We start from the raw sequence: 72,089 nt of genomic DNA on the forward strand, positions 1-72,089 counted from the left end.
ACAATATCTAGGCAAAAATTTCACAAAAACTACAAAGTTCTAATGAATTGATGGTGGAATTTAACTCAACAGCATTATTTAATGTGGGCATTTAATAATGAAAGATATTATAACTTTCTAATACTACTTTTTGGTTGGTGAGCTTAGGCCATCAAAGATGTTTATATAAGAGAGTTATCTTCCAAACCAACTCCTAAATTTATAATAGCTTTGTTTTCGATGGAATTGTTAAATGACAAACCTGTAGTTATTTAAGGAATAGGAAAGTGACCAAAAACAAATTGAGTATTATGCCCATCTATACAACAATCTCAGAACACACTTTTAAGTTATAAATTAAGTTAAAAATAATCATTTCAATAGCTTTCTGGCTGAACAAAAGCCTTTGTTTTTAAGCCATTGATTGTCACTGAAATCACTTTGAATGCATTTATGGATACAAGTATGCTTCGTTCAAAATATGAATCTCAATCTATGAGTGAATAAACGCTTCGACCCAGAAATGACATCCATTGAAATGATCTTTTCTCTGTTAATGTGAGGACCAATATGCTCTCAAACATAAGCATGTATGTTTTGGGCCTTGGTTGACCCTGTCCTACAGGTTCATGTAGTATTAAAACCTCAGAGCCTGATTCCAAATTGAAACCCAGTTGCTTCATTTAAAAGTATTCTACACGCAAAAAATTCATTCATGATGATGTGAAAAAAGAAATTCTCTGAAGTGTTAAGCCTGATGCTCTGGGATCAAAACATGTGTGATCGTTTGGTATGCTGGACCAGAAGAAAAGAGGTGGCCCAGTTAGCATCACTAAAGAGCTCTTTTTCATCACCCCCCCCCTCTCTCTCTCTCTCTTTCTCACACAAACACACACACATACACACTACATGAGGCAGCTTTATGGGATATGTATTGAGGGATTAAAGGCTCTTGGTGGCCTCCAGAATAGCGTACACAGCATGGCTGCTCCGATTATGACACTTAGATACTCTACAAATGAGGAAAGGGTGAGAAGAGTAGAGGAAGGGAAATGAGACTCACACTGAGAAATTGACCACCCGTCCCCCAGAGTGAAATAATTCAGAGGACTAATCCGCAATAAAAGGAGTGATTGCAAACAAAAGGAATCTGGGAGCGCATGCTGATCGCTGCTTCACACCATGATGAAGCTTGTATAAAACTATAGATAAACAATGTTTAACCAAACCTCTATTAAGTTTGTTTATCATAATATACTGCTTTAATATTGTTATTGCAAATAATATTGTTCTAATGACTAAAATACACTATATGGACACAAATTGGTTGACACTTCATTCTACATTTCTTAAATTAAGGATATTTATAGGTGGTTTGTCCCCTTTTTCCTGCAGTAACAGCTTCTAAACCTCTGAAAAGCCTCCAACTGTCCGATGGCAGAGGGCTGTATGCCCCTCTTGCCCACTCTTATCATTGAGCATGGTGAGTTTAGGCTTATGTGTAGCTGCTTCACAGTGCCCAGATTAATTTCATGCTTTTTTATATGTTGATTATAAAAGCTGTGGGCTTTTATATGTGTCTATGTCCATATTAGGTGCACTGTAAAGTGAATGACAACATTCATTAAAACAGGTATCTTGAATATTTGGATACGTAGTGTATGAAATGAACATACACCAATGGTTTCACTCACTACTGGGTTAAATTTAGAAAAAAAAGATTAAAAATAAATTGAAAAAAAGGGGGTGAAATGGGTAACACAGATAACTGCGAACACAAAGACACTTAATTTACATTGCACCAGTCCTTATCAACCAGAAATATTAACATTTGGTCTGGGATTGAACAAATATGAAGGAGTTTGAAACAAAGCTATGTCACGTAGCAGATATATCTGAGAAGATAAATGGATAACAAAAGACCTGACAACTTCTTACAGGTGTGTTTTACAGTCCAAGCAGAGTGAAGTAGAACATTAATCTGTCCACTCTCCAGCCAGAGGAAGTGACACATTGCTCTGTAAATCTCCCAACGCTGGAAGCAAATCAGAGTGAAATGTCCACACAGGTTTATAGATGACATATAGGTTCTGTCTTTCTGTTTTTTTTTTAATGGATGATTATTTCTTATTTGATGATTTTTTCCAATTTGAACACACATACAACTATTTAGCAAGTCATTGGTGACCAGGTTTCTAAGTCATAATCATGACTAAGCATCTCAACTCATAATTAAGGTTTAGTGTCTTATAACATGACTCAATGTTTCATGATAATGACACAGTTTCTCATATTTATTACTTACAGATAGCAATACATAATTCTAAGATGCTGCTTCATTATAGGAGGGGAGCCCAGTCATTATTAGGCATTGCTAATTCCTTAGGCTAATTCCTAAGTATTCCATTGTTTTTATTTTTTATTATTATTTTATTTCTGATTAAATTTGTGCTCTCAACAACCTTCTTTCATCCCTCTCCATCACACAACAGCAGAGCCCTCAATAGAGCCATGTTAATGTTGAAGAGGCTTGTTTTTGGCCCAGTGGCTTGTTTTGATGCTAGCTGGGTTTGTAAGGTGATCCTGAGATGTCTTGCTTGGTTACATGGGTGAAAGTCCTTCAGGGCTGTCAAGCACTTTGTTGCTACACTTCAGTGTGAGCTATAGGACATAGCTCTTTACAGAGAAGGTTCACAGACCTAGAATTAACATGCCATTTTATAAAGATATATATTAAACATCCTTAATTTACAATGTTTATAAGTGTCATAAAATATTTCAAATAAACAGAAACAGAAATAAAAAGCTATTTAATACCTTTAAATGCTACAAAATAGTTATTTATTTATAATAAATACAATTAATAATACAATAGGAAGATATTTTATGTCAAGAATTCACTGAGTTTAAACACTCCCAAACCTCTTCTTAGTACATTCATTTATTCATTGTACGTAACCACTTATCCAGTTCAGAGTCGCGGTGGGTCCGGAGGGGGCACATATTCACATTCACTCACACACTCACACCTATGGACACTTATTCACAAATCTACCTACCAACACATGTTTTTGGGGGGGAAACTGGCGCACCCGGAGGAAACACATGTGGACACAGGGAGAACACACCAAACTCCTCACGGACAGTCACCCGGAGCAGGATTTGAACCCACAACCTCCAGGTCCCTGCAGCTGTGTGACTGTAACACTACCTGCTGTGTATTCAGTTTTATTCCTTTTTAACATCATCATCAATATCTGGTTATGCGAATGTATGCTTCACTGTGTTAAACTGAGTGTGGAGCTTAACAGACAAATGTGGAAGCCAGAAATAATATTGCACTTTCTTGCCTTTATGTGAATACACACTTATTCTATCAGATGTAGTGTTCTTAAAAACACAAACAAACTTACAATTTCTGTGTAGTTCTGTATATTATGCTTTAGTTTAATGGTAGGGCAATTGTTACAAGTCGATCTGTGACTTTAAGGGCACTTTGTCTTTCTAATACCCTTTCATCTTTATCTGATCATTTTTGATTTTCTTGATATAAGCCATTCTTTTCAAGAACATCTTTACTCTTTCATACTTGTGGTATTCTGACATGAGCATGTTCCAGAAAGTCTCTTATGGCAGGTTCTGTTTGTTGGCTCAATCTGCAGAACTCCACTGTGACGGCAACCCAATCCAGGCTCTGGAGAGAAGGAACGTGTGCTGCAGCCAAAACTTACTAGCTCTGGAGTCTGAAACGGCCTGGACATGAGCAACCTGCTGCTGAGTCTGCACAAAGTCATGTTCTGATTCATCACTGATTCAGATTACACCGCTGGAGAGCAAGGAATGGGCATCAGCTTTTTTTTTCTTTTACCATGTTTAATGTAATGATTCTATATTATTTTATACTAACAGAAACACGGGAAACAATCGTTTAGACAATACAAGTATGATGCAATCAATTGATTTCAGACAAAGAAAGTAGAAGTTCTTAATCTCATGGTATTTCAACTGAATTTGAATGTACAGAAACTGTTCTTAATTACTGAAGTGTGTTAGTTAACTGAACCCAGAGGAAAATTTAGGACTTAACACTGCTTTTCTTAAATTTTCTTCACACAAAAAAGGAGACATGAGTCACAGTAAAGAAAAAGTAAAGGTGAGATGGCTGGTCATATCTGAGACTGTGTACTGTAGTCTTTTCTAAAAATGAATGTGAGATTCCTGAGTTCTTTCTCAGGGGGTCTGTCTGAGCAGAAAGTGATTTAAGCAAAAGCTCTCATTGTTCTGTGTTACCCCCGTTTTTCTTATTTTGGGAAAATATTGAATTGAAGATCACATTTTTTATTTTGCATTTAGTTAAATTTCAGAATTGTGGGAGCATGCCTGAGTGAATGATTAAGGTATTTGTATCAGCGGCACCGTTTACATCCGATCAGCACTAATCAGCTATTGAGTTTTCCTGGTTCACGTGCAGGGAGAATTGTCCTCAATCTCATCGCGAGAGGGAGCTATTGACTCTTCGAGGCTGGATCTACAGCAGCGTCCGTGCAAAAAGTATCCGCTCAGAGAAGGAGGGCGAGATGGACTCTGAATTGCCTTTACACACAAAAGGGTCCAGTTTGGGCCTCTCCACAGACTCCTACAGCTTTGGTGAGTTCAGCTGACAGTTTTCCCGTGAAAATGAATCCGGGCCGAGGCTAGTCTCTCTCAGCGTTTAGACCAGTGTTCTACTGAACGAGACCTTGTTCAAAATGAGTGTTTTAACCAAATTAGTCAAAGCTAAATTGAACTCAGTACAATAAGATGTACAGAATTGAATACACTGATCTGAAGTGCGTTAAACTGAGTGAATTCATTGAGATAAACGGAAGTCGATTAGTTAAGATGACGTGGATTAACTAAGATAAACAGAGGTGAATTATGATAAACTAAAGTGAAATCATTCAGCAACGTTACCTGCTATGGTTTGATGTGTTCTTCAGCTGTGGCAAGTTCAGGTAAATGAACTTAAGTTAACACTTCAGGTTTGTTAAACTCTGCTGAGTTTTGAATTTCTTATACAAGTGCATTGTACAATGAGTCACACAGCTCCAGGGACCTGGACGTTGTGGGTTTGATTCCCGCTCCGGGTGACTGTCTGTGAGGAGTTGGTGTGTTCTCCCCGTGTCCGTGTGGGTTTCCTCCGGGTGCTCCGGTTTCCTCCCACAGTCCAAAAACACACGTTGGTAGGTGGATTGGCGACTCAAAAGTGTGCGGTAGGTGTGAGTGAGTGTCTGTGTTGCCCTGTGAAGGACTGGCGCCCCCTCCAGGGTGTATTCTCGCCTTGCGCCCAATGATTCCAGGTAGACTCTGGACCCACCGCGACCCTGAACTGGATAAGCGCTTACAGATAATGAATGAATGAATGAATGAATATACTATAAGCGTTGGGATGTGGTATAGCCTACTTGATTTAAAGTTGTGTAGTACACTGTGTAGCTAAGTGTAGCAGGTTTGGGGAATTGGTGACCTCTCTGGATGAAATATGTAATTGCATGAAATTTGTGAATGAGCATTTCATAATGTGGGCTGTGCTGTGTTCCAGTGAATTTATCTGATGATTGCAAGCATGTTTACATTAAAAGGGGAATCATAGGGAAGTTGATCAGAAGGCGATGATAAAAATATGTTCTACATTATAGAGACGGATTTGAATAAAATTAAATAAAGATTAAATAAATGTCTGAAATTATAAATGACATCAAAACTGAAATTTGAAACTTATTTTTCAAACAAGCCTCTTTCCACTCACTTGATTTGTGCCTCTTCCTTGAGCTCTGTGCCACTCTAGTGATCTCCACCATGACTTGCCTGTGAGCGCCCTGTGATTTGCCAGCTCACTTGATTTATATCGGTCCATATCGCTGTGTATTCAGTCATAGCTCTGTCCTTCCACTCACTAACTTTTGGCATTGAACAGATCCTATAATGAGTGAGCTGCTATAATGTTTCTCAGGTAACTAGCAGGACTTTCTTATTTGAGCTTATGTGTCTGAGATGTTGACATGTTAAGTGATCTAACATGGTCTAGAAATTTCATGTCAAATCTGCAGTGAATTTAGAAATAATATTTCAATCAGTACAGACTTGCAAGAGCAGAAGGACAGTATACATTAGCTGATTTTTTCCCTCTTTGATCTGTAATGTGACTTCTTTCAGTTTTGACAAACAAATATTACATATTGTAACAGTATTCTCTTTTTGATAATACCTGTTCTTAAGCCCAGGCTATGCACTTTGTCATCATTAATGTGATAAATCTTCACTCTACATACATTATTATTAATAATTACATTATGATTTTTTCAGTTCAAATACAAAATGAATTAATGTAACAAATAAAGTAACTAGTTTTGTTCAGTTCAAATAAATGAACCAGCCTTCTCAGTAAACAAGAAACGTTCCTGGACGTTCAAAATATGTCTAAAAATAGTCAGTCCATCAAGGCCATATTTCAAACACCAGTGGACGTCCAAAAAGTCAGTTCAGTTTTGATCAGTTAATAATGCCAGTGGGTGTCCAAAATGCATTTTAAAGTCTGTTAATCCGAGACCAGTTAACAACATCAATGGACGTCCAAAAGAACGTCTTTAATGTTACTCTGTTAGTCGTCTTTTCAACTTTCATCTTCAACCTTAAGAAAACGTTGATTGGACAACAGTCAGTTACTTTATTTCAACGTAGAATCAATGGCTAAATACTTACTGGGTTTCATTCAAAGTATTTCTGTGGAAGAATTAAATGCTTTTTAACCACAAAACGTAATTATATTATGTTCTTGTTTCTTATTTAATTACTACATGATTCCCAGACCTCTAGCTTTATTATACAGCTTTTAACCATAAAAATGTATTCCATTACTATGAATTCAGTCAGTGGTTGAAATGTAAGTGGTTTAAAAACGGCATCTGCTGCTGATATGTTACATTACTCCTGTAGATGCAGTGCTCCAGCTGCAGATATACTACATTTTCTCCTATTCCATGTCATACTGTATATGCAATGTGTGTTACCACAGTAAAGCCTCTGTTACAGAGGCCCTGCCTTGTTAATGGTAAAGGCAAACCTAGCTGAGGTCTAATGAGATGAAAGTGTGTCTGCATGTCTCTGTGCTGCTGTTGACTCAGATGTGCAGGGTAAACATTGCCGGCCCAGGCCCTGCTGGAGCTCCATTGGCATGGGCCATGCACCCAGTGGATTAGGCTAATGCCGGCCTGTGAAGAAGGCGGAGAACGGTGGCTCTTTCTGACAGATTAGAGCTGCGGTCAGCAGGGGAGGGGCTGCTCAAGACAGAAGTGTTCTCCACCACAAACCTCCCCAAAATAAAAGATAGACAGGAGCAAAGGGGCTTGGCCAGGCTCGGATCAGCTTCTTGTCGACAGGGGATAATCCTGTTTGTCACGTCACTCTAGGGCACAGGTCTGGGCAAGGCCAGAGGGATCAAGGCAGAGGGATTGTGCTCTGTGCTCCAGGTAACACGTATTTACCTGAGCCTCAGGCTAATGGCATTCAGTGATGTTCAAGCTAACGTTTGCTTGTTTTAAATCGACAAAGACTAAGAGCTAGTTTGTGGGTCTATGCTTCCCTTCCTCAGCTTATAGCATCATAACTTACATGCTGGTGTCATAGCAGGAAAATATAATTGCATATTTAAAATCTTTGCATTGGTGTAAATGTGCAATAGCAGCTTTTAGAAGTGTGGTATTAAATGTGATGCTTGATGTCATCACAGTTAACTAGAATTCACTGCAAAAATTAGCATGTGTCATAAGCAGTAAAGGGGCGCCCCATCCAGGGTGTTTTCCTGCCCAGGACTCTGTGATTCCAGGTAGGCTGTGGACATGAATGACAGCATACATATGACACCTGCCATTACATGTTTATGACCTGAATATGTTAGTGTTAGCCAACAGGGTTCAGAGAATTGTTTGATTCTTGGTATGAATATAGATACTTACTTTTTTATGAGGAGGTTTAATAAACTTCAAATAGTTTCTTCACAATATTATGTTTCAATCACAACAAATACACTGTACAATAAATTAACTTCTTTAGGGAACCAGTAGTGGTTTAGCTATGACCTTTTATGTGTGCGATTATTTCTCCTTTTTACTAAGTACAGTGAAATGTGTCTTATGTATTTAACCCATCTGTGTGAGTTAACACTAAAACCCTGAGGACTTCTCTCCAGAGTTTTAGCATGCTAAGCTAATTTGTAAGACTGAAAATGAAAAATTTTGGATGAGTTAACTTTTATAATTATCAAATTAAAATATACTAAACTTTATTTAATCCCTGTATTTTTATTCCTCTACATTTTGCCAGAATGTCTCAAACTGTGTCTGCAAGAATAAACCATGGGAAAAGACTCCAGTATAATATTAACTCAAGCTTTTGCTGCACATCTTGCTCTGACAAGTCTGGATTAGAAATATATGGGCATAGATATTCTGTTGTTGAAAAGTAATGTTTATAAATCATTTGAAAGGAAATGGCAGAATTGTGCCATGATGTGCAAAGTGATCATAAAGGTCCACTTAGTGAGACGGCCTTAAACCCAGCCATCAGTCAAGGATAGCTGGGAGTATCAGTAGAGATTGTAGTGAGCAGATTTGAATCAAGAGACACTTGGCATGGCGCAAGTTTGGCGAGGGAGCCTTTCTAATAGATGTGAAGTGAAATAAGCAGAAGAGAGGAGGAGGTGAAAGAGTGAGGCACTTCTTCGCCTCTCCAATTCTCTGGCGTGACATGTGCCTTGGAGGCTTTGTGTTTGGCAACGAGAGCAACCTCTCTCCTACTCCTCTTCCCGTGACAAACTCGTGTGTCACGCGTGGGCGCCCTCGTCACATCTCTCGCCCCGTCTGGCCTGTGGAGGGGACCCAGCCTGGATCCTGGGCAGCGCCCACATAACGCCACTGTCTGTCGCGCCAACACGGCCTGCCTCCGCTCCCAGACGGAGCCTCTGGCAGAATCCCTCAGCTCACTTCCACGCTCTTCTCTCCTAACTGCCTGACTTGGGATACGCGTAGCCTGGTGAATTTGGATACAGTCAGAATCAATGCTTCTTTCCCATTTCTGGAGCAGGCTTGTGTATATTGGTCGGTTCCCTGTTTTAATATACCTGATTTATCTACTGTTCATCTGCTAAATCTACTATTATTTACTCTGCATTTATTATGACTCTGCCCTGATGGATTGGCACCCGTGTCCAGGGTGTGTTCCTGCCTTGCACCCTGCGACCCTGAGCAGGTTGGAACGGTTACATGAATGAATGAATATATGAATAAGTGAGTGACAAATTCTTAGTCAGAACTTGTAACAAGAAAGATTTTTTTGCTTAATACCAGCCGACAAGAAACCAATTCTGCCAGAAATATAGAAAAATATATTTTTATTAATAAAAAAAAAATATTAAAATTGACTAGAAGTCTGTTGGTTGTCAGTACGTGACAGGTTGTGATCCAGTTTTGAGAGCATTAACAGTTACATTTATTTAATTAAATAAGAGTTCCAGTATCTTACAAAAGTGATATGTGTATAATGTATATCAAATATAATAACAGTCAGTTTACAGCTTGCATAACAGTGTAGATTTGCTCCGTCCTGAATATAACTCAACCGCTAGTAACAAAAGTGATTACAGCTCTAAGTGTAAATGGTCAAATTATGCCCAAAGTGTCAATATTTTGTGTGGCCACCATTATACTCCAACACTGCCTTAACTCTCTTGGGCATGGAGTTCACATTAGACCTTCACAGGTTGCCACTGGAAACCTCTTCCACTCCTCCATGATGACATCACAGAGCTGGTGGATGTTAGAGACCTTGCGCTCCTCCACCTTCTGTTTGAGAATGCCCCACAGGTGCTCAATAGGGTTTAGGTCTGGAGACATTCTTGGCATTTTGTGAGATACTGTAAATTAAAATGTTTTAAACAGAGTTCAGAACTGTTCCTAAAGATCTCAATAATGAGAATGTCCCTCAAAGTTTAATGTGTTAATAAGCCCTTCCTAAGTGTTATTGTGTGTGTTGGTGTCGGTGGGGTAACATGGAAAATCTTTAATATATGCAGGGCAGGGGTACTCCAGAAACAGAACTGGAAACCACTGGTCTAAATCATTCTTTTTTTGATTTTGCTCCCATTTGGGGCTTGGGAGGGAGCCACTGATCTATGGGTGTTCCGTTGCCAAATAGGGTCTGAGGAATAAAACTCAAAGGTGCAAATTGCAATGTGCTTCACTGCAGGCCTGAGGCCCTGTGCAGCAATCGCACACACTACACGCCGTTGCTCATAACCTCACTAACACCTCTGTAATTGCCTACTTGTTGGCCAGCTATGTAATTTAGACCTACATTCAAATGGTACAGGGGTGGTGACAGGCCATTCGCACCAAGATTTAAAGCTCTTCCATTTCTTTCCACATAATCATATGTGCTCCTCTGTGTCCCTTGCGTTAAAACACACTTCAAGCTCTGGTGTTTGTGGGCTGCCATGGTCCCATGTCATAAGTGCTGCAAGGGTTCTTTATGGGCAGGAAATTACACTCTGGGAGATGCACTTAATGGGGAAGGCCTGAAATGACAGAGTGCCGTTTGTGCACTCATGAATGAAGTGAGCTGTTTTAGCCTGTAAGCTTTTTAATGCTTGTTCGAACTTAAATATGAATTTGACACAAATGGCTTCTTTCTATGAATATAGACAGTATTTGCATTTCTTTATAAAATGTGAACTCTTGTAGTGTTGCTTAAGTAACTTCTAAAGTAACTCTGGCTTTCTAAAGTTCCAATCTCCATGAATTCTTCAAACAATATGAGGCAGCTCAAAAGATGTAGAAATCATATATAAAATTATATTTATCTTAAATAACAGCTATATTTTCCCCCAATTTATGAACTGTTGCAGTCAAAATCATATAATCCTAAATTGCAAATTAGGTTAATTAGCAAAATTTACAAACGCTCTGCTCTTGGTAGCAAATCAATCCAACAAGGCTATTTAAATATCTCAGAACAGCTAATATAACAAGTGTTTTCTCCTAATGCAACACATATATCCGCTTTTAATAAGTACTTCCCTCTCAGGTCACCCCTGAATAAAATCCCTCATAAAACCACACATTTGCAGAACAGGTTTTATCTCAAGCTCACCTGATGCAATTAATCAAGGGTTTCATTAGATGCATCAGGTGTTCTTGACATAAAACACCCCAGATAACTGGACTGGCTAGGGGTTTGTTGACTGATGTTTGACTGCATGTTAGAAATATGACAGGAAAATTGTCCAAAAGGTAAAGAGAAGAGATCATACACAAAACAAAGAAAAGAATACAAAAGATAGCATAGGTGTTGATAGAGTTGTAAGCATAGTTTGCAAATTCAGATCCAGCAGACCTTGGTTTCAAAATAAATCATGGAAATTTTGGTGTAGTTTTCACACTCATGGGCGGCACGGTGGCGCAGCAGGTAGTGTCGCAGTCACACAGCTCCAGGGACCTGGAGGTTGTGGGTTCGATTCCCGCTCCAGGTGACTGTCTGTGAGGAGTTGGTGTGTTCTCCCCGTGTCCGCGTGGGTTTCCTCTGGGTGCTCCGGTTTCCTCCCACAGTCCAAAAACACACGTTTGTAGGTGGATTGGCGACTCAAAAATGTCCATAGGTATGTGTGTGTGTATTGGTGACTCAAAAGTGTGTGTGGTAGGTGTGAGTGAATGTATGTGTGTTGCCCTGTGAAGGACTGGCGCCCCCTCTAGGGTGTATTCCCGCCTTGCGCCCAATGATTCCAGGTAGGCTCTGGGCCCACCGCAACCCTGAACTGGATAAGCAGTTACAGATAATGGATGGATGGATAGATGTCACACTCATCTGACATGAACCCCATAGAAATTCTTTAGTGGGATTTGAAGAAGGTGGTTGAAAAACGTAAATCCAATAATATTAGTAAATGGACAGCCATTGTCCAAGATGAATGGGCTAAGATTCCTCAGGAATGCTGCCAGAAGCTGGTGCCTGGCTATGCAGCAGGTCATAACAGCAAAAATGTGCTCTTCAAAGTATTATAGATACTTGTTGAATACTTCTGAGACTGCAGTAGTCATTAAAAGTGACTTTTTGTATTGAGTATGGTGAAACCACTTGTTAAGATATTTACATTGTAATGTATGTCTGGTTTGATTGGTTAATTGCAAACTGCTCAAATTTTGTAATTTGCAATGGGGGGTGAATAATTCTGACAGCAACTGTAGCTACCAGTTCAATAAAGAAAATGATGTGTAAATGACTTAGATGGGGTAGATTCTGCTTTCTTTCAGATGTCTTCAGCTGATAGCAGATGCTGTGTTTCCTTTTTTTATGGTCCCGTTTAAATTTGTGTCCAGCATCTGTCCTGGAGCTTTTGTTCTTCCTAGATCTTTGCTTTATCTTTGGGATTCAAACCAAAAAGTCCATGCAGAGAATGGTGGGGAAGAGGCATGTGTGCCTCCTCCCTCTGCATCTGCAGGTGTGTGTAGGCGTTAGGACCCCCAAGATTCGCCCACTCAGCATGGTGGGTTGGGCCTTGAAACCTAGGAGAAATGGCTGCGGGGAGAGTGAGGACAATGACTCGATCCAGCCCCTCACCGTGGGTGTGGGTGGGAGTCACTTATTCGCAATTCAGCCCACACTTAGACCTCCCAAGCCACCCACGCATTCTAGAGATGCCTACCTGCCCAGGGAACCTCCTTACCCCATCTGTCCAGTCTAGGGAGAAGTGCTTAGGGGTAGGGGGGAAACTATGTTGAAGGATACATGCAGACTGAGAAAATCAGGAAGGAAGGAAAGAAATGAGAGGGAGTGGCAGGTGTGTCGGCTGCTGAAGGAAAGTTTAAATCATTTTTAATGAGGCTGTGTGCTGAAGGTATGGTCCGCCAGTGCTCCTGTCCAAACAGCAAATGGCATAGTGATGCTTTGCTGTATAAATTTATTGTCATTTTCTTCCAGCAGACTTTTGAATGCAAGGTACATTTGTACAGTTCTGAATTCCTGTGTTTTGGTCTCCAAGAATCCATGGCCATTTATAAATACTGAGTCAAAAACTCTGTCTGAGTGCTGTCAGAAACTGGGAAACACCAATATTCCCAATTGCAAATTGAATTTGAACAGTGGACAAGTCATATTTATCGCTGGTAAACTCACAAATGATTACCTCTTCTCCTAGAAAAAATTCAGTCAGTGAATTATCTCATTATGTATTTTCTATAGATAAAAATCCAAATTTAAGGATTTATTATTATTATACACAGAAGCACTTAGTTTTTACTATCACAGAAACCCTTTTGTAACTTGAGTGTTGTAGTTTTGTAGAACGTTTGGTCTGTGTTTATTTTTATGTGGTATCTCTGTCCAGACTTTAGAGACATTTCCAACTTAAGTGATCTGAAACAGCAAAAGTAAGTCAATATTACATATGCAACAGTAATAGAGCAATATCCTCACCTCAGTTCATGATTTTCAACATTTGCATTTCTCTCAGTTGTCTAAAATACTCCAGATGCCTTTTCTCTTCAGTCACCAGAGAGAGATGGAGAGTGAGAGAGAGCAAGCGAGTACCTAGCATACTGGACAGGAACACTTTAGCCATTTACTGACACCGGGGGCTTCTTTAACACTTTAGACCTGTGTTGAGTGTGCAAACAGATTGGAGAACTAGCAAATGGTAAGGAAACATTCTTAGAATTTTATAACAAGGGATTTTTGATTAAAATTGTGAACGTCACTTTTAACCACCTGGTAAAAACATTGAGCACCACAATGCAGCATTAATTTCCCAAACCCCATGAATACCAATATTATTTTCAAGGTATGTTACTAAATACACCTTGGTGGAAGGCTTTGCCAAAAGGCAAGTCTTTGTATCTGAACAGCCACCAGTTAGCTTCATATAAATACAGACATGAGGACTGGTGCCTATACATCTAAGTTTGTATATTTGGTCATTTGCTTTTATAAGGTATCTGAATTGAATGAGAGTGACCCGTTTTATTTCCATAAGACATTTACAATATGTCAAATTTCTTTGCCAGTAATAACTGGAGACCGCTGCACATCCACAGTCAGATCTTAGGAAGCTGTTAGTGCTCTGTGTTCTGTGGAAGGATGGAAAGGAGGGGGGGGGGGGTAGTGGTGGAGCTTTTCAACACTTGGACCTGTGTAAGCTCTGACTCACAGCTGAAGCGTGGGAAAGGCCTCCATCTGACAATAAGCAGACCTACCTCAACACGCCTTTCTGGACCCATCCCATGATCCCTTGGGGCTGGGGAGCTGGAGACGTTCGAGGTCAGTGAGGGAGAGCCCCCCGCGGCTGTACAGGCCACTGTTTATTTGGTTAATGCGAACCCAAATAATTCCTGTCAGGATCTGTTCCCGAGTAACTCCGCTCAGCTCTTTTTATGTTCACTAACGGAAACAGGCTCGGCCGAGGTGGGAGTTCCTATTGAAACAGCTGCTCCTCTGGACAAGGCTGGATAAAGTGGTGTAGCACATGGAAAATTCACTGTATGATGTATGTTTCTTATTCAGTCAAGTCTAAGCAAGTCAAATCTACCCCTAATAGATGAGCTAATTGTCAAAGCTTTCTGAAGCCAAATCTGGGGCATTTTACAATAGAGAAAACACAGTAGTACTGAGAACCAGTAGTGTAAGACTTGATTTTTACCTTGTCTCTGTTTGTAGTTATTTGAGGAAAGTTTGGATCTCCTTAGTAGTGAGATATTTTGTGTAATAACACATGGATTCAGTCTTTAACTGAAACTTGCATACTGCTATACACTTTAGAGTGTTTTTTTAAATGAGATTGTTGAATTTTATGGATAGTCAATCAAGTTTCTTTCTGCTTTTACACAAAATACTAACCCACAAATCGTGTTAACATGCCTAGGATATAATAGGCAACCTCAAAATGATGTCAGCCAAAAAAAATCCCTCTGTTGTGTTGTTATCTTTTATTTTACATTAGAATACAGCAGGAGAATCTTTGTTTATCTACAGAGATATTGAAGGTTTAATTTGATAGGTCAAGCTAGTTTAACCTCTTTAAAACTGCAGAGCTATAGCCAGCATTGATCATGAATGTAAGGAGGTTGCCACAATTAGCCCCCGCTGTAAAGAACAGTAAAGATCTTAACAGATCAGCCTCTGTTTTCCTCTTGTCGTGTACAACACTGACCTCCTATTATGAGGGCAATTGCATGAAAATGCAAAAACATCAAGGTGAGCCTAGAGGCCTTTTCAGGGCACTGTAGTGACTGACAGCTCTCCACCTCCCTGTTCTTACTCCCTATCAATCACTCCCACACCCTGGTACACTCCCCTCCTCACAGCTAAACTCGGCTACTTCAGGCTGTAAAATGGACCGACAAGCCCATTCCCTCCCCTAGTCTTCCCCTAGCCCACAGCACTTCTCTTCAAAGAACCTGCATTACCCTTAACATTTGCCGTCAGTTAGTATTTTAGATGGACTTTTAGGTTCAGCAAATTTTGGTCATAAAATATCTCCTTGCAAATTTATGAAGACAAATGTGGTATAAATAGAAATGTATTCAAACTAATATGAGTTAGGTAGTGGTGCAGCAGGTAGTGTCGCAGTCACATAGCTCCAGGGACCTGGAGGTTTGGGTTCAAGTCCTGCTCTGGGTGACTGTCTGTGAGGAGTTTGTTGTGTTCTCCCCGTGTCCACGTGGGTTTCCTCCGGGTGCTCTGGTTTCCTCCCATGGTCCAAAAACATACGTTGGTAGGTGGATTGTTGTCTCAAAAGTGTGCCACCGTGATCCTGAACAGAATAAGTAGTTACAGACAATGACTGTGAATATTACAAGAGCCCTGACTTTAGACACTTTAAAATCTTCAAAACTTAAAACATTCCTCTTTGAGCAGGCTTAGTTCTTTTCTTTTCTTGTATCGCTTTAAATAGTTTTAATCATTTTTATCATGTTTTCCTTTACTCTTTTTATGTATTTCCTTTTATTGCACTATTTTAATTGTTTTAATTGACTTTTTTTTTATTCTTGCTTTTAATTTAACTTTTTTTTTCTGTAACGCACATTGAATTGCTCTTGTATGAAAGGTGCTCTATAAATAAACTTGCCTTGCCTTGCCTAATATAAACTAATATGGATTGGGTGAAGGACTATAGCAGTATAGGATGGAAGACTGGACCTCCAGGCAGGTATGCTAAGGTTTTAGTCTGGCTTTACGTAGTAAAATGTCCATGTAATATAAAGCAAGTGAAATTAGGTTTTATGAGTTTCAAGCAACTTTACATAATTAGCTAATTGTGTCGCCCTCCTTACAAGCATGGTCACTATTAAACCTCGCTACAGTGCTTCAATATTAAAATAACAAAGAACAGCTTGAAATGAATGAAATATCCAAACAAAATTTTACTTTAGATACATGATCAGTTACAAACAAGTCACTCAAAGTGTTAATTGATCTTAATGAATTACATCATTTTACTGGATTAAAATCAAACAGTAGATGAAAAACTACCACAACTACCCTTCATTAACTCAATTTCAACAATTACCTGAGCCTTGGAAACACACACGCCAGCATCTCACAGCTAACATTTCTGTAACCAGAAGGACTGACTGGTCCACTAACTCTGCAAGCTTTGAAAATGATTACTCAGGAAACAACAGGAAAGCTATATGTGCTGAAACCTGTAGTGGAGACCAGGAGATAGATAGGAAAATCTGCAATCACAGTTGGAAATATATACAAAGATAAAAAAAAATTGCTGCAAATATTAAAATGTGCATGTAAGTTTGTATAAAGAGAACGACACATTATATTAAGAACTAGCAGCTAATTTGGCTCACTTGTGCAAGTTTAGAATCCAAACTTTCAGTTGAAACTTTGCTTGTTTCAGTGAGCTGAGTGAGAAGTCATTTACATCACACTACACCATGCTTTTATTTTAGCTGGTGATAAGTGTGAATTGTACAGGCTAAATCTTCTCAGAACCTACAAGTGTGATCCCATACCAGACATACTGATAAAGTGGTGTTGATGAAATAACATGTTCCGATGAATCCCCATGTTAAACAGAATAGGAAGAGATATTCCACTGATGACAAGGTGCAACAGGTGCACAGAGAGTGATAAAACAGTTGTTGTTGTTTGAGTGTCAGCAGTGACCTGTCTGCCCAACACCCAACCCCCCCAAATGTCACTGTGACGTACTCCCACTGACAGACTGTCCTGAGTAGAAACACAAAAGGAGACACATGTCACAGATCCACCAAAACTGCCACCAATGCCTAAGGAGAACAGACAGCTGTCATTCTACATCTGCATACTCACAGAAATCAATATATACTGTGCAAGGAGTTATTAAACCAGTAAAATACAAGCCTATTAGTCTGTATTTAATATTTACAAAGGCTTTGTTTTTAATGTAGTTATCACTCATTTACAATATTAAGAGTAAACAGATTACTGACGACATTTCGGACGATGAAAAGCAACATTGTTTTCATGCTCTGTTGATTTTTGCTAACTGACTAATCATTGTCGTCTCTGCCCTTGGCAAATCCAGAGTCAACATGACGGATCAGTTGTGCTCCAGCAACTACAATTGTTTTCACCATAGTTAGGGGTTAGTTCTCTGTTGTCATGTGTTGTGCTACCATTTTATAACTGAGCTCATATGAAGCTCCAACTGGGCTACATATGAGCTCTGTGTGTTGTCATAAAGTTTCAGCTACTGAATTCGGTGGTAAATCTCATTATTTCTCATTGAAATGAAATGGAAAGTATGCCATGCATTGTCACTTGAAGACAGTCTGTATTTGTTGTGGCACACAATATATTTTGATCATTTTTCATTTTACATTTGGGTTGTACAAGATGTGTTTTTTTTTCTCTATGAATTACGTAAGAGTTTACTTTTAATATAATTTCTGGTTGTGAGTATGAATCTTTTTAACATTTAATGTTTTAATTAGTATTTAAAAGTGGTATAGCTTATTTAAGATCAGTAAGTGTCTCCTAAATTCATGTTAATTTTTCTGTGGTCTGCGGACTATATATTATGGTTTATTTGAAGCATAAAGAAGCTTCTGTAGAAGACATGAATGGGAGTTTTGTCTCTTGTTTAATTTGAAAAGTATCTCTGTCTGAAGCATTTCTTTTTAGCTAAAGAAAGGAAACTACATGCGCATGACTCCCTGTGCGTCCTCCTCTTGTTTGGACAGGACCACCCCCTGCTTAGAGCTAATACAAAGTCATGAGGGAGCTCCATGATGTTGGCATGCTCCTGATCTCCACCCAAACGTAGCCCCCTCGGAAAGTCCCCTTACCAGTCTGTCCCAACTCCTTTTGTTTAACTGGCTCATCATTTTGGGTGTGACTACAAGTGGGGGACTGCTGACAGTTTGTATTGAGCTGAACTGCTGGAAAAAGGGGTTGGTAGCACATGTCCACCTACAGGCAAGTCCTAACTTGTCTGATCATGTCTTTTCATCATAAATAAATAGAAATACCCTTTTAGAACAATGATGTATAGGTATATATACACACACAGTTTGGATATGTAAACTAATTGTGCAAATATTATCGTAAAATATTTTAAGCTTGATGGCGTAGTTAGTGAAGTTACTGGCAAGTTAGATAGCTTAGATAGCTTAAATGCAAAGACCCTTAGTAATCTGTTACATTTACCCAGCTGTATGTACTTATGTAAAATAATTTTGGATTTTCCTGAATGTAGGGCGGCACGGTGGCGCAGCAGGTAGTGTTGCAGTCACACAGCTCCAGGGACCTGGAGGTTGTGGGTTCGATTCCCGCTCGGGGTGACTGTCTGTGAGGATGGTAGGTGGATTGGTGACTCAAAAGTGTCCATAGGTGTGAGTGAACATGTGTGTGTCTGTGTTGCCCTGTGAAGGACCGGTGCCCCCGGGTGTATTCCCGCCTTGCGCCCAATGATTCCAGGTAGGCTCTGGACCCACTGCGACCCTGAATTGGATAAGCAGTTACAGCTAATGAATGAATGATTGAATGAATGAAAGAATTTTCCTAAATGTTTTCAGATCATAATGCTTCTGTTCAAATATTATGAGTAAAGGGTTCCAAATGTAGCTATATTTAGCAGTTAATATTTAGTTGCTTCCTAGTGTTTTACCCATGCTAGTTTTTTGTTGACAGCATCTGTAATGCACAGTAATTTGTCAAAGTTCTAACTTTTATACCAAAACCAGCCAAATTATAGAATACACAATGTAAAATGTAGAAGAATATAATCAAATACACTTCAGGTTTAATGCCCTAAGTATTTCAGTATTGTAGGTTACTAAATACATAAGTAGTTTTGTATTACTACTATTGTACATATGTACTTATTTAACATTTTGTACTTCATTCATTCATCGATTATCTGTAAGCGCTTATCCAATTCAGTGGATATCAATCAGGTGGGTCCAGAGCCTACCTGGAATCATTGGGCGCAAGGTGAGAATACACCCTGCGGGGGCGCCAGTCCTTCACAGGGCAACACAGACACACACACATTTACTCACACACTCACACCTATGGACACTTTTGAGTCGCCAATCCACCTACCAATGTGTGTTATTGGACTGTGGGAGGAAACCGGAGCACCCAGAGTAAACCCACATGGACACGGGGAGAACCCACAACCTCCAGACCCATGGAGCTGTGTGACTGTGACACTACCTGCTGCGCCACCGTGCCGCCCCATATTGTACTTATGAAACTTTTTTTTTTTTCAGCCATTTTAGCCAAGTTACAACGATTTTACCTGAGCATGGACATAGACTATTCTACTAGCCTCTGTTCATTCTACATATTTCTTGATCTTGAAAATTTACCACATAATTTACTCATTACTTTAATCAGGTTCCCGTACCAGATGTTGATCAGAGAACAATCAGTGTCCACTGTTTGCTCTGGTGATGCAGACTCCACATAATGGCATGTGGATGTTTATCTCCACACTTCTACTAAATGTATTCCAATCACAATGAGTGTTCTGCTGCACCATGACTAGCTTTAGGTTCAGGTTTTCAACAATGTTTCAACGTTCAGTCAGAAAAATAAGTTTTTATTTACTTTTCATATTGATACCAAGCCATTGTGTGAGTTATTTCAATAATTGTAATCAGCACTGCTGTGATATCTTTCACTACATAAAAGAGGCCAAACTACATGCATTTTAAATATTTCTAACCAGTGAAGCAAATATATGCATTAAACGAATTATGGCTGTGAGGTATTGATATTTATATGTGCTCTTCTTTGCTGCTGTGCAGTTCTGAGGATACTAGTGCATGCGTATTTTTTTTCTTCTTTTTTTTTCAGCACCTGTATATTATTTGGTTGCTCTTCTACATTCTCATCACTTCCATGTGAGCATTAAGTTTTTGCCAACCCACTTCTAACAAGGCCTTCATAAAAGACAGCTAGTAATAGAGCTAAATGTAATGCAGCTTCAGAATGAGTCAATATGTCTACACCATTCTGTCCCATTCTATGCGCAGCCTTTTGAAAATGAACAGCTGAGTTCCCATAACTACTCTGTGACCAAATGTTTGTAGACACCTGCCCATCCAACATTTCTTCTGAACTTGAGTGATAATAGGCACTGCAGTTCTACACTTGTGGTATGATTTTACACTCAAGGATAACATTTCTGTGAGGAGCATTTATGAATTATGGATTATTAAATTTTGATAAGTCTTAGTCAAAATTTGTTTTCAGTGAATAATTCTGCCTTCAGGGAGGTTTGATGCTGAGGTCTGTTAATTATTATATGCTTAAGGTCCTTAGGTCACCCAGACACATGTTTCAAAATTGTATATATTTAATAATGCAAAATCATGGGCAGCTATGTCTGTTGGTTCCAGTTAATGTTGAAAGACTTCTCTTCGTAACAAACCACAGAAGCAAAGAGCATAAACACCCCTTTAGATGTCCTCATGTGTTGCACATGTCAATGCAGCCCATAACTCACGCAGTCCTGCTTGCAAATACAAACACTGTTTCGGGAAATGTTGGGAACCTTTGAAAAACCCAGTAATATCAAGAATCTGTGATTTGTTAATTCTGTTGAACGTTTATTTAACTGACAAAAGATCAAAGAACATATTTCCAGTCTTTTCACATACCAAATTTGAATGCTGTCCATAAAAACAATTTGATGCCTTCAACATACTCCAATAGAAAGTTAGGATAGGGTGAAATATGAGTGTAAATATTACAGAATGTTCATCATGCTGTTCCACTGTACACTGTCAGAAATGTGTCACTGTGGTGGTACCTTTGGCTGTCTCTGTGGTGGTACCCTAAGGGTACATATTTGTAATTTTTAATTAGGGAACATTATTGTACCTTATTTTATTATAATTGTAGATTTTTAAACTGTGTTGGTTTCATAAGCCCCTTTTCATCTTCAGGAGTTTTACTATGTTTTATATGAAAAAAAAAGTGCAAAAATCCAACTTGCAAATAATAAGTAAGTAAATAATAATTAGTATTCTTAGTTCCCAAATCATTAAACAGTACAATTAAAAGAAGAAGGGGTACACAGGGGTAAACATGCTTCTGTCTCCACTTTCTTTTGGGTGTGCTGCAGGTACATTCTGAATTTGTTTATATTTACAAAATGCACAGTGGACACATTGGCAAATATATTCTTTATATATATATTTTTTTCATTTAATTAGTAAAACAGATCCTAACTTTTCTAGGTTTTGTAGATACTTGAGTGGCTGTGGACAGACATTTATACTATTAAATGCCAACATATAAAATAAATAAATAAAACCTTGACTGTAAATTATCAGCAAAGGATTTGAGCAAATATGTCAAATATAAAAAAATAAAATTAAAATATATAAAAATGAAATGAATTACTAAATTGTAGACCAATCAGGCATGATTCTTGGGTATTACTGAGTATAAGTTAATGTGATTAGTTACTGTTTACCTTTGCTTAGGGCAAGGAGAATGTTTAACAGTACAAGACTGGAGTTGCGAACTTCTGGTCTATAACATGGCTTTTCTTTACAGATTTTCAAGGAATGCTCAAAATGTTCACCTCCATGCTCCTCTGGTCTTGTGTACAATCATGCATTTCTGAGATCTAGTGCAGGAGCTGGTGAAGGGCCCCTACTCTGCCCCTGTCCCCTGACCCGGTGACGCAGAGCAGGGGCTTTGCTGCCTGAATGACTTTCCCTGTCTTCTTTCACTGTGGCACAAACAACAGTGGCTTGTGCTTAGCCTCCGTGAAGGGCTTCCCACCTGCGTGGGGCCTGGTACGAACGTGTGAAATATCAGCTCAGGGAGCTCAAATCCCCGGAGCAGGGCAGCTGTTTATTCAATACCACCTATGGGTCCTGGGAAGAGACGTCTTTAATATGATACACATGTGCTACATCCTGTCTGGGGCTGGTGAGCCGCTCGCGCGTGTGTGTGTGTGTGTTTGTGGCAGTGAAGTGCTGCAGGGTCCAGTTAATGTGTGTGTGTGTGTGTGCGGACAGCTGGGACATGGCCTTGTGCCCCTTGAGTTACAGAAGAAACATGACAAGCAGTTCAGAAGGAAGGCTACATTAAAGAGCAGATCAATGAACTGCTTTCAGACAGTCCCACGTCGGTTTATGTTACTGCTGTGTCTAGGAATGGAGCAGTTACTGCTACTAATGATGGAAAACTCATTGAGAACCATACAGGAAAACAAAATGAATAATTATAATAAAAACTGTATAAATGAACTTTTAAATCTGTTTGATTTACATTAATGCTGTCAAAATTAACACATGCAGATACAAGGAAGTACTAACGTTTTAACTTTATTATTGAGATTATATTTTTTAATTGATAGACACTGCTAATATAATTATAATTCTATTGTGTTGATCTTTAGACAGCTCAGAGACCTCCAAACATTGAAAAGCATGAAAAAGTTGAGGATTGCCCTATTCCTGCTCCTTGACTAATATTTGCTGTTTCAGATGACTTAAGGTGGAAGTCACTCTCACTTTCCTGGGTAATTCAAACAATGAATAAAAGCTTACAGACAAGTTAAGTTTTAGCCACGTACACGCAGCAGTCATTTTTTCCCTAAACATACAGTTCCATCTTAAAATACGCAGGGAATTCTGAATGTAAACAAGTGAGAGGAAAGTCCCCAAAAAGATTGACGTTCCCTTTAAGAAGGGACTATGCTATAAATCATGATTAATCACAGCAAATTGAGCCATTAATTATTTTTTTTATTGATCAACAGCCCTAATTTAAAAGTTGTACATCATTAAATTACAAATTTGATTTCAGTTTACTAATAAAAGTCCTGATGTACATGACATTCATGTAGAGATGGTTATAAAATGCTGCAATTATGTTAATGCAAGGAGTTATTCATAAGTCTGTCAATTATTTAAGAGGCTCAATAATAGCTATTGGTGTCTCTGGTGACAACACTGAAAATCAGGTTGATTTTAACAGCTGAAAAACTTAATGGTCCAAAGTGTATTGACACATGCTGTGAGATATTTCTTTTGAAATCAGGGGCATGAATAGGGAATTTATCACGCTTAGCTGCAATGATAGCAAAGGAAAAATTACACTTGGTGTTTAAATTGCTGTGAGGAATTCATTTTAAACAGTCACATAAACTTTAATGAGATCAGGTATTGATTCTGGATGATTATTTTTGGATGTCTGAAGGCTTTAGCTCATTCTTGGTTGTCCTTAGGCTCAAGCACAGTTGCTCAGCACGTCCCATTCCACTGCCCGTGCTTTTACATGGAGACTACACACCTTTACATTTTAATATAGCAGAAATCACTTCTTATGAAGGGTTTCTACAAATGTTTGGACTTACTGCCGGACCGCCTACTGGGCTGGCCTAGAAGGGGTGTTTTTGCTTACTGACTGACTGATTCCTAATGTTGAAACGCGCATGCCTGAGTAGGAATTGCTAGTTAAGCCATATTTCACATAGAGAACTTAAGGCATCACTGCTACACCGTCTGTTGTTAGTTCAGCCATATTTCACATTCCAGTTCGTTAACTAAATTTGAAATCATTCTGCACATTTCCACCAACATAAACTGGTTCACAAACCAGAAAAATTCATTCCCAGCTGGATCCAAAGGACAGTAGGTTCTTCAGCACAAACCGTAACTGAATAAAAGGAAATAAGACAGGAACACACTCGGTTTGTGTGTGTTTCTGGGGCTGTGTTTGGCGCGACACCATACGCATTGGCCCAGAGCCTTGGCTCAGCGCTGGTTAGTTCACAAGCTCAGCAGGACCTCCGAACTTGGCAACATTTACACACGTATTATATCTCACAGAGAGAGGAAGACTGCTGAATTTGTCTTATTTCATGTGAATATGTGTCTTGCCTTAAATATCATAAAGGGAAGTAGTGGGGAAACATTTTGTGGCATTAAACTCCATATAGCTGTGCACAGCCTACTTAAACGTCACATGCTATAACCTATTACATTGAATAAATAAGTAATTGTAATTCTTAAAATCAACAAAATGTTGATCAGCAGGTAGTGTCTCAGTCACACAGCTCCAGGGACCTGGAGGTTGTGGGTTCGAGTCCCGCTCCGGGTGACTGTCTGTGGGGAGTTTGGTGTGTGTTCTCCCTGTGTCTGTGTGGATTTCCTCTGGGTGCTCCGGTTTCCTCCCATGGTCCAAAAACACATGTTGGTTGGTGGATTGGCAACTCAAAAGTGTGTGTGTTACCCTATGAAGGACTGTCCAGGGTGTATTCCTGCCTTTTTTCCCAGGTAGGCTCTGGACCCTCCGCAACCCTGAAGTGGATAAGGGTTACAGATAATGAATGTTGAAAATGAGAATGGAGGAGGAAGAGAACCAACAAAAATAGGTAGAAAACAGAGCTTCTACTTCTTACTCCTAACTCATGGGGTCTTGCGCTGAACTGAGCTGTGGTCCTTTCTCATTTAAACGAACAGGTGCAGAAACAGGCCCTTCTAAACAAGGCTGTTTTAACAAGGGGCTAACTGTGCTGTGTTTATTATGTCCCCAGGGAACTATACTGTCTTGTGGAAAAGGGGTGTAATATGTTTCTTTAATAAGAAAAATTCACACATATATATATTAGAGCTTTGCTGTAGTATGAGTTACGAATTATGGTTTCTCTTCCATTTAAAATAACCACTTGAATTCTTCACATAAGGAAATAAAGTTGTTTTTATGGCTCAGGTATGACAACTTGATTGCACAGAAAAGTTAAGACACACATTAACTCTTATTCCTTTGTTCTTTATTTAATTAATTCCCAAGTGACTTGTGATTGACCCTACCTGCATAAGTGCACAAGCAGCTTCTTTGTGGCTGTTTCATGTGGGATTGGGCCTTTTGATATAAATCCTCTTCGAGATTCCAATTTAATGAGCAGGATAAGCGGAAAATGCACCTCCTCCTGACACTAACAAAACCCGATTATTCCAAGTGAAACTGGGTGGAGAGTTCTACCCAAGCTGTAATTCTGAATAATGCCTCTCTCTCTACCTGGGATCAAGACTGTTCTAACGTAAAGTGGAATTGTCTTTGAAGGTTCCAAATTAATTATGGAATTTTAGCACCACACTAATTAGGATTTTTTACTTTTCTACTTGACAGAAAGCTTTATGCCAAGCACTAGCTTTTGGGCTCTTAAATGAGAAAGTTAGTGCAACGATTTAGAATCTGTTCATTCACATCTACTTGTGTCTTATTAGAACCAATCTGTCCTTAAAAACAGCTTTAAAGGTGAAATGTAGAGCCAAAGACTTTTTCAGAATTGGATTTTTTTTAATACAGCTATGACATGTTTAGATATAACAGAGATAAAATGAAATGTCTTACTGTTGACATGCCAAAAAAAGCAAGACCAAAAAAATGTCTGAGCTGTTAATTTTGCCTTAACTATCTCTTGTTACCTTCACGTTTGAAGAGCTTGTGCTGCTGTAGCCAGCAGAGGTTGAGGAGCAGAGGTGGTCTCTCGCTTCTGCAGTTGCACACTAAATCCAAATCGAGTTATCATATCAAGAACACTCATATCAAGACCATGGGTCTGACACTAGCAGAAAGAGAGGCCAATCACTCACTAATTTCCAGCACCAGGACACTGCTGAAGACCTGCTACCCTGCAGAGAAGGTCTGTCACCCCAGGAACCATGCTGATCTTCAACCAGGATGCTCCACTTTTTGCATGGAGGGACATTATTTACCGTGACTCACAATGGGCAAAGGACACAATACAGGCAATATATCACACAACTGTCAATAATTTTTGGGCCATCCCACGGCCAATTAGCTGAAAGGGCCAAACTTTTTGAGGCCCGTCTCCCAGGTCCACAAGAGACAAACAGTCCACCCACACAGAGCAGCAGCTGCAAGCTCTTTCTCAGGATAAGCTTGGAAAATCTGCATTGTCTTCACTTGAATCTTCAGATTCTCTTATGACTCACAAAGTGACTCATGATAATTGTATTCAGTTCATGCTCTTCTGTTCATTTTAGACCTTCTTGAAAATATAACATAAATTGTTCTCTCAAATCAGAACATTCTCTTAATTTCAGACAGGGTAAATAAAGCTGAAGATTCATCACAGCATCCGCAAACTACATAGTGGCTTCTTTGATTTCAATTTCTTGGGAGATAATTCAAAAAAGATTCACTTTGTAGCTTGCATGTCTTAGCATCTACATCCATGTTTAAAAAAGAATGAAAAAGGGACCCCCATCTGTTCATAATAGCCTACCAAGAACAAAATACCCTTTAGGGCAGTCTCAGTTTGTATTCCTTCAACGACCAGAGCACAGAGGGACTTAAGCTTACTTCTGAAGTGTCCTGATACAATGGATTCACTTAGCTAGCTTGGCATTGGTTAGACTGCTTTTGAGGATGCTCTTGCTTAACTTAGCCTTTGGATAGTTTTGGATACCACATCTATGATTAATGAAAATGTAATTTTCCAACATCAAAGTCAATTTGTTTTAGTGACAGACATACGGTTTTAACATACAAATGTGAAACACAAAAACGGATTAAACTCAGAGTGGTTTCAGTCAAAAATCAAATCAGTGCCTTTCGAACTTCAATGCAGGGTTCAAGTGGAACATTTGGGTGCAGGTTGGCAGAAACATATTATGCATGAGGGACAGGCAGAATGGTGCTGGACAATGGCTTTGCTGTTAAGAGCCTAGTGCCCGGCGGCTGTGTCGTGGCACTGTGCTGCCTCTAACTTGACCAGCCATTAATCACTGTTGCAGCCACACCAGACCCCATTAGTCAGGAGCATGGCCCCTGTCCGGCCAGGCCAATGACCCATGGCCTGGTCAAGGAGCTTCAGCCAATTGGAGGTGGTGGTCAGTGCAGTGGCCAAAGCAAGTGAGCTACCTGCTGCTGTGGATGAATACGATTGGACACAGCTTTCAAGATGATGGAGGACGGCACATTCGCCACACTGACCATTTCATCGGTTTTACCAATGGTCGCTGCCTGGCAGAAGAGCTGGGTTAGTGCAGAAAGAGATGGCTCTTTTTGTTATTTTCATGGTGCATATTGCGGTTTCATTTCTGACGTTTAGGTAGTGGGATTCTTTTAGGTGAAAGGCCAGAGGGATCAAGTCTTTTGTATCTGAGAACATCTGTCAGTTTTTAACACATCATTGGGATATTTTTTTCATGAGTCCTGATTCTGCATGCAAAATTTTAGGAAGCTTCCAAAAACATTTCTATCCTTAGGTCAAACAAAACCTTCACATAGAAGAGTTACCATCAGTGAACAACAACAAAAATAAATGTAATTTATTTGTTAACTCAGTATTTTTATCTCAACAAATATATTATAAATGGTTTAAATGGTTTGCATTGGTCAGTCCAGACTTGTATTAAACTCTTGAGTATCCTAAGAATAACAGCTGCTTACCAGTGAACTTAGCATATATTTGGTCATATTTAAGGGGTTTACCATTCTGGTAACTTATGAACATGTGCAGTTTCATTTAAAATGTTATCAGTCATAATAAATAAATGAATATGTATGAAATAAAACCCAAATAAAATACACTTTGCATATATTCTATTTGTTCAACCTAAAAATTGCTTCATATTAAGCAAATTAATTGGTTTAATTTTCAGAAATGTTGGGATGCTGTTGCAAAATGTTCAAATCCTTTAAACCCTATATTTAAATTTATATATATATATATATTTCAAACATTAAAAACTTTGTAATGTTTTTTGAAAAAAACATTTTGAATATTATGATAGCAAGTTGGGACAGGGCTACAAATGACTGGTAAATTTGTGCAATACCACACAAAAATATAAATTATGTTAATTGGTCAGTGACATGATCTCCCAAAAGCTTTTTCCAGAAGCTAGTATTTCAAAAATAAATATGGGGAGGTGTTCACCACTCTGCATAAGACTACATTGGCAAACAACACAACAATTTAAAAATATACTTTCTTGACTTAAAGTAGTAAAATACCTGGGGATGTCTTCACCTACAGTGCCTTAAAATGTTCATTAAAAGGTTCAGAGAATCCTGAAAAATCTCTTAATGCCATGGACAAGGCCAAAAAACAATATTGGCTGGCTGTGATTTTCAAGCCAAAAATAAACAGTGGACATTACTGCAAGGGCTGAGGAATACTTGCCAAACCATTATCTTTGAACAGTTTGTTGCTACATCCACAAAGGCAAAGAAGAAACCATGTATAAAAAGATTCCAGAAATGTTGCCATCTTCTTTGGGCCCGTGCTCATATAAGACGGGCTTAAGCGCAGTGGAGAAGTGTCCTATGGCAAAAAGAATCAAATTTTCCTTTTTGGACAGTATTGATGCCAAGTCCTCCAGGCTAAAGAAGAGAAGGACCATCTGGCTTGTTATAAGGACACAGTTCAAATGCCAGTGCCTGTGATAGTATGGGGGGTGCATTAGTGCACATGGCATGGGTGACTTCCACATCTGTGAATGCACTGTTAAAGCAAAATGATATATAAAGTGATTAGAGCCACATTCTGCGCCTATTTTCAGGGAAGATATTGTTTATTTCAGTAATTTATTCATTGTCTTTAACCACTTATCCAGTTCAGGGTCGCTGGTGGTCCGGAGCCTACACGGAATCACTGGGCACAAGGTGGGAACACACCCTGGCGGGGGCGCAAGTCCTTCACAGGGCATCACACACTCACAAATTCACTCACACCTATGCACAAATTACATTCTTCATGAATCACAACAGCATGCAAAAAAATGGTTAAATCATTTATTTATTGTATAATATTTATAATACAACGCACTGAAATGACTTTAGATGTGTAAAACATTACATTATTGATATTTACAACAATAAAATTATTGAAAACCTGTAAAGAAATTCTAGATTTATGTAAAATATTTTATCCAGGTGAGAATGATGTACCAATTTGAATCAAGTCAGTTATCATAACTGTCATACTTTACTGAAAACCTTAGAAAATAACATGTCTCACATTTAGAAAGTTCTGCAGGTAGTAAGGCCATTCATGTGTGCTGTATTTCTGCGTGACTGTCAGTTAGGTGTTTGTGGCCATGGTTGCATGCTGGCAGCATAATTACTAACATTAAATCTAATTGTGAATAGCTCGGCAGGACCCCAGCAGCTTGAAGCACACCTCCTGTTTCCTGTCTTTAAGGTGTGTGTGTGTGTGTATGTGTGTTTGAAGACATTCATGCAGGTGCTCTCCCACCACCCATGTGACAGACCCCTACGTAAACATCACAATCACCTTGTACCTGGTCAATACAGAAGATAAACTTAGAATGCAAATTGAGGAATGACTGACAACATGCTACACCCCTAGCCTCATTTTACTTAAACAAGCTGGGATCATGATCTTTGATTTAGTAACTCGCAGTCTAATGTCATTTGCAAAAGTTCTGTAATCAACTGATATATTTTTTTAAATTTATTTTCTAAACAGTAAAATTGCACTTTTTTTTTACAAAGGCAACAGGTAAATTCACTCCAGGGTCCTAGGATTGTGGGTTTAAAACCCGCATTGGATCACTGCCTTGATGTGTTTTGTCTGTTCTCCCACAGTCCATATACTGGTAGGTGTGAAAAACTCTAATAGCCTTAAGTACCAGAAATGCATTTTTTTTTGTTGTATCAAGCATTAAATGACGTTGTAGACACAAAGTAAATGTGTATATATATTTTCACATTTGAGTTTATGAACTTAAAAATATTAAGGCAAAATATTTTAATTATTTGAGTATTATTTAAGTTTTAGTTTGAGTCATTTATTTCTATATGTCAGTGCCTTCATTGTTTTTGTTTTATTTTATATTGTACAGCACTTTTAATGTGCTTTAGAAATTAAGTTTGACTTGACTTGATTTTTAAGTTTTTATTTCTTGTGGAAAATGTTCTACTATTCTATATTTGATTTAGAAAACCAGCAAAGTTTCGTTTGACATGGGGCCCCACAAATTTTGCATAAAATATACTCATTAATTTTTCATTTTGTAAAGTTTATGAAAGGCAAAATTTATAATAAAAATAAAGAGAAATAAATTATGATATAAAAGAATATCTTATTTACTTGCACAAATTTTAATATATTCAAACCATGAAAATAAAATGTATATTGAAACATATATAATATCATAAATTGGTAAGTATAGAGTGCAAATTTCTAGAGGATTTTTTAAATATATTTTATATATTGTGTATGTGGCTTGTACATAGAAGTCTTTTAACAGTGACCTAGAACATAAATGACGAAAGTTTGTTGTGTCATGCTGAATAGCCTCTTTCAGAGACAGAGTGCTGATGGTAGCATCTGTTGTCTTTGTTGTGTGAGGAGAGTTTGATGGAGGAATCAAGCTGCGTGTGTCTTGTAAAGGAATGAGAGGACAGAGATGGATGGAGATCAGGTCATTTGTGCTTGCTGCTAGAACTAGCACTAACCTATCTATGACCCCAGCAGCCAATCGATTTGCTTTAGATATCACTCAGAAGACAGGCCTGAACCATTGTTTCAGTGCCATAGGAACAAGGCCTAGAACATTGCTCAACTTTGTTTATGTATTCATTTGAAGTACTATTTATGCATATTCATATTTACATAAAAAGGAAATGAAATAAGCAAAGAGTGCTGTAATAAATCCAGCTCGGTTGAGTCATGGGCTCAACTGTATTTTAAAGGTTTGGCCTTAGAGAATAAATCATTACAGAGCTATGGAAACCGCTGCTGCTGGTCACTCCTACGGAAATTGGCGGGCTGTGGGCACTAGACCCCAGAGTGAGGTAATTGCATGGTTTGGGGGGAACAGATCCTCTTTGGCTTTGAGCATAGCTGCAGGGCTATGGACACAGGGCCTGATGCCCTGTGGGGCAGCCATTATAGAAAAACACTGGGGGGAATGCTGCCCTCCAGGAGCCTAATCTAGACTCCTGAGCTGTCCACCGGAAAAGAGGAGTTCCTGAGCCACTGAGCTATCTGGCAGGTGCTCTAATAGGGCCAGAAATACTGTTTGGCTCTCCCAGAGGTTGGATACTTTTGTTACAAGCTAAGCCTATTCGAGCATTAGCTTCTTGCTACATTGGCTGTAATGTAAAAGTCAGCAGGGGCATCGTTTTCGGCTTGGATAGCTATATTGTCCCTTTTTGTGGGAAAGAATTTCCTCTCTTCCTGAAAGTTTGGATTAAGACCCAGGATATCATTCCAATGCATGTCAACAAAGCATTTTAACAAAGAAAATCATTACGCTACGTGCATGTACCGTATAGACTTACCCGCCTTTAGAAAAAAACACTTGACAAAGCATGGACTTGCTCCTAATTATCTTCACAGGAAAGGACAGGTAACCGAGATAAAGCTCTATCACAAGGAATGTATCCATATTGTGGGAATTATTCTTTCAGGGTTGAATATTATGGATTGGGGTACATCGGCTAGCTCACAGACTGAAAATGTTAACCTCACTTTGGACATTTATTATATGTATTGATGTTAATTACAAGCTGTATTAGCTATTCATAAAATAATAATAATAATAATAATAATAATAATAATAATAATAATACATTTACAAGTATCATAATGCTAAAAGTGACTATGCACGTTTCCAGATGAGTTCAAACAAACCATTCATGACTGGGTTTCATCATAAACCAAGTTCACTTCAGTATAGAGTCAGTCAGTGAAGAGTCTACAACCTACATCTTGTAAGAACAATTACAAACATAAGTGATCTAGCTACCACTCCAGAAAAAATGATACTGATTCCACAATATGCATCAGTCATTTGCAAGGCCTTCTTCTCATCTTTGGCCTCTTCATCACCAGCTTTTGTCAGATGGCATCTGTTCAGTGCTCATTCCCATCTCTTCATCACTTAAGCTGGGACTGATACTCAGTGGCCTCATCTGGGCCTGGACTCTGGTGGAAGAGATGGAAAATAACTGCTTAGCAGAGTGGAATTAGCAACAAGTTCTCAAACCTCTGAGTTAGGGTCATGGCTTATCTCCCTCCGATCCCCCCCTTATCCCTTCTTTTTCAGAGGAGCTTGTCATTGTCGACAGGAGATGATTGGGTGATCTTTAAGGCCTTGTGCCTACTCCTTTTGTCTTTGTCGGTGAGGGGATTCTGTCTTTTGTTCCCCAGTCGTCTCCTTTCATGGATGACCACAGATGCCCTTTTCATTCAGCTGATGACCCCTCAGCCAGAGGTCTACTGTAAAGAGGAGGGGAAGAAGGCACATGGACAGATAAGACAATTTAATCAGGATAGGAACAATTCTGACATAAAGCTTGAACATTGTTGTTGTGACCCTTGGTGCACCCCTGCTTGGGATTTCTTTTATTGGGAAATCTGTGTGGGCATGTTTTTTGTGGATGTCTCTATGCTGATAACATGCTGATAATATGACACATCTATATTATTTGGTGATGTAGCTGACACACTACTTCTTTTTTCAACATTGTATTTGTGAATCCCATAAACAGTATTTGTAACCTATGACCTATATATTCAGCTGGAAGCACTATGCAGGTAGCTAGGCTATATTAGCCTCTAAACAATCAGTTTACACCAGTTCTGTAATCACCATCATTTGGAAAGTTTTGTTGGAGCTTAACGTTGAAGGGCCGATTCAGAGATTCATGGCGTGTGTTGAACGGCCATCTGTCGACTCGAGAGTTACTGACTCATTGAGGTCAGCAATAGCCACATTTCCAATAGCAGAACAATTGCTCCCTAAAAGCTTGTTAATGATTTTATGGCACGGGGAATGACACCTTGCAAAATAAAGCTACAGGCTCCCCACAAAAACCTTACATGGCTGTAAATATGTATTAACCAGAAAATGGGCCTTGTTTAGGATCATTTAAAAGGGACAAAGGCTGAGTACGGCACAAAAGGCCATGGCGCAGGGAGAAAAGAGGGGATTCTACTTAGCTAATGAGTTGTCCCATACAGATGTAAAGAGGACGGGTCTTTAGGGAAAGCGATTGCCCCTCTGGTTGGGGCTGATAGACTGTAAAGTGGGTGAATCTCACGTTGTACACTGGTCTGCTATTGTGGGAATGCTAATTCAGCTCAGTACAGTTGTGTTTCAAAGACAGGTTATTGTATCGGGGATCACGTCATTACAGGGCAACTTTTTCGATCAGGCTATTGAGTAAAAGGGCTTTTGTTACATTTTTCCCTCCATTTTTAAAGGTTTTTGCTTTCAAAGAAGAACCCCTTAACTCAAGGGACCTTCAGTGGCAAGCAGTGGAAGTGTTCTGTGTACTCACAGGCCCTTAGACCCCCAAAGCACCTCTCAAACACTCTACCTTTTTCAGATAATACTTCTAACTATTATGCAAAAAGTGACTAACCCTTTTGAGGAGACATACTTCAGTCCACCTTAAATGAGCAAAGACACCCAAGTAGTAATGTATTATGTAGTCATTACAAACGATGACACCTTAACATAACTTTAGATTAGGTTTTTATTTATACAATTGAATTGCATGTACATTTACCAAGTTTTCCTAAAATAAAAGACACAAAGGCTGGCCATCTGTACATATTAACAAATATCTATATGTCTACATTTAAAATTTTTGTTTGAAAGGAATGAGTGAATGTCAATATCTATCATTTTTGGGATTCACGGTTTGCCTTTTCCTGTTGGATATCAAGTTCCAGCTGGGGTGGTAAACTGGTTTCTTAAAGAGGTATTTAAGTGTTCTTATAAAAGTTGCCAATAACAGCTTTGGAAAGTCCTAACTATACACCTTTTTCCTGCTTGCTTTCAGAATGTTTGCCTGGTTTAAAAAAAAAAAGTATATACAAATCTGTTAGTGTTCCTTCATGGTGGGAATAAGAGGTCAAAGATTACTGTTGACTAAAATTTATAACAGTAGTTACAGCTAAACATAACATTTGCATGAACCTCTGATGAAACAACGGAACTGTTTTGCAAAGGTTTGCCTTTTTTAAAGACGAAAATATGGAAGGAGTTTTGATATACATACACCATATTTATCAGATTAGACTTATTTCCATAAGGTGCATCTTTCCTCATTAAAAACACAATCAATTTCTTGCATCTGTCACAAGGATAAATTTGGCTTATGGGTTATGTCATGACCTTTAACTTTGCCAGTTCAAACTTTATGTTAAACAGTGCAGTGAGAAGGCAGAGAGCAGCAGCACTGAGATCTGTGTTTTTGGTTCTTAGAGGCTTTGCATGTATTATACAGTAATCAGGAAAAAAGTAAAGCTTCAGTAATAAAAGGTTTTTTTTAATCAGGAAATCTCACAGTTTAGAATGGCTTCTTTGTTTCACAATAATATAACTAGGAAACTGATATAAATGTTCTAAACCTACTACTGTGTTTAATGAAGTGTTGGAATACACATTTAGTTAGAGTTTTTAAGTTGAATTGCATGTTTACTTTAACATAAGTTTATATATTAAATAATGTTTACCAGGCTACGTATATAGAAACCCAGTATATTTCAATTTAAACCAATGGGAAGTTTGCCCAGTTAAATTTATAAAGCATGAGTTTATCTGTTTATGTAGACCATATGTAGGCCTGTCTGTACCTTGTGCCATAGTTTACAGAACTATATAGATATTGTGCACAACATACTCAGTCTCAGGATTCAAAAACATTTCTTTGTTTCCTCATCAAATTTGAAAAGTGCAGGTATAGAAACATATTTGCAGATATAGAAACAAAGTACCTCAAGGTAATTATTTGTGTTTCATTTGATTTACTTTTACCTCAGTCATTTCTTCTATTTTACTTTTATTTTCATTTATCTCTACAGTAGTAGTCAACTTACTTAAGTAGGATATTCCAGCACTGGGCAGGTGCAACATTATTACACTCCTGCACCCCCTCTTTATCTTTCTTTCCTTCTTTCTTTCAGTCTTTCAAACACACATACACACACACACATTTTTGTGGGGTTTTGGATTAGTTGCACGATCCCAACTTGAGCTGATGGAACACACACCCAGACACACAAAAACACAAACAAACACACACACACACACACACACACCTAATCTGTCCTTCTCATTCCCCAAATGGCCAGGCTACTACTACAGCGGGCCCTGGTTTTGATGCTTGCTGCATTGCTAATTACAAGCCTTTATTGCATTGTGTTGCTGCAGGCTAAAGGCCAGCTTCAGTCCACTTGAGAGTGGCCAATCCCTCAAATCTGGTGGCCCAATGGCCAGAGCACGGGGGACAGATGTGGGATCAGGGCCAAGCTGCTCTCTGTTTGCTGTTGCGATCCTCTTGGTCAACACACAGCTCGCTTTCCCTCTGCCATGGTCCCTTTGAAACGGCTGTGGGGCTTTGTCTTTGATGAAGACTGCACACTCAGTCAGCTCCAGTTTGATTGAGCTCTGTGTTTGCCGATCTGTTGTATGTGTGCTCTGCGTGGATTCCTTTTCATTGAAGAACTGTTGCAGTCTGACTGTTTAAGCTGGTAACACATGCACTGAAACAAGTAGCTCGGCTTCATTAAAGATTAAAGCAGTAGATTAAAATGATGGGCATATTAACAGTGAAAATGCTCATGATGGTACGGAACCTGCTGTCAATGTCTTCATGAGAATTTATGGGTTAATGCCTTGAGTGAGTAGGCTGCTCCTCAACTTCGTTTCACTACAGTTTTCAAATGGAAACTGACCACTCTCCCCCCTAAATTTATGAAACAAATGTACACAGAACTCACATTAGAAACAATGGCTGGTTTTAAACTAAATTGCATTGCTGTTTGTATTTCCCTGTTGAAAATCACATTAATGTTTGTGCTTAATCTGGGCCTGGAAAACCATCCCTAATGTGTTTTTCATGAAGAACATCAATTGTTATTTATTGCTAATTTCATTTTATATTGTATACAATAGAAGAGTCATCACATGTTTCTGCAAACACGTTACACTATGTAAGTGATTCTAAGGCTTTATACTAGATGTTGCAACATTTCTGTGTCTATTTGGTGGCATGCAGCAAAGAGAACATTACTGAGGTCAGTTACAGATGTTAGATGCAGTTTAAATTGTTCCAAATGTATTGAATGGATGTTCATCCCTTAAGAAAACAGCGGTTTACCGTTCCACAGCCAAATGCTGGGGGGCTTTAATCCCCTTTAGCCCATGCTTGATATTAAGCATGTGCAGTCCTCCAGACCATATGATTTCATGCCTTTTTAGAGATGATATCCTCGCTGTCTAAAAACAAATGTATTTCTATTTTTGTCCATTTCTATTTTACTACATCATTTTTATATATTCTTTATTATTGTACTATTATTATGACAATGAATCTCATATTGGTTTAGTACCATTCAACAATTCATGCATGACACTGTCTAGAGTGTAGATTTTGCATGTATTTGCATATAACATAGACAGAGTGCACTCGTCAAAACTTGGCTCTCTTGGATCCTGAGGTCGTTTCAGTTCAAACAGACTTTCATTTACTTCCAGCTGATATCCAAATCTTCTGATTTTAGATAAGATGATGATAACAACCTGTGCTTGTCCTAAAAGCACACTTGTCATTCTTATGTGTCAGAACGAATAACAAAAGATCAAATACTGAGCAGGAGCACTCCAGACTTTGAGATCTTGTAGATACGATAAGTCATAAATTGCTGTTTTTCTTTTAAAAAAGGCACATCTTTCAAAACTGATCACTTGGTTGTCAGTATGCCTTTTTGAACTGCCAGAAGAGGTCATGTGTTTGGTGAAGTATAGCAGGTTTTACCACTGCCTTCTGTGCAGGAAATTAGAGCTTTTTTCCTTGAGCAAGTAAGTTACTGTATGTTACTCTAATGGTACTTTTCTACTGCATGGGTCTGCCTCTATTCGATTTGATACGGCTCAGCTCGCTTAAAGCTTGTCACATTTCCACTGGCACAGCTCCCCTGCCAAATAGAGCTGGTGACATTGCAAAACCCCATCTCGAACAGTAATTGCTGGTTTTGAAAACCACAACAACGACAGCAGTAAAGTTTACTCATTGTGTACTCGCGTGTTGTTTTTGTTTTTTTTTTAGATTGAAAACAACTCCATGCCCAAGTTCTCACAGATCATTTTTCCTTGTTGCATGTTTTGCTTTCACTGGAAATTTTCGTCAACCATCAGCACGAGGTAAAATTACAAGCTGCCGTTGTGAGTGCGATAAACATAAAAGTGAAAGCTGCTGTAATTTAAGAGATTTTTCATGTGGCAAGTTTGTGCTGAATTTAAATGAGCTCTGCATTTCATAGTGATTGACATGTCTCTCTGGCCAATTAGCACTCTGCAGGGTTTACACTTCACCATTTAGTACCTACTCGGCACAGTTGGAACCTGGTGTGAGCAGGCACTGAAAAAGTACCTGGTTCCAGGGACCAGGTAACAGATTTGGCCAGTGAAAAAGCCAAAGAGCTTTGCCGAGTTGAGTAGAATCTTGTAGGTTCCATGCAGTGGCAAAGTGCCATAAGTTTCTCCAAACTACCATAGTTTTGTTTTCTAATTATTGTTTGAAGTTTAATGATCAAATTCACATGTATGATTTGTACAGAAGATAAAACTGGGGAGTGGTTTGTTGGAGGAGCATCTCCTCTGTGCTATGCTAAACAGGGGAGTTCTCTTAATAATTTGAACTAACACTGCCTGAGGAGATTGGTGTGAGTGTTTGTGAAAGGAAGCTGTTTCTCCACACTTACTGGTCCCAAGGTGTGAAACACGTTAACACTCTCTAAAGTGGAGCCCTGTGGTAGTTAGGCTGGAGATTTATGACACACCAGTTGAGATTTGGGCCTCTTTCAGTCTGTTTTACTTACCATTTGCATGGCAGGTTTTTGCACATTAAGAAGAAACCATAAGAGAGACCTAAAAATAAAACAGGCATATTTCGATCAGTTCTTTTTCATAAAAGAGGTTTGAGTATGAATGCCTCTTTATACTTGAGTTTTGATGGATTGTTGATAGGATTAATGTCCAGCTTGGGTGGCAGCACCATGCTATTCTAACAAAATTCTTTGTGCTAGAGCTTTAGCACTACATTATTCTTCCTCTGTATCACTCTCAGGAAAAAAGGTATGATAGAGGTACATTATTGGTCACTAAAGGTACAAACTGTGTAAATGTAACATTAAAGATTTTAGAGTCCAATTTTGTTCCCTAAAGGTACATTGCATTCTCTTCTCCAGAATGAGATGAATATTTGTAATCTTTCATTATAGAAATATGTAAAATATGAGAACAGAATATAAGTCCTGGAGATGAAATGACACGTATGAAATCAAATCTACAGTTAATAAGGTAAAATAATGTTCCCTAATTAAAGGTACAAATATGTACCCATATTGATGGTACCACCACAGTGACAAACAGTGTACCATGGTTACTAACCGGGGGCCTCTCTGGATAAAAGTGTTTGCCAAATGTCATATATTAATATATATATAAATTGTAAGTCTAAGTTTGTTTTTCTCTGGCTGAAGTGCCCTGCACCATGTCCAGGCTTCATTAACTGTCCAGCTTTTAAGAGGGAAGTTTCAATATATAATATTTTATATACGCTAGCTTAAAACTAACTTCCCTTCTGTTATTCACTTCTGGAACCAGTTGAACTTTGCCTGCAGCTAGAGCTCAACACAGCACAAAACCCCCCACTATCTAGCATATTTGCATTGTATTTTGCTAGCTACAAAAAACTGCATATTCTGCAGAAATGACAAAGTTTTAACATAATATTTTGAACATAAAAGATGTAATATGCAAAACAGGCATTTTCTGATCAGTACCTACTTGTGCTTGAGAATCTAATCCTCTGTGAATACAGAATGCATAAGATACCCGCATCTTAACTCTTTCAGACATTGAAAGGGAGACCCTCAAAGTTTACTAAAAAAAACAAACTAAACTATTTTGGATTGCTTCAGGTAGATGGTCATAGCAACCGGGGGATAAGGATATCTCTAACTCAAATATCACCAGTTAATTTAGAATCCAAAATGACCAGCAAGCCTTTAAATGCTTCAAAAGCCAGGTTCCACCCATGTGAAGTCTCTCCAGAATTCCTTTCAAAGTCTGAATACATTTGTTTAATGTGAATTATGTAGACATTTTAATGTGGTTCACAAGTTCGGTTCATTTTACACCCTTACACCGTTAGACCTACAGTCTTTATCATTTAGAAAATTATATGGAAAATAATGTAAACAGTCTGAGTAATTCTCCACGTAAGGGTGAATAATGGACGTCTGAGCCAACAAGTTGATCCTAGCCATTTGAAGGGTTAGACTCTACACATTTCAGAGTTTCTATAAAGTAATTAGGTTAATAATGTAATGCATTGGCAAGAATTTATTACTTCTGTTTGTAAACGTGCTAAAAACCTTAGAAAATCTGATCAATTGTGTCATCGTTTTTGTAGCTGTGGGTTCAAATTTATGCTATGGCTGTGTCTGAGGTTAGTTTGGTTTAGGTCATGGGAGACCAATGAAAATCCCATATCTACCTTTGCTTCTGGACAAGACAGATTTTATCTTCACTATGACTCCCATCCTGCAGCTTGTGTGTGGTAGTAAATTTCTTCTATAGACCGTGCCAGGCTCCCTTGGGCATCATTTAAAAGTCTGAATACGCCAATGAACTACTGTAGGACCAGCAAGGTCAGCACCCTGAAAACCTTTGAGAGGAACAGGGCACACTACAGTCCTGTGGTCTTGAGTGCACCTACTCTGCATAGGTCAAAGTGGACGTCCATCTGCGCTTATGGTCCTCTGTTCTACTTGTTCTATGACTCCATTCTCAGTTTCTAATGGCTGTGATATCACTGGAGCCAGACCCTTGGCCAGTCTACCCCGTTAATTCACTGAGCACCTAACCTGTTTGACTCATTAGGTCTCTAATTGAGTGCTTGAGGCGCTGGAGGGCTCAAGTGGAGGCTGATTTACACAGCCCCACTCTCAGTGTCTCCATGAACTCATCCGTGACTCAGCTAACTGCCCAAGCCACCGAACATTAGCCGATGACCTCACCGTCATGAAGATGTTATAGTCCTGCTTTTATAGGCTGCTGACAAAGTGTCCAGTCTGGATGACTACCCCCATCCACACACAGTCCTGTAAAAAAAAAAAAAAAAAAAAAAAAAAGTTCCAGTGCAAAACCTGACACATACCTAAATAAAATTCTGGAAAAAAATTTGGAAGTTCATTTGACAGTTAGTTGTTAATATTTAATGGTAGTTCAAAAAAGATGCTATCCCTACTATTATATTACAATGTACATATTACATTTTGTGAACATCTACAGTACACTTCCATATTTTGGTAACTAGGGCAGTGTTGTCTTAAATCTTCACAACACACACATTAGCCCATTAGCTTCTGGTAGGGAGGGGTGGTTGCAGCCACAGTTTGTTTGTGTGTGTGTATATATATATATATATATATATATATATATATTGTGAATGATTCATGGCGCAATTAGACCTACAGAATGCCCCCAATTATCTAATTCTGATCTATTTTTCTCAAAAAGTTGGAGGTTAGGATCAGAATAATTACATTCAGATGTCAACAACACAAAAACATTACCACATTTTTAACAACACTATGGAATTTGTTATAGTGACAGCTTTACTTTGACCATGCCTGTGCTATTTTTGCCTCAGTGTAAGATACAGTTCCCTGAAACACTGCTTGCTTTGTTTTGGCTATTGGGCCAAATTGTTTCCATTAGTCCTAAATCAGCATTGCCTTAGGGCTAGAAATAAAGGCCACAGCCAACCTTGCCCTCATGACCCTGGCTTTTAGTCTCTCATTAGTTATTAAACTTGTTTGTAATAGCATGCCAGCACAGGTGAAAAGCAGCAGGAGTTTGAATCATGAGGCTAACTGTTCTGCTCTTTCATTTGCTCTTAACATGCCATGATAGTACAGTGTATTACTACACTGCAGATAACTGGATGAACACACGCCTTTTACTTGCTGACTTCTTTTATATAAAACAAAGATGAAAATGAACATAGCGCTCTTAACTTCAGCGTCATTATCTCTTTAAAGATAAGGGCTCAAAATACTCAAAATTCTTCATGTTTGTGTCATGTATTGAATTTGATTATTTTAAACATATTGATTTACCTTTAATTCCTGTCAATTTTTAAGTCACAAAATGGAAAAAATATAGAGAAAATGAGATGGTTTGCACAGTACTACATTAAAACAATTCTAATGACACTATGGTCTGTTCTGTTTTTTGTATGAGTTACTGTATGAAAGCTGCAGGAGGTTTCCTTTTTGGCTGAATGCACTGCGATTATATATGAGCGTGTACGAGCTTGTTCAGAGTGCATGTGTTTTCCTGTTCAAAGTGATAATTAATATTAGATATTAAGATTAACTATCGCCTTCACTGATTATCAAAAAAGTCAAACAGCTTCATGGACACATTGTGTGATGAATGGACAAGGGCTAATTAAATATCAGAAATAGACACTTTATTTGTGTGGGCCTAATTAAGTTCTCTTTGTAGTAAAATATGCATCTGTGTTTTATATGTACTCTATATTACTGATATAGTAGAAGAAATATAAAAATGTGTCTTTAATATTGACATGTATGTATATCATTCTATTACCCACATCTAATGGTGTTCCTAGGTAAAATATGTCTAAAGGGTCAGTAACTGAAGATATGCGCATGCAGACATCTCTGTGCTGTGTTTCTGTTTTGTTTTTGGGACTGGTGGAACTGAGAGGTTAAATGTCATCATTATTACTGACCCACCTCCCTGCAGTTGGCCTGTGCTTGTTTATGACCATTATCAGGAGTGGCAGGCTATGATAGCTGTGAGAGAGTCATAGGCCCTTCCCTGACTGAACTCATTCTCTCTCTCACAAACATACACACACACACACATGCACACACGCCCTCCCTGGAGCTTCGCTCAGTCTTTCCCACACTGATAGGGATCTGGAGCGTGCCATAAAGGCCGGCCGTAGATCAGAGCACACAACAAAGGCACTCCTCTGTCTCCTGGCCCTCTCTGAGTGCCGATAAGAGAAGACTGGCGTCCCGCCATGTCCCCAAACTCACCCCCTCCTTCCCGACCTCTTACACACACACACACACTATCACCATTCCTCACACGCCGTCGCTCCACCTGATACTCAGCACAGTCTGGTCTGCTGCTCCTCAGAGTCACGCTGCTACTGCTTACAGAGTCACTAGGGGGTAATTACACTTAAACGTTAATTTATCTTCTATAGTAGAAGCCTTATCTTCTGTCTCACAGAGAACCCACGGTTTGCTGAGGTCACTGAAGCATATAAAAATCACCTAGATATGTAAGGCAAGTACGTACATGGCATAAACGCGGATACAGATACACACTTTATACACAGTTCCAATATGTGTTATACATTCTATCTATATATGCTTTATATATAAGTTAAGCCACACAATATAATCACTAAGTTATTTGATTTTCAGATCACCCACTCTGGACACAGACATGCAATTGAGCTCACACAACTTGTACACAATGTATAATCCCTAAACAAAGCATGAAACAAAATGGGACAGTTGCACACGAGCATAAGTTCTCTGTGCCTAACCCCTAGCATCAACAAGACGGGTATAAAACATTCCAGTAGGTGGTGGAAGAGTGGAATTATCAAGCTGTTATCATAACTCTTTGGGTTTTATGATCCAGAACAAGTCATCTCTCATTAGCACCTGTTCTCAGCAACATTGTTGTAGCTAAATGCTATCAAATCCTCCTCAAAGATATGTTCCAGAGTAGACTGGACAGGAAGGTATACACCAATCCGGTATGAAATTAACATTAGCTTCTTGTTCCTAACTCATTGTCTGTTTCCTCAGCTCCTCTCACCATGAGGGTGCACTTTGTAGTCTGTGATTCCCTCTGTACACATTATTAGCTTCATTTCCCCCTTTTCTTCAATGGTCAGGACCACCAATATCCAGGTGTTATTTATGAGGTGGATCATTTTTATCGCTGCAGTGACTCTAGTATGAGTGGATCAGTCACATCAGTGCTGCTGAAGTTTTTAACACTGTGCCTACTAAGTGGTCACTTTTCCACAGCATGGTCTCTACTCTATTTGACTAGTCTCTTCTCTCCTCTTTTGCTCTTCCATATAACAAACTTGGCACCTGGAACAGGGTAGTTTGTTAGTCCCTGCTTGCTCCTGGTTCCAAACAAGCAGATTAAGGACTAAATGTGATAAGTAAACATTGCAGAAGGCTGATTAGCCAAAGGGACTCTAAAGAATGAATTTTAGAACTAGCCATTTGTAAAATCTCCAAATTACAGCAGCAGTCACCTTTGTTTTTTCTTTTTTCAGCTCACAATGGCAGCTCATAAAATTACTCTGAGGTTCAAAGACTCCACTAAAGCTCAAAGGATCACTGGCTGACCAAAGACTCCAGCAAGAGCTGGACAGTGCAATAAGGAGTTAAAATACTCAACTGATCTGTCTGAACACAACAACACGCGGATAGTAAAACAACGCTTACTGATACTGCCAACATTTGTTTTGGTTTCCAAAGCCTGTGGTTCCCTTTACAGATGGTGTCTTGCGACCTCACAGGCTAGATTTCTGGAGTGGAGGGCCTTTATGGTGGAAAACCAACCAGGAACCAAGAGAGTACAGCCAAGAAGAGTCAAGTACACTCTAAAAAGTCATTCTGGTGGAATTTAGTCAATACTTAAATATATGCACTGCTTTAAGACAAAAAACTTAATTTGAGTTATTTTGGTAGAGTTTTTATTACCTCTTGGTAACATAAATAATATAAGTGTTGTTTCAACACAATTTCCTGACTAACCTGAACTCAGTATATTCCATTAAATACTAAAAAGCAAAAAACATTTTCTGGAAACTCAGTTATTTGTTTTGGACAACGCCATTTTCTCATTCATTTGCTTTTATTTTTTGTTGTCTTTAGGTTTGCCTGTTTTTCTGTTGTGTTTATCTGTGTTTGGTGGATAGGCAGAATTAGCCAGCTAGCTTTCCTTACCTCACTGTTACAAGACACTGTTAAAACTGCTAAGAACACTTTTATGACCCTCAGGTGTATTTGTAATTTAATTATTTACTTGCTTTGAGACTTAAGGCGCAACAAGTTAAACAGAGGAAGAGGGAAACAGAGGAGAGAGAAGTTATGTTTCTATTACTGTTTTTATGAATGTTCTCATGTTCTTGCAGCATTGTTTAAATTGTTTCACACTCATTTGACTGAAATCAAGCCTTATAACTGTGACATTTATACAGTTTACATAATACATATTTTTTACTGTTTCAAATATGTGAAAGATGTGAAATGTGATCACAGTACAGAAAAAAAGTAATCATACTGTTGAACATTTTTTGTTTTTGATGGTGACATTTATTAAGTTCATGTTATATAAAATGCTTTTTACTACGTCTGACAAAGCACCTTACCATACTCAAAACACTTTGTTGGATCAATGTAAATTTACCAGAAGTCAAAACAACTCAAAAAGACTGTCGCAAAACGTTGCGTTGATTTTTCACGTTGATCCAATGCTCTGAAAAACGAATTCAAAATACCAGAAGGTGACAGAACCATGCTATGGAAAAGCACCAGGAGAGAGGTCTAACTTGTTGGTCCTTATAGGTATAAAGTCAGAGACAGTAGCTTAGTGGTCACTGGACATTGCACTGTTTGTATATGTTTTTGTTGGTGGACGATTATCAGTCTAGCAGTGACATTAATGTTTAAAAACTCCAGCAGCATTACTGTGTCTGATCCACTTGTACCAGCCTAACACACACTAACCATCATGTCAATGTCTCTGCAGTACAGACATCAATCCACCCCCAAATAACACCTGCTATGTGATGATTTTGTGAGGGGTCACAGACATGCACTCATTCACACTGGTTCTTCTGCCTTATCAAACCAAAACTGATAGCCACAGACAAGCATTTCATTCCTCTGTTTCTCAGCCATTGTGAGACAGCGCTGGCTTGCGTTGGGTCTGTGGAGAGTTCAATGGTTGGCCGTTAGCTATGTGTGTCCGGCCGGCCTGGCCCTTATTGTGAAGCAGTCAGAGTGGCTGAATTGCACCCAGCCAAGGCTACTGAAGGGGATTACACTAGGAGCTGTGTGTGTGTGTGTGTGTGTGCGCGTGTGTGTGTTTGTGCAGGGGGAATGCCCGCTGGCCCCTCTCCTGGGAGAGAGTGTGGGAAAAGTGGCTGAAAGCTGGCAAGCAACAACGAGGTCTGAGCTGGTGGGCGAACGCCAAGCCAATGTGGGGCATATGGTGGTTATTCAACTTCCCGGGTGCGAGTGGAGGGTTCACGCTGCTCTCCGGCCTGCCCCGCAGTTCCCCCTCTATCCCTCCAGCTCTACATCACTCCATTTCCCCTGGCCTCAGCCCAGCACAGCAGATGGCTGCTTAGGCCTGGTGCTAGCAACAGGTGAACTAAAGCATGCAGAAGTTTGAGGACCTCTCGTCAAAATAGACGGAATTATATGTTACACTTTCTCTGCTGGGAGCTAAATTAAATATGGTATTTTCTACATGTATCTTTATCTGTTCCAATATTTGGGTGATATATTTTATCCTCTTAACAATATGTAATAAATACAGGTGAACCATAACATTTTAACCACCCAACTAATATTATAGCTTCCATTTGTGCCACCAAAACAGCTCTGATTCAAGGCATAGGCTCCTCAATGTCTCAGAAGTTGTCGTGCGTTATCTGACACCAAGACATTAGCAGCAAGCCCTTGAAGTCCTATAACTTACGAGGTGGGGCCCCTGTAGATCAGCCTATTTCTTACCATTACATCCCAGATGTTTGACTGGATTGAGATCTGAGGAATTTGGAGCCTAGGTCAACACCTTGAAGTCTTTGTCTTGTTTTTTAAATCATTCCTGAACTATATTTTGCAGTGTGGCAAGGTACATTATCCTGTTGAAGAGGCCACTACCATTAGGGAATACCATTCCCATAAAGAGGCCACTTTGTCTGCAGCAATGTTTCTTCATCTTCCCATAGTGCCATCACGTTTCTAGGTAAGTGACACACACGCACCTAGCCATTTACATATTGTAAAAGAAAATGTGATTTATCAAACCAAGCCACCAACTTCAATTGCCCCAGGATCATCAAATCAGGTTTATTGTCACATCACATATATACCCACATGTAAGGTGGGTAAAAACCTTGGGGGCATAGTTCCTCACAGTAGTAAAAATTTAGCAGTACAAAGTAGCATAGACCCAATAAAGTACAGTATATACACAGTCTAACTTAGATTTAAATACATAAGAGTACACTGTACGTATACTTTGCACATTTGAAATATTAAAATATATTGCACTGTGTAAATATACATGGTGTTATATATAACTAGAAAATAAATAAACATATAAATTACATTAACAATTTACATATGAGTGTTTGGGGCATAGGTTGGAAAAATTTGAAAAATTTTGTGACAAAAAAGACCTGGAGGGTGCAGGTAATAAAGAAGCCATCTTGGAGCCAACTGGTCCTGGACTGCATGCTTCTGTAAGCAGTGAGAACAGCTTGGGTGGGAGGAGTCCTTTATGATATGGTCTTCCTCAGACAGTGGCTTGAGTATAGATCCAGGAAGTTTCCTTTAAATTTAAGGTTATTAAAGGTAAATTCCTTTGGATTGTTAATAAACAGTAGTCTACGAGCATAGCCGCAAGAATTTAGAGGTGTATTTAGAGGTGCTGTGCACTGTGCATCCGCTCTCCACAACCTTGAAAGCCTTGCTATGGTATCATGTACCTAAAGTATCATGAACCAAACTTTGAATCAGAAAATTAAAAAGTGAACATGTATTTATTTTTTATGCTGTGTATTCATTAAATTTCCTCAGCCACATTCGTACACTCTAAAATTACCTTACTATTTCATTTCAACTTAAAAAATGACATACTTCCAAGTGATAAGTTGAGTTCTTTGATGTTTCATTTCCACCTTAAATGCTGCCGAGAAATTCACATAGTCACTCTATATTAAAGATACACCTTAAACTGTGAAGCAGTTACAGGGGCCTGGACAAAACTACTGCATCATTTAAGGTGACACAAAGCTGCAACCTGGAGGAATAGACAACTAGTTAGCTTCTCTTTTTTTTATTCCACCTTAATTGCTGCAGCTGTTAAAGAATGGCCCATACAGTTCAGGTGGGAGGGCCCCTTATCAAAATTTGGCTTAGGGCCCCAGGAAAGTCTTGACCAACTCTGGCACTTCCCTTTGCAGAGCTTTCCACTCGAGAGCGCTGCAGTTCCCGTACCAGGTGGTTTTAGATACAGCCTGTCAGAGCACTCTACACAGTGCAAAAGTAGAATGTTCTAAGGATGCAGGGGTTCATGCCAAACCTCCTCAGCCATCTGAGGTAGAAGAGGTGCTGTTCACTGTGTGCTCTGACTCATTTCTGTCATAGCCAACGTTAATGATTTTAGTAGTTTTTGCTACTGTAGCTCCTCTGTGGGATTGTATCAGATGGGCCAGTATTTGCTCCTCATGCACATCATTGAACCTTAGACACCCACCCCTTCATCAGATGTCCTTCCTCTAAGCATTTTTTATAGTCCTAAACACCGCAATCTGGGAACACCCCTCAAAACCTGTCACTTTTAAGACTCTCTAAGCCAGTTATCTAGTCATTACAAATGGGCACTTCTACTTTTGCCAATGTTTTCTTCTTCCAACACATGCTGCCTAATATATCCTGCCCCCTAATGATTGATATTACTATCACACTAACATTGTAGCTGATCAGTGTAATTAAGAAGGACAAAAGCAGACACAAATGACTCTTTTAAGAAACATTTGTCAGATATGTTCACATGGCATTTTATATATGACCTTGAGAAGGTACAGCCAGTCAAATTGGTTAACTTTCTTTTAAGTGTGGCAAATCTGTGTCAAGATGCAGCTTTAGTGTCCCAGATTAACCTTTATCATCTGATATATCTGAACCGACAGTGCAAATGAGCAGTAGGAGTCAGAGATGTTCTGGTGCTTGACCGCTGCAGAAGGTCTGTGAAGTGTTTTAGTTGATGAAACTGGATTTCCACACGCCACACCAGGTCTGGATTTAGTGGCCTGGCCACAAAAGAGCAAGTCTCATTGAGTACAGTTGTGTTTCATGTTCTTGCGGTTGGTCCAGCTGGTTCTGGCTGAGTCTTGTGTTCCACTTGAAATCCTCTTGCCCTGGAGTTAGACCTCCAACACTCATGGCATCTTCAGTTAGACTCCCTGACCACTCAACACTTTTCCTTCTGATCTCCCCTATTTTCTTCCAAAGCAAAAGCAGGCTTTACAGAGCTCAGTCCAGATCCAGATGGCACAAAGCTACTGCCCAGGCTGAGGTCAGCATTGTAAAGTAGTGTTAAGTATTTATCTGTACGTATAGAGTGAAAAAGCATGAAGGTATATATTTTAAAGGTAAAGCATGGCCATTAAGATTCAGCTGTGCACTTTAAAAAGCACACTGCATTATACTTTACAGAGTTAATTTATTTTCTGTCCCATTTTTACTTCAGTAACAGCCTCTACTGTACTGGAATTGCTTCATGTTACATGTTGGAAAAATTTGGCAAGGATTTAAAAGCATTCAGCCACAAAAGCATTAGTGAGGTCATGTAATGGTGTTGAATGTTTAGTTTTGGATCATGAACAGCATTCTTCCTCATCCTTGTGTTATTGGATGATTGATAAGTCCCATCACACCAGAGAATGCAGTTTATATATTCCATGGCCAAATGATTGTTTTTTTTATTGCCCTTTTGGCACAAGCATTGCACTGGGCATCATGACCTTAGGTTCATATGCAGCTGTTATATAACGTCACATTTCATCATTCAAGCACTTTTTTATATGAATGCACAGATTTATGTGTCTACAACTGGTGCATTTTAAAGTAGCTGGAAACAAACTTAGGTAAACTATCCCCCCACCCCTTGCTTAAGTGTACATCGGCCGTGGATGTTGAGGGGGATACATGGTTGTTTCTTCACTTACCTGGAGAAAAGGAATTAATGCTTCTGTACTTCTTGGTTTACACTTAAACAATATCTCTGTGACTACTGACCAATCACAGTCAATACAAAACAAGACGCAAGGCATAGTGTCATTCCTGAAGAGGTGCGCGTTGGGCGACACAGAAGTATAAATTAGGCTTAAGGGTGATAGAAACATTTGACATATAGTGTAATGTCTGTTTAGTGTGGAACATACATTACTCACATATTATTAGCATTAAAATATTAAAACAAAATTAAAATATGGCACGTAAGTTCCATTTTTAATCACTTTTTCAGAGAGGCTGGTAATAAGACCTCACCCTGAATCTTCCAGTGAATTTTACATTCTCTCTGCAGTACTACAGCAGCTGTTCTGCACCTGATAGATACGAAATACTCTGTTACACCTGAAGAAATGCATCAGATTCAGTCATTCTTTAACAATAAGCGAATGGCTTCCAGCAGCAGTGGCCCAGGTGTGCCACAGACATTAAGAAGCACCACCACTCTGCAGATGTTGGATGTTAAATGTTGGGGCACTGCACAATGCCCAGAGGTCACTGGTTCTGAGCTTTTCCCACACTGAAGGAGAACTGATGGAGTTACCAGTGTGAGGTGAGGGGTCAGCGGCTAACGTCTGACTGCTGGGGTTCTGTTCACACTGCACACAGAGAGCCGATTCTTACCCTGCCAGTTCAGCAGCCTTTGAAATGCCACACTGCCAGGCAGGAAGGCGGATACCATCCAAGCACACTGCAGGCCCAAGTGTCCCTAAACTCACATGATGCCAAGCATTTTCTGCCAGAATGATCAATAAAGCACAGTTTATATGTTAATTGAGTAACCAACACAGTTAATTTAAAAAAAGGACTGAAAATAAAACTAAAATACACAATGTTGGTGTCATAGATTTTATTAATGTGGATTCAAGTGCATTTTATGTATTTTTCAGTCTCTTGGACCAAAGCAAATAAAGAATATATTCAGTATTTAGTGTGTATGAATTTTGTGTTTATTAAAGCGTATATTTATAGCATTTAGCTGATCTTCTCATCCAGAGTGTGGAATTGAATCTGGGTCTGTCATGCTGGAGTCAGCAGTGTTGCCCACAACACTACACTAACATGTACATTCCTTTTAAACATTAGTTTTCAGCATTAAAAAATATCTGCTCATATTTTTCACACATCCAAAGACTGAATATGCGTCTCATAATATCAGACATATTCAAATGTTGTGGTCTGGGTTCTTGAGTGGCCAGTCTGTCTTTCTGATAACACCAGCATTTACTTTATTTTTAAATTGCAAGTCTTCTTCTTTTTAGTTTAGTTCCTTTTCTCAGTGACAGCTTCTTGAGAGCTTCATATCTTTTTAGACCCACAGGATTGAGTAGGCATGTGATTTTCTCCTGTTTTTCAAAGACAAAAGCTTCAGCTACTGTTTATCCAAATGTGACAGGTTTGGAGGTCTACCAGTTGTGGTTGTTATGAGTTCCGTTTTCTTTATATTTTGCATTATTATTTGAATGCCAATTTCGGAAAGCTCCCCTTTTCTTTATGCAAATAGATTGTCTTATTTCTAATCTGCTCAAAAATATCTCCTGAGGAATAAAGAAGAGTGGTGTCTTATTTTGCAGGGTGCTATATGCACACTTTAAATAAAAATAAAAATAAATTCAGTGCGAAGACAGTGTGCACATATTTTCACTCACCCCTCACACACACAGCTGGCAGAGTTATTAGGGGCATTCACTACTTGCACAGAGACTGCTGATATAGGCTCAGTGTGTGTATGTGTGTGTGTGCTGGGATGCAGAAGCTCATGGAGGGTGTCTGCCTGACCCGTGGCAGGTGTGTGTGTCTGGTCTGTATTTTTAGATGGTGCTGAACTTTCTGGAAGGGATAGGGCATAAACACACTCTTTTGCAATTCATCTGTTGCATCTGTTGCCTGGTCAGCATTACTGAGGTCAAATGACCAGGAGAGAAAGTCCAGCTCCAAAAGGCTTACACAAGTTCTGACTCATGCATTATTCCAAAACTCTACACATGAAACAAAAAACGCAGTCTTAATGACTTTTAGGCTGGGATGTATGTGGGAGTGTAACTGCATGGCCTCAAAGTCACCAACGACTTCTTTTATTAACGTTCCTGTCAAAATGGCCAATAAGTGCAACAGTATCAGTATCAGTAATAAATCAGGGAACCTCTGTTTAACACAACATTGCATAGAAGCCTATAAGGACTAAATATAGTTTTTATGTTTTAGTGATCAATCTTAGTGATTATTATGTGAACACGGGCAGACCCTTAGTTTGAATTAATTGAAAAGTTCATCCTTTTTTATTTGTCTATTTCCTTTTCTGACACAGCCCCCGGTCTCCTAGGGTTATGTGTTGGAGCCCTGCTTCAAGTGACTGTCTGTGAGGAGACTGGTGTGTTTTCCCTGTGTCTCTGTGGGTTTCCTCAGAGTGCTCTGGTTTCCACTCACAATAATGGTATCATGTCCATAGGACTGAGTGAATGTGTGATGCCCTGCAATGGACTGGCACCCTGTCCTGGGTGTGTTCCTGCCTTGTGCCTTGGTAGGCCCCAGACCAACTGTGAGCCTGAACTAGATAAGAGGTTATAGACAATGTATGAATGAAGTTCTAGACAGCTGAATTAAATGGGCAGGCTGTGACTCTTGAACAGAACTGCATTACACAGTGATTTGATTGTAATCTTATTGCACAGATCTTGGACATAGACACAGTACATAGTCATAGGTTGTAGCTTGAAATGAATGTGGCAACAAAGGTTGGGTGGATGATTAAAAAGTAACCAAAAACAGTAACAAGAGAGAGTGGTGAATAAAGTTAGTTACAAATGTCAGTTAAAATTTTTTCTTTCTGTTTATTACTTTATATATTATCTTCAACCTGTCTTTTTTCGGAACATTAAGGCAGTTGGTATGTAACGTGCTGTCAGTGTCCCACCACTTGGAGCACAATCTTTTAAAAATACTCATTTTAACGGTTGTGTTTTTTCTGAGTTAGAAACAGACGAGGGCCTTTTTCTTTTCCTAGTTCCATGTCCTCGGCAAGAACAGTGAGTAGGCGGGACAGAGGGGAAAGAAGAGAGCAATGTGTGTGTGTGTGTGTGTGTGTGTGTGTGTGTGTGTGTGTGGAGGAGGGGGGAGTTATTGGCGTGAAAATGTTCTTCGGAAGTCGTAGTTCCAGGCGACGCGCTCCTGGCAGCCCCCTCCGCTTCCTGTGTGCGGCCGGCACAGGGCAGGGCAGCCGCCAGGAGAGTGGCAGGGCGAGAGAGGGAGCGAGGGACGAAGGGAGGGAGTGAGCGAGGGGGGAGGAGGAGGAGGAGGTAGAGTTCAGCAGAGAGCAACACTTTCCCACAGTCTGGGGATTTGACACATGGCTCTCACACATTCCACAGCCTGTGGCCGACCGGGCCTGAGCCAGAGCGAGAGAGAGAGAGAGGAAAGAGAGGGAGGGACGACAGAAAAGAGAGTGGGTAGAGAAGAGTAGGGAATAATGAAAAATTGGACAAGGAGAGAAGAGAGGGAGAGAGAGAAAGGAAGGGAGGAAAAAGAGGGAAGGAGTGAAGAAAGAGGTGAGAAAAACAGCAGAAAGAGAGAGAGAGAGGAGTTGGTGGGGTGGTGGTCCAGGGGTCCGCCCTTGGCACTCGCTCCTGCTGTGGAGTCATGGAATGAGAGGTTCATGTGCATCCCATAGTGTGCTCTTAACCCTCCCCTGACTGCTGTTTGTGTGTGTGTGTCATACACTTCTGGCCAAAGTCACAGACCAGCATTCATTGAATTATTTTGCAGTCAGGATGGCCATCAGGGAAGGGATCACCATTTTCCAGTGCCAGGAAAACATTGTGTTTAACTGACAATTACACAGAAGCTTCCAACAATAATATTGATCTTTTTTAGAATTTTGCCTTCATTACAGCCTTGATTCCTTTCCAGAGACTCATTCTCACTGCTACAGGGATGTTTTCCACACTTCTAAAGTTTAGTCTTCTTTAAACATTGGTTGTTTTTTCTGCTTCTTACAATCATATCATTTGAAACACATTGCTGAAAACAAAGCCTTTACGGTAATTGCATTAACATTAGATTTGCTTTTTGCTTTTTGATGTTTCTGATACTGTATGATATAATCATATACTCATTCACCTTAATCAGGGTTGCAACACTATACACAACACAACAACATTATAATGGAGACCATGAGCTGTTGGGCTCAGCTGAAATCCTATAATAAATAAGGTTAAACAATCATTCATTGTCTGTAACCACTTATCCAGTTCAGGTTCACGGTGGGTCCAGAACTTACCCCGAATCATTGTGCAGGAAAACACCCTGGACAGGACACCAGCCCATCGCAGGGTATTACACTCTCCCTCACTTTGTATGATATACTTCAATCTATAAAACAGAAGGAAATGTGGGTTTGTTCAGCAATGCACTCGGCGTAAAGGTGTATGTTAGGAGCTTCCTTTGTGTGATTTACATTAGCCTTCAAGCTAGAACGCAACCTCAGGCTCCAAGCCCTTGATATGTTTTGACTCATTTGAAATGCATGTGAAGTAAGAGCAGGGATGTGTACCTATAGTACTTTGCAGACCTTTTCCCTTGAATGCACTGATAGCAATAAGGCTACAGAGAAATATTGCTATGGCGTGCTGTCAGAGTCTAAATTTCTTTTGACTCTTTGTTTATTGGAAGGAAATATGTATTTGTATGTGGATATATTATTGAATTCAGTGTGTGTGTGTGTGTTTGTGTGAGTGTTTGGCCCAGGCCTCACCCATCAAAAACACATTCCCCAGTTCATGACCTGAAGCTAATACCGCTTGTCTGATGTGTGGGAGGCCTACACAGGTCGTTTATTTATTCCCAGATTAGGTGTGCCTAGGAACGAAGGAGATTTGAAATAAACTCCATCAAATCCTATGAATCTTGGAACATAATTCAGCATCACCCATTTCTCAGTTTGACACAATATTGGTAGAAGATGCCCCAACACACACAGCTGTTGCTAAGACTCATGTTTGCCACCGAGGTTCCGTTTTAAGCACTGATCACTGTCAGCTTTTCCCTCCTTGGTTGGGCTCATCTGGTTTTCGCATCAGGGGGGTGGTTGCTTGTTTCTGAGTACAAAAGTGTGTGCAACAGTTGGCTGCCTGGAACTGTCATTCTGCAGGAAGTGTGGGTGCACTTGGTCACTTTCATCTGGCCTGACATGCCCCCTTCCCCCATCTAAAAGGCACTACTGTTTAAAGAAAACAGATCCACTGGTGACATCACTGTTTAAAGAGTTGCTGTGGCAAACTGAACACCAAGTTTGGGATATCACTGTCATTACTCCATCGAAGATGAGGAGAAACTCCTGCTAAACTAAACAATGACATGTAAAGCTTGTGAAACACATTTTAACAAATATTTTACCTATTTTCATTGTCATTTCTTACTGATACTCATTGCTCAGGCTACCACGCAGTGAGGTACATAGGAGGAGAATAATGTCTTATTCTCACAAACATTTGTGCCACCCACTGTAAAGCCAAATATAATTGGATGATTCCACTTCTCAGTTCTGAGTTATGTCAGTGATTAATGGCACGTATTAGGCCTTCAGTTCAACTCCTGAAGTCCAAACGAGTTGGAGAGCTTGACTAACAGCTTAAAATGCCCTGAGGGGTCTCCACTTAAAAAAATATAAAAATAAATAATAAAAAATTCTCAGTTACATGTTTAAGTTAGCAATGAAAAATCAGGCACGTATTGGCTGATCAATTACATGTGATGAAAGAATTATATAAGCATTACATTTTGCCCAAACCACTGCTGGAATTTAAATGAAACCTGAGAGTAGAGGTTAGTTTTTTACTCTCTAAGCTATCTTTAAGCAGTGTTCCTTCCTCTCTCTCTCTCTCTCTCTCTCTCTCTCTCTCTCTCAGTCTCTCAGTCTCTGTGACCAGGCTTTGAAGTGGCAGCCAAGGCCACGTGGCCCTTCCTCTTCCTCTCCCCTGCTCTTCCCTAAATAAACTGTTCTGCATGGTGTGATTTTAAAGGAACCGGGAGGTCGCCCTCCTGCCAATTAGAACCTCAGCTCGGGAAGACGAGGCTTGGGAAAATCAGCCTCCCTCCACAGACGACAGACCACCCGTACGCCCCTTGATTTAAACCACAGGGTCAGGAGACGACTCAGGAGGAGAAAAGAGGCGAACTGGCGTGAGACGCTTGGAGAGGGAAAAAAGAAATGTGGGGCAGATCTGGGAGCAGCTGATGAAAGGAGGGAAAACCATTTCTTCCTTCAGTGCCTGTCTGCTCTTCAGGGTCCAACCTAATCACAAATTAGTGAAATTAGCAATTACACAAGAAGCTGTGGGAAACCCTCTCTGCTCGGGGTCAAGATAAAAACACCTCCAGATGATCGCAAAGACTGAACAGCCTTGGGATAAAATGGGGGGAAAAGTGGTGTGGGGTGGGGGGGTTAAAGCGCTACTTTCAATCATCAACCCAAAAACAGCAACAAAGGCAGGAAAGCGTTGAAGGGGCTGGGTCAGGTTCCCCTGATTCACCCCTGACACAGTAGCTTCCGGAATAATTAGAATTTGCCCCCTGTACTCCCCCCTCTAGCCCCCTTATATCACATCCTCCATTCTCATTCAGTAGATCCTGTCATCCATCCATGCCATGTGATATAGTTATTAAAGGATTGATATTTAACCCCTTGCACAGACATGGAAGCCCACACTTCAAATTTTTATGGATATTTCTGATTACAAATGTCAAAAAGGTAGGATAAGCCATTGGTAAAAGGGTTAAATATTACATGTTGCATCCTAATAAACTCATTACAAAGTGACACAATTGGCCGTTTGCCCTATATGTACAGCAGTTGATCAGTCAAATGCTGATGGTGTTTAAATTGGGTTTAGTTGGTTTGGGACAGGGATGTCACTGGTTCATACCCCTCATCCAGCAGGAAAATTATGGGTGGTGGGAGAAAAGGATTAACACAGTCCCTCTTCCTGGATCCATGGCTGAGGTACCCTTGAGCGAGGCACCTAACCCCCAGCTACTCCCCGGACACCAGGAATAGCTGTGCTCAGTAGTGTGGGTTAAATGCAGAAACACATTTTGTAGAATGCTGTACAATGACCAGTAAATGCACATTTCATTTCATTTTATTTCAATCCATTTTATGGCAGTAGGCCTGTAAGTAATGCTGATTTTCCACTGCCTACACTACACGACTACTTGACTCTACTCACTTTTTGGTAAATGGTAGCTGGTTTGTTTTCCAATACCACAGCTTCCCCCCAAATTGTAGCTGGGGCCGTCACAAAACATTATCAACTAAAAGGATAGTGGGTTTTGGAAAACAACAAGAAGAGCACAAGTAATATTCAGAGTTGTTTACTTATCATGTAATTGGGTATTATGTTTTGTTTTTTTGTTTTTTTTTTTTAATACAACATATGTTCAGACATATCAGTGGAAAATTAGTTTCATTCCTTGTTGCACCCACTAGCTTTTGCTGGAGTCTTTCCTCTGCCACCAATTCTTTGAACATGTGTCTTCAGAGGGCCATAATACAATTTTATGAGCTACCATTTTGAGTCAGATAAAAACAAATGTGTTTGCTACTGTAGCTTGGAGATGTTAGTAAATAGCTAGATAGTTTTAGGATTCTGCATTTTGCTGCATAGAATGACAAGTCTCTCTGTCTGATCAGTGCTCTGCAAGGTTTACACATCATGGTTTAGGCCCTACTCAGCTCTTTTGGAATCATGACTGAGCAGGTACTAAAATAATTACCCATTTCCAGGTTCCAGGTACCAAATTCACCTAATGGAAAAGCAAAAAGCAAAGCAGAGTCAAGCAGAGTAGTGCAGATAACCTGCAGTGGAAAAGCACTATTAGTTTTCTTTTATAGTTTCTGGAGCTGAGGCTAACGCTGTTAACAAAAGCTAAATGTTAATAGCGAGCCACGTCAATCTATTCTGCAAAAATATGGCCAGAACCTCTTTGTACCCACTCAGAACACATCCATGCTGGTAAAAAGGCCACAGAGACTGGATGAGGAAAATTACAACAGTTAGATTTATCACTGAACCGTACCTTTATTGTTTACACCACCATCTACTGCTGTGATTTCATCATGCACCACTATTTTAAACCCAGCTTTCATCTTCTACTGCATACCTCATTGCCCAATTCTGTTATGTTAGCTAGCAAAAACCCATGCTGGTCTGCATCGCAGTGAGTGATGTGGGAAAGAGAGAGTCATATACTCTGGAACTCACATTCCCTGTCTTTTGGGCCAATGCTTAGACAGTTACACCACTTGGGAGTTTCAATATATTAATATTCAATAGAGTATGCATTGATTTCTTTTTTTCTTCTTTTTTTTGTACTTAATGAGTCAGATTCAATTGTGGCCTATTCTGCAATCTCATGATGTGTTTTCAAAAGAATCAGAATTAAGTTGTAGGGTCAGAGATTTGCAGCCTTAGACATGCACCTTCACTTTCACTTGCACTGTAACTATTAACATGTTCTTTCTGTGTTACTGTTCCTCTGACCTGACTGACCCTTCAAATACGAGCAGGTCCTAGCATGGTCATGGCAGTGGTACTGACCTTATACTAGCAGCCCTTTACTGTTTTGATTCGTAATTACTTGTGAATCTGTAGCAGTGCTGCTGGAATCACAAATCAGACGCCCCAGACTGGTGCGGGTGCTAGGTGAGTTACCCTGTGCCAGTCACAGGCAGCCCCAGCCCCCCACTCCCCCACCCCCTCCCTCTCCCTACACCCTCCTCCCCACTCCGTCTCTCTCCTTGGATGGCTTGAAGATGTTGAGACCCTTTGATCTGAGGGTGAGATGTTTTGCTCAGCTTGGCGGGCGCCAGGCAGTGCACCCACCCATCCACCCACCCACACGTACACACACATACACATACATGCACACACTCACTTGTCAGCAGCACTCCCTCCCCCATTCCTTTTGTGTGAGAACATGGTGGATTAGTGGCTGCTTGAGAGCTGCTAATGATGGCCTCCGTTTGATCTGCAGGCCCCAATTACCCCTCACAGGATCGCCCATCAGGACAGACCTGCCCCTGACCCCCCGGCCTGTCACACACAGTCCCACAGAAGCCATTAGGGATGACAGGACGCTTTCTGTCAGTCTCACTCTAGATTGTGTTTAAAGCTGATGAACTCGCATGATCTTATGATGGGTTCCATACTCCACAACCTCTGTGTTCATATTACTAGACTAAAGCAATACACATCAGTTTTATTCTGAGAAGTTTACACAGTTTTCAGAGCTAAATCTATTTCATATGTGCTTCTAGACTGGATTATTTTGAAACTTTACCCAGTTCATTTTATATTTAGCCAATTAGCCAAAAGGGTCCTATGTGCACTCGAGTTTATGTGAGGTTTCTTTGCATGTGTGCATGCTGCAGCCTGCGTGTTATTATGTGTGTGTGTGTGTGTGTGTATACACATCTGCCAATGGGTAGGCGTGTGTGTGGGTGTTGTGTATGTGCCATGAGGAACATTTACCTGGGAGAATAGTGTCTCACACTTTCTTTGTGGATTTCAGTTCAGAGTTCTGTGTGCACAGAGAGAGAGAGAGAGAGAGAGATTGTATATTGCTGTGGGTTAGTGATGTTATTTGATACAACATCAGAGTTTGCAATATTCACATACAAAATCAGCAGGACCTCCTGTACCGCAGGCTTCAGTCCACTATTCTATGTGAATAATGCCAGACCCTAAAAAATGTTATGCCTTGTTGTGATGTTAGCATTAACCAGCCCTAAGAGCTTTAGGGGGAAAAAATCCAAGATGTGTTTTGAACAATATTTCATTTCATATACTGTGTCACAAACCAAACAGGGCACCACGGTGGTGCAGCAGGTAGGGTCACAGTCACATAGCTCCAGGGACCTGGAGGTTGTGGGTTCGAGTGACTGTCTGTGAGGAATTTGGTGTGTTCTTTCTGTGTCTACATGGGTTTCCTCCCACGGTCCAAAAACACATGTTGGTAGGTGGATTGGTGACTCAAAAGTGTGTGACTGAATGTGAGAGCGTGTGTCGCCCTGTGAAGGACTGGCGCCCCCTTCAAGGTGTGATCCCGCCTTGCGCCCATTGAACTGCGACCCTGAAATAGATAAGTGGTTACAGACAATGAATGAATGAATGAATGAATGAACAAACCAAATAAGTGGACTGGGGGCCGTTGAGCATTGACCAATACCTCTACTATATTTTGTTTAAATATGTAAATGTTTGTTGCAAAAGCTGCGCAACATGCTGGGATTTTTTTTATTATTTTTTTTTCTCAGCATTATCTTTAAATAATAATTACATAATAAATACAAAATAATAACAGCTGTTTCTTATTCATGGGACTATGGCTTTCAGGTCTTGTTTCAATGAATGCTAAAGGAACAGAACAATCCATCATTTTCTGCTTTGGTCTGTACCATGAGGGCTAAACTAGATATATAAACACTCTTAGTGAGAAAAGGTGTTAGCAAATCTATAAAAAATGTAATTTATATAGAAATATATTACTACACTGAAAATCTAACATTACACATTTGGTGAGCTGTGCAGACAAGGGTTTCCTTGCTAAACACTGGCTGTTACTTTGTGAAATGCTAAACTACTGTAGGACATTTAGAACTGCTGCTAAACATGCGATCCACCATGTCGCTCACTGGAAATGGAGCGGGATGGCGAGGCAACACGACACAACACTCTGACACAGGAGGTGTGCTGGTGCGTGTGTGTGTGTGTGAAATTGCCAAATGGGTTGTGTGTGAGAGAGAGAGAAGGAGGGATGGAAGGAAGCTAGCAGGGACAGATGGGCTGATTTCTCTCTTCATCCACACATCACGCCACAATGCATTATGGAGAATCCTCAAGTCCAGCCATGTGTGAAGTGTGGTGAAGTGATTAAGAGTGTGGTATGTGTGACTGTGTGAGGGTGTGTGACGGTGATGGAATCTCTAGCACTACTTACAGTGAGCTTTTTGCGTTTCTCTTGGTTCCTAGTGTTAAATCTGTTAAATCTTCAAGTCTTCATTACCAACAATCAGATTAATCAGTTATCCTGTATTTGGGGTCTGAAATTTGCTTCTTTACTTTTACAACACGGCTACAAACTAAAGTACTAAAGCTTATATTTCCCCAATTAACATATGTGCAGAAATCATCATACTTTTTCATCCAGACACATTAAAGCCTAAAGGCCCAGGGAGCCTACATCTGTTTTCTTTCAAAGGAGGTTAATCATGTTCTTGTGAACACAGTGTACACACACGTAGACTGTCCTATTTATAACTATCCAATACCCAATAACTGGCAAGTTAACTTTGCCAAAATTCTTCTATCTTGATGTCAACTGGGCAGTCGTAATCTTGGGCAGTGCCTATGCAGCATCCCCACCAAACACATTACAAACTGGCTGGTATGGCCTGTGTTCTTTTAAGAAAAGTGTTTTCCACTGCTATCTTTCTTGGTGTTTTTCCATTGCATGGTATCTACACTACTCAACTATCTTTTTTTTTCTCCATTACCTGGGTACTTCTCACCCGTGGTTCCAAGCAAGACGAGTAGGGGCTAAACTGTAATGTGTAAAAACTTGTTTTTGATTGCAACAGTCACATTTGTTGGGCACCTGTAATGGTGAAAATAAACCAGGTACTAAGTAGTGTAGGTACCATGTAGCGGAGAATCAGGGTTCATCTGACAAAGGGAAAGCTAACAATGAGTGACATTTAACTTAGCTAGCAAGCTAGCTCATCTGCCTGTCTGCCCAACCAACTGTGCATTCATCTGTCCACACAAGTATCCCCATAGTGTGCTTCCAGCAGTATCATGACTAAATATGAATAAGAATTGTAGCTCCACAAAAGCATTATCATATTACTTTTTAGATCTTGGGAATTTAAACAACACAGAGTCAGAAATATATATCAAGATTTGATTCAGTGTACTTTGGGTAAGTGTGTGATGATTTGAGCATGTTTACACATTGCTAACTGAGGGGATATAGGCTAACTGCTCATAACCAGGACAAAATCTCCTTGACTGATTACATTTAGAATGAGAAGAGAGAACTGTGAGAAAGTTTTTTTTTTTTGCTGAACGTGTTTTCTGTGCTACGATGGGGCAATGAAATGTCTCATTTGATCAAAAATATTTTTGGCACGATCCTTATGTGTGTGTTTCTACTAAGAGGATGGCCTCATTCCGAGAAAACTGACGTGAGAAGAGTTGAAAAGGTTAGAATTTGAGGGAGAGAGAGAGAGAAAGAGAGAAAATCAAGCATGGTAACAAGTACAGATGAGATCATCCAATACAACTGACAAATACAAGAAGGCGTTAAATGATGCAGCGCGAGTGGACACAAAAAATGGCCTGAACAGTGGCCACTGTCTAAAAACACAAGCGGAAAATAGAGCAGCGACCTAACTGGGATGATTCAGAGAGAGAGAGAGAGAGAGAGAGAGAGAGAGAGAGAGAGAGAGAGAGAGAGAGAGAGAGAGAGAGAGAGAGAGAGAGAGAGAGAGAGAGAGAGAGAGGAGAGGAAACTACAGATGACACACTCATTCCTCTTTCCTGGGCCTCCACAGTGGCAGGCTTGTGTGGTGTGTGTGTGTGTGTGTGTGTCCGGGCCCTGGGGGGGGCTTCTCTGCGTGCCAGTAGGGGCTGTTTTGGGGGGAAAGCATGCCGCAGCACTCCCTGGAGAGGCCCAGCCGTTTGTTGTGCGATCTTATCTGGCGCGTGCCTGGGCCGTCCTTTCCCACACTCTGCTCCATGCGCTGCCAAGTTGGGGGAGGAGAGGAGGGGCAGCGGAACAGCAGCAGAAAGCCCCGGCCTGTCAACATTACACGGACTTGACAGCCGTGACATAACGGCCCCCCACCCCACCCGTCAATACAGTTTCTCTCTCACACTGAGCCTCTGCACACAGGCCCATTTTGACCTCTAAAAGTGCCACCTTTAGTTATTTACCTTAATGTTTATTACTCAGTAATCACTGTGTGTTATCTGGTAATTACTGTGTAAATACTGTGACAGTTATCTAATTATGACAAGCCTTTAAAGTGGCAGAACGTCAAACTGATGCAATTTCCCTTCTTTCCAAACATAGTCAGTCAGTCGAGATATTTCATTTCCAAAGTTTGCTTCTTTCAGTTCTTATCTGTTGTAACTATGGCTGTGTCAGAAAACACACAAGTGTGTTTATTAATGTTTACTTAACAATTGAGTCAAGAGTCTGATGATGTAGCTGTGTTTCAGTGCTGCTAATGGATAAAGCATACACTTTTATTATTTATTAGCTGCAGAAGCCTACATAAGAAGCAAACCATAGACCGCAAACATGCCTGGGCTTATAGACTACTTTGGATCTGAGGAAAATTATGTAAATTTGATTTTTTTCCCTGAAATTTTCTTTTGTAAACTTTTCAAGCCACTTCACCCCCCTCTGCTTCATTCCATAACCCCTCCATGGAAAGCACCTCTTCACCTCCATGTGCTTCTCTCTTTAATTCCATGTCTTATGCGATTAGGTCCCCTGGCCCGCCGCTCCCATGAATGGGGAGTATGAAAACATTTCTGACATATTTGAGAGATCAAATGGTGGCCCGTCCTGTGGGTGAATGCAGGCTTTATAGCGGTGTCACACTGAGGCCAGCCTCTACAGGGGAGCCAGACTACTACAGGCAGAAAGAATACACTCAAAAGAGCCCTCCAGAACACAGAATACAGCTGTGTGTGTGCATATGTGTGTGTGTCCCTTTGTGTGCAGTTATTCATTTCACACATTTCACAAAGTTATGGTCACACCAGTGTTCTGGGATGTTTGGCCACAGGTCCACCAGTTCAGGCTATAACAAGAGAACCACAGAATAAATGATATCTCTATTAGTCCAGCACACAGGCCTGCAGGCCTTTATTTTACAGACTCTAACCATGCACTGAAAGAGATGCACTTGAGCTCTTGCTGTTTAGCGGTGCCCTTTAGGATGATGTTTGTAATGTGGCCTTTATTCAACATCTGTTTCAGCAAATTGACATTTTGTGGCATTGAGTCATACCCCATTATGTTTCTCCTTAGAACAAACAATGAGCAATATGGGGTGATAATTGCTTGCTAAACCAAGTTCTTGTCATTGTAAAACACAGATATTTATACAAGAGTCTGGAACTCTTAAAAATGGTCACAACTCCAGTTTATAGCAGCCTTGTATTCTATGGGATTTTAATATGTAATTAGATATTAAATCTAATATTTTTTGACTTCCTGTGTAAAACCTCATAATATTATGTTTATTATCCTCTAAAACCTGATTACACTCCCTCTCTCTCAGTAAAAGTGATTGCTCTGTTTATCTTGAGGTCATGTTGCCCTTTTGCCAGTGCATATGCTTTTTTAGATAATAGTAGGGTACACAGTGTACACAGAGAACCCACCTAAGCGAGACTATTTGGCTTTACTTAACAGTGGGCCTCTGTTTTGTGGTGACTTTTATACTCTTTACAATATAACACTTTTATATACACTTTTCAATAAGACATTATTAAGCTAAATTGTATAATTCATTCATTGTATGTAACCGCTGATCCAGTTCAGGGTTGTGGTGAGTCCAGAGCCTACAGGGAATCTCTGGGCACAAGTCAGGAATACACCCTGGAGGGGGTGCCAGTCCTTCACAGGGCGACGCACACTCACACACCTATGGACACCTTTAAGTCACCAATCCACCTACCAACGTGTGATTTTGGACCGTGGAAGGAAACCGGAGCACCTGGAGGAAACCCATGAGGACACAGAGAGAACACACCAAACTCCTCACAGTCACCAGGAGCCGGTATATATATATAATATATATAATATATATAATATATATTCCGTTTCCATTCTGTAACAACCAGCTTTATTTCCTAAAAAGCTGAACAAAAACAGGACTGGAAAGGACGTAATATTCAAAAGATACTTAACTATTTAGTATTGGCATCATACTAATTGTACATACCAATAATGAATGTACACTTATTATGAAGTGTTACCCTAATGGGTTCTGAATGTTTAAAGCCATTAAGAGTGACACATGTCCTAGTACTATTCAAACATTTGAACATTTAGTCTACTGAGAGTAAGGAAAAAGTTAACGATACCCTTATTTGTCCACTACTCTTTACAGAAGATCTGATGGGCAGCATGCGACCTTGTTTATGGCATTTTGAGTTCATTTAGCATGCGAAAGTAGCTCTTGCATGGTTTGCTATCATCATCCAGACGGAGAGCCGGAGTGCCTGCAGGAGAGAGAGTGAGAGAGAGAGAGAGAGAGAGAGAGAGAGAGAGAGAGAGAGAGAGATTCGAGGGAGGATGTGTGTGTATTTGTGCATGTGGGAGGTTTGGGGGGCTAGGAGGTGAGATAGGATGTGTTGCATATAGAGCAGTATGCTGTTGCAGAGAAAGAGAGGCAGAGAGAGAGAATAGGGAATAAGTGGAGGGAGAGAGAGAGGGAGAAAGAAAGAAAGAAAGAGCAGGGCAGTCTCAGGGTCAAGCTTGCTCTGCCCCCGACTTCCTCCGGGAGAGTGTGTGCCTCTGCAGCCTGAGAGGATCAATACTGTTAACATTCTCTCTCTCACTGTGTCTGTCTAATTCTCGCTCTCCCTCTCGGAGGTGAGGTTAGGTTTGAGGAGAGAGAAACACAAGGGATGCTAACAAGAACAAGAGTTAGAGGGATGCCTCGGTTGCCTGAGTCATTCACTAACACAAACCTGAAGAACACACACATGCAAAGAGATACAAAAACAAACAGAATTCCGCATGGCTTCTGGACTCACACAAACTCATTAGAACACTCTCTATCTTTCTCCTGCTTATGTATAGTGCATACACAAAACAAACACTGATTTCTAAACACTTCTTAAAAGAAACACTACCATTTAGAAAAAGGTCAGTGCCAGAATTCATACAATATATCATAAAATATATTCATATTTTATGCACAAAATAATTTGCCAGCCTTCCCAGCATGGATAATCAGCATTAACCCTGCTCCTAACCCTAACCCTAAAGGCATATATACACTGTAAACCCAAATAAATTAACAGAACTAAAAAAATTAGTTTTTAAGGCAATCAGTTGCCATAAAAATTTTAAGTTCATAAACTCAAATGTATACATCCATAGTTACTTTAAGTGTGTACTACTTCATTTAATGCTTAATACAACTACAAAATATTATCCCAAGACTCTGGAGCTATGTGACTGTGATCCTACTGTGCCACCACCCCTTGCACTGAAATAAACACATTAGCCTGTCCAAATTCACTAAAAGCAGTGGACCCCAGACCAATTACTTTGAACATTAGTTCCCTATGCCATTGCGAACATTTTTAAGATAATCTAATATTTTATTTTATTAATCCCTTACAAATTATTGCAGATCAATTAAACTTGCATTGTCGTGTCTGTGTCACTCTGCCATTACACCGCCTAAACAGTAGGGTGGATTCACAAATATGTTCCTCCTATGTAGTGTACAATCCTCATAGTGAGATTTTTTTTCCCATTAACTTGTCCTACCATTTATTCATTTTGTGACGTCCAATCCAGCATCTGACTGAAGAAATTTCTTGTCATGAATTTGCTGCTGTGTATCAGTGATCTGTTGCAGGGAGAAGAGGAGTTCATATTTCTGGACTTCTGCCGTTATCTTTCTTCAACTTGATTAATGTTTGTCCAGCTGCAGACCAATCACTTTTTTTGTGGTGTCTGTTGTTACAATGCGTTTATGGGGTAGGTTCATGTCAGACCACTGCGAAGAGTACCCAGCTACACAGGACAGATGCGGTGCTTATCGTATAGATTTGACTCAGAAGCACAAATTGGCCTTAAGCCTGATCAAATGGTCCAAACAGTTAAAAGTGGCAGGATTTTCTTTTGCCATTTAATGTTCTATAGGGTGACCAGATCTGAGATGGTGAAAAAGAGGACAAGTCTCGGGGGGTGGTGGTCACGCCCTTCGCGTTGCATGCTTAGCTGAACCTATGTGTGCATTTAGGTCCTTTGCACCTTTATTTGCTACACAAAACATGGGAATTTCTTTTTTAATTCATCCGAGAACTTACATTTACGTTTCGGCATAGCTGCTCGAGATGAGGGTAGGTACATGAGCTTTGCCTGACGTAAACAAGGAGTACTGACGTGCAGACTGACCAATTAAATGTTTACAGAGAAGGTTATCGACCAATAACGGTAGCTCTACAGACCGTCCAATCAGAAGATTTTAGGCTACTTCACCACGCCCCCTTCTCACTCAAGCGAACCAATAGGAGTGTGTGTGTGGGGGCGGGTCTAGTTTGTGAACAAAACGCTTCTCGAAACTCTATGTAAGCTCTAGAAAAACAAAATCCCGGATGTTTGTGAAATTCCGCCTGGACATTTTTTTAAGTCTAAAAAAGTCCGGGTAAAAGAGGACGTCTGGTCATCCTATGTTTTATCACAAACCTTTATAGCTCTTGTTCTGTGATACTCCATATGGTAAAGAACAGAGAGCTTGCATAGATTTAGGGAAACGGCACCACCAGTGGATGGAAGCTCACTCTGTGATGATCAAATTACTATGAATTATATTGAATCCTTGAATGTTAGCAACCTATAAAAAAGTTTAGCTTTCCATAGTACAAGCATTGGCCTGCCTGACAGTAGAATAATTTTTCACCTTCGGGGATGAAATATGAACAACCCCACTCTCCAAATGAACTTGAGCAAGTGCCTAAATTATATTTTATTTGTGAGTGACAAAGCTGAACAATATCATATTTTATTTGTTTCCTAGTGCCTCCTACCTTAATAATCCTGACAAAGTTAATGCCGTTACTGTTCTAACTGCAGATTTATTCTGAGGAATCTTGTTGGCGTGTATACTTCACTTCACAGCAAACAGTCAATGGCAGGAGCGCTAAACTTCTAGCATTTCCACGACAACATGTTTCCAGGAAATCCTGATTCTAGATTATTGTGCCACTCCTGGCATCCATGTATTTTGGAAAAAATTAATTGTGTCTTTCCAGTGGCCTACTGAACCTTTACCCATCAACAAAAGCTCATAAAGCCGTCTGGAGGAATGGTATGACTCACATAAATACACACACACACACAAGACAGGAAGATCACACACTCTCTCTGTCACAACCCCTCTCATCATGGCTGCCCACGGCTGCACCTAATCCCTTGGCTGGAACATTCATTAGCAGCCGGAGCTTTGTGCCCTGAGGCCCAGCCTTGACTTTCCCAGGACAATTAAAGTTACTTAGTTGGAGAAAAGAGGTGGGGTCACTGGGGAAGCATGAAGAAAGGGAGCGGTAAAAGGAGGGTGGGGGGAGTGTTGGGGATTGGGGAGAGGGAGGGAAGGATGTGAAGACTTCTCTATCCTCCGATGCCAGGGCAGAGACGGCAGAGCTGGCGGATGGAGGTGGATTGCTTGTTTTCTCAGGGGACTAATTGGCTGATCTGTGGGAAAAATCGACCCCTGTTTTATGCTCACTCCTCCGAGTAATCTCCAGCAAAGCTCGCTTGGTTTAATAGGCTACGGAATTATCCAAACCTGTCCCCCAGCACCCTGCACCCTGCCAAGCATGACACAGACTTGGAAAGTCGAGGTTGGGGGGCAGGTGGGTGGCAGTCATCTGGAGACCTGCCTTGTGATTAGTTGCTTCTTCTGGGCCTCTTTTTTCTAAGCCCTCAGCTCTACCCTGCTCCACCCTTTGCCCCCACCAGATCAAGTCCCAGAGTGCCTGTGGTGTCCTGGTGTGACGGTATCCTGATGTGAAAGGTGTGATCTCTGGAGGCTGTGATGATCTGCGAGATAGAGGGGTCCCTCCTTATCAGCAAAGGACCTCATTTGGCAGATGTTGTGAGAGATCCAGTTAAGGAGATGTGTTCAGCTCCAGAGCTGGAGTTTCTTCAATCACTACTTTCCCATTCAAATTTTCTTTACACTTATAGCAGTTAGTCTCACTTCTCAAAACTTCTGCACACTTTTCCCTTTGCTTGTTCTTTGCATGTTTTATTGCTCTAATTGAAGTCCTGTTTTAATTAACCTGATTACTAAAACAGCCTTCCTTTAGCCTTTGTGTCCAGAGGAACCAAGGAACCAGCAATGGGTGCTTTGCATGGTTGCTCAGTTCCACTGTTGCTGTGGCTAAATTAAGCAGCAGAGCCAGACATAAATAAATGAATAGAATCCGGCTTACAGCAGGTTCAGTGCGTACCGGTATATGTTACACATGTAGATGTTGCTGAGTTCTGAGTAGTCCTACTGTGCTTGATTATAACGAAGAAAAGTAGCCAATGGATCTCATGTTGCACTGAACACAGCCCCAGCAGCACCCACAATCAAAGCACTTTTCAAAGCAAACATTTTTATTTCTTTTCTAACCTGTCCGGGTCTACTGGGCAGTATCACTTTATGTGAGGCTCTGTGCTGGACAATATAGCTTTATTAATATTCATTAGTCCTTCAAAACACCTTTCAGTTTAAAAACATTCATGAGTTTTACGTAATTGACACAACCAGAGCTACTTGGAATCACTGGGTGCAAGGCAGTAACACAGGGTGCCTGTCCATCACTGTGTAATTTATTACATAATTAAATATATGATTACGTATTTGTAATTATGTAATCTACAATACGAATAACAAAATTATAGTAATACTAGGAGCTATCTAAGGAGCTATGACCTGCTGTTTTCATGTATGACCCACTGTCTTTTTGCACACAGTAATTCTGACATACTGTGATGGAATGTGTGCTGCTACACCACTATAATGCCAACCTTATTCTATGAAAAGTGGGAGTTTCTCAACAGGCAAGGCAGTGACGTTTGATATTCAGTGTATAAAAGAAGATGTAATCTTTGGGTGATGATCTCAGCTCTGTGTGGGGGATGATGCTGGGGAGGGAGGGCAGACAGGCACGCACTCCAGAACAGTGAAAGCACTGTTGTCACTGAAGCACATGCTTGACACTTTCCCAGCAGGATGCTTGAGGCGCAACAGGCCCAAGAGATCAAGAGATGCATTACCTTCATTGCTTTAACAGAAAGGGAGTGGAAGAAAGACAAATAATGTGAGGCATGGTACTGACCCAGATTTAATCACAACAAGACTTTACAGGGTTACAACACTTTATGTTTCTCTTTGGGAAATGTATTCATGACATAAACCGTTTCATTAAAAATTGGCGGACACGTTGTTATTTATTTGGGTTGATGTCTTATGAACTATTAGCTACATTAAAGTGTTATGACAAAACCCTAATGGCAAACTTTGGTCATTTAAATCCTGTGTAGGTTTCAGCTTTACATCAAGGTCTTTGTAACAACTTAAAAGTGATGGAGTACATATTCCATCTTATTCCATTTATAAATGTTTTTTTTTTTAGATTGCCTTCAGCTTGCTCGCATTGGGCTTTGATTCAAATGATCTGTATTGATACTAATTATATAAAGCTGCTTTGTGACAACGTCAGTTGTAAAAAGCACTATTTAAATACATTTGATTTGATTTGATTTGATTTTAGATTAAACCTGGGGTCTTGAAAGTGTTTTGCCGGTTGTTATACAGCCAGTGAAATGTTAATGAAATGCTATGAATGAATGGTACTACAACAAATGTCAAGATAATATCACCTTTTCTTCTAACCGTAAAGTTACCCCTGCAGATATGGATTAATTTAGGCCCTTAGGAAATAATCTCTGAACCCCCTGAGAAGAATTAAAACTTTATTCTGATCTCCACCCGTATGTGTCTTGTCATTATCACAATAACAGCCTGAATAGGTCGTTGATTGATGACACCATCTATGTCAGATCTGTTTGAATGCTAAGTTGCCTTCACTAGGCCAATGGGTGAAACCACACAGTGAAACTGACTGTAAGCTGTCGGGCCATTAGTCTGGAGCAGGCTGCCTGGCTGTGTGGCAAGTGCTGAGGGTGAAAGTTGATGCTGGCTCAGGCCTAAGCCAGTCTCTGTGTTCAGTGGGAGACAATGGGCTGTGAATGGGTGGAGTGAGAGGGAGAGAAGGCAGATTGGGTGTTAACACAGCCAGAGGGGAAAGGGAATGCATGGCAGGTGCAAGGTGAAACCTTGGCTAGGAGAATGTGCCGGCGATGAGGTCATGTATGTGTATTTGTGTGTGTGTGAATGGCCCAGGTCACAAAGGACATCAGAAAAGATGGTCAAAGGCCATGTATGATGTCATGGGAACTTCCAAATAATCGCAAGGGAGTGAAAGAGCCAATGAATGTGTGAGAAGCCTATGTAAAGAAAAGCTAAGCCAGGATCTCTTAGGATTTGTTGTTGTTTTGTTTTTTTTTTTTTTGGCTGTTTGTTTGAAATCCTCATATCTCCTGAAAATAACTTTACAAAAAGAGGGAGATATTCTTAAAATTTACTGTAAGTAAATGTAACCATACATTATTCAAAGTCATTTTGGACTGTTTCTAACAGAATGTTTATCAAAGTACCAGCAGCTGAAGTTTTCAAATTATGCTCAAAACACGAGGGACGTCAAAAACAGAGATAGGTATGTTTCTGACAGCAATAATATGTATAAGTCATGAAACTGACTTTATGTATGATGTTTAGTATCAGTTTAAACTCTTCCTTCCAAATGCAATACACCTTTAACATATATCATTAAGTTGCATTTATGTGCTGTTTAAAAGTCTGGCGATTAATGGGCTGTCTAGCTATAGGTTTCGCTTTTTTTGCCTAAAGATGAAAGAGAACTTGAAAGAGATACGCAAACAAATGCATAAACACTGCATGGCCACCAGCAGGGTGGAGGAACACTGGAACTCAGGAGGCTGAATCATTTCCAATGCTTCAGATCTCTCAGGCAGCAGCACTTGACCTTCCCCGGCACTAAAGGAATATGACAGCCGTGAAGCCTGGGAAAAAAGGGAGCGAGAGACAAAAGCCACACAAAGTACAGCCTGGCACTAAATAGTTAGTTTGCAATCAACGTCAGTCATCGCTCCTATAGAGACAGTTTGATTTCTACTTTTCAAATGAGGCATTTATTTTGGGGCCTGATAATAGGGCAGCGAAATTGAAATTGGCAGCTCGACAATCTACAGATAATAGTCTGCTGCATGGGAGATCATGTGAATGGTGCGCTTTTTTTTGTACCCCCACTGCCTGTTCAAGTTGAGCAAGTGTGTGTGTGTGTGTGTGTAAAAGAGAGTAGACATATGCATAATTGGGTGCAAAAAGTCTACAAAATGAGGCTAAGTGAAAGGGGGGGAAATATATAATAGAATATGTTAAAAGTAGATGTAGCATAGTTGGGAAGAGAGAGAGAGAGAGAGAGAGAGAGAGAGAGAGAGAGAGAGAGAGAGAGGGACCTCTTTA

The 72,089-nt window shown here is 40.0% G+C and overlaps 1 long non-coding RNA gene across 1 annotated transcript; it reads left to right on the forward strand.

Moving 5' to 3' along the window:
- The first annotated feature begins 4,504 nt into the window (after positions 1-4,504).
- Positions 4,505-50,505, forward strand: LOC136692931 (uncharacterized). Its single transcript, XR_010802002.1, has 4 exons — positions 4,505-4,626; positions 45,741-46,014; positions 46,497-46,619; positions 49,968-50,505. It is a non-coding gene; the product is annotated as an uncharacterized lncRNA (long non-coding RNA).
- Positions 50,506-72,089: the final 21,584 nt, after the last annotated feature.

The sequence above is a fragment of the Hoplias malabaricus genome, chromosome 3 (genome assembly GCF_029633855.1).
Source record: "Hoplias malabaricus isolate fHopMal1 chromosome 3, fHopMal1.hap1, whole genome shotgun sequence".
NCBI classification, from domain to species: domain Eukaryota; kingdom Metazoa; phylum Chordata; class Actinopteri; order Characiformes; family Erythrinidae; genus Hoplias; species Hoplias malabaricus.